This window comes from Borostomias antarcticus, assembly GCF_949987555.1.
Source record: "Borostomias antarcticus genome assembly, chromosome: 11".
Lineage (NCBI taxonomy): Eukaryota > Metazoa > Chordata > Actinopteri > Stomiiformes > Stomiidae > Borostomias > Borostomias antarcticus.
In genome coordinates this window covers 4,997,695-5,069,783 of record NC_140244.1, presented here as the reverse complement: position 1 = coordinate 5,069,783, position 72,089 = coordinate 4,997,695, and the positions used below count along the sequence as shown (strand labels likewise).

Genomic DNA, 72,089 nt, shown 5'->3' with positions numbered 1-72,089 from the left:
CAGCTATAGCAGGTACACAACTCACCCATGACCCCCCCCCCCCCCCCCCAGGTTATTCATTCATTCATTCATTCATTCATTCATTCATTCATTCATTCATTCATTCATATCTATACATAGCATGTGCAGTACAGTACATAATCCATCCAGACGTTTATCTGTCCCATCCCAGCTCAATTGTATACTTATAGAAAGGGTACATATTGTTTAATTTGTGTTAATTTGTAAAAGTGTAATTTTTGTAAATTGTAAATTTGTAACTTGCAAATCTATAATTTGGAATTTAGTATTAGAGTTTATCTGTGGCATAATCCTGGAGCCGGCAGCAACATTTCACTTTGACTGTACACCGTACATTACATGTGACGAATAAAAGGAATCTTGAATCTTAAAAGCGCTATACAAGTGCAGTCCATTTACCATCATTCAAGAGAATACAAGGTTTATAGCAGTACCTTTCTTTCATTGTGTTGCTTATGAAACAATGTATTATCTGTAGTTACGTTGTTACCACTTCTATGGTACTGTGAGTCCACAGCCTGCTGTATCCCACACCGGGCCTCTGGCTGTGGCCCCAAGGTCAGCTCAGGCTACTTAAGAGCCTGCTGCGCTCAAATGATGGAACCTCCCTGCGTCTTTGGCTCTAAAACACAGGCTGTATTCATCTAACTCACTATTAAGCTGCACTCAAATAACATTGTTGTGGGAGACCGTCATAGAACAAGAATAGAATATTGTGAAATATAACATACAGCATGACACACGTATGACTGGTCCCAAGAGGTAAGAAATACCTGAGAAAGCATTGAATCAGGTGTAAGTGATACACACAGGACACAGGAATTATTACTGACATGAAACACACGTTTGGTATCAGAGGAACAGGATCAAACAAGATAGAGATAGATAGATACTTTAATGCATAGGCGATTTTACCCTCTGAGAGTAGGGGGGGCAACATTTTGACGTGAGGAAAAAAAAACAAACAGTTCTGCCGTCTCGTCCCATCTATTTACGAAGAATACCAGTTGTGAACAGTATGCTAATAAGAAATCTGTATGACAATTCAATATGTACAACGCATCAAACTTCATCTAGACACCACGAGCATGTCAATATGACTTTATGACCGAGCACTAGGCCATACCCAACATCACAACATCAAACTGCAACTGCCTGCTGGTGCTAGCTTCCTCGCCGATGGTGATGTTGCTAGTGCTAGTGCTAGCTTCGATAACCTCTGGAGCACTTCTGCATTCGATTGCACCTGCTGCGCTGTCATTTCGAGTGGTAGCTTCTTCATTAGCATTGCCAGATTTTATTTTATGAAGAAGTGGTATATTGTTTTATAGCTCTTTTTGCCATTATGAGCAGGTTGGCTAGTTGTAGCTTGTTGAGCACTGAGCAGTACAGTCAGATCTCATTTTTTTCGACGGACGAGTTGTGCCATTAGTGGATTATGAATATATATATATTTTTAAAGGTAGCCTAGTTTAAGTAATAAATACACTTTTAAAATGAATGCTGATCTAACACAAACTGGTACAAACCACAATTATGTATTTAATAATTGTGTTAATTAGTAAAAAAAAAAAAAAAAAAAGAAGTTTTTATTTTTTTATTTTTTTTATTTTTAAGAATCTGAGCAGAGTTGGGCTGTCCAATCAGGGAGGGCACTTGCCCCCCCTGCCCCCCCTATAAAATCGCCCATGAATTGAACCCAACCCATCTTAACATTAGCCCAACCTAATTTAGCTACAACATTTGATTAAGACCGTTTACAGACCAGGGCTATGGATGTAGGAGCACCCTACTGTATACTAATGAAAACTGGCCATTTCTCATTCACGTGATCATCGTTAAAATGTCTGAATTCATTGTTTAGTCATGGCAGCCAACAGCTGCAGCAGCCTAGTCTTACCACATGATTCATCATAACACGGATGGACTTACAGCAGAATTAGTAGGCCTACATTTATTCAACATCACAAAATTGCATTTGAATCAAACTTTGTTCTTCTCTCTCTCTCTCTTGCTCTCCCATCTTCTCTCTCCCCACTAATCTCTCCCTCCATCTCCCCGTTACTCTGTCTCGCACTCCCGCACCCCCTCAACCCTGCTCACTGTCCAGAACCTGGCCCACGCCAAACACCACCTCACCACCAAGGAGATACTCTGTAGGGAACACATCCAGCAGAAGACCTAAAACCTAAAACACTGCTAAGAGGCACAGAGGTCATTTGACATTTCAGTTTTGCGCTTTGAAACAGATGCATGAGGAAAGGCGTTTGATAACTGGAAATGTTTGATCCAGTGACGTTACATCTGCAATCAGGGTAATATGTAAGACCAATGCTGCAGGTGAAAAGAGTCTTTTATTGTCGTCTGTTCCCCCCTGGGCACAGTGGGCCAACGCTCGCTCAGACATCGGAGACGGGGAACATGCAGACAGTGGTCCAGGATGACAACATCACTCTGTGTCTGTGGGCAGACATCAACAAGAACCCAAGGCATGTCTGTCGCTTTTCTCCTTCACCTCCTACCTGTTTCAACTCACCTCTCCTTTTTGAAACTACTGAAGATTACTGAGCAACAGCTAGAGCTGTGACAGTCTCTCTCTCTCTCTGACTCTCTCTCTCTCTCTCTCTCTCTCTCTCTATCTCTCTCTCTCTCTCTCTCTCTCTCTCTCCTTCTCTCTCCCTGCATGTCCTCCAGGTTTAATGAGTTCCAGTTCGAGGAGGTGGGCCTGGGCTTGGAGCTGCCCAAGCAGCTGGCCATGAGTGACATCGCTGTAAGAATCCTGCACAGCCACAACAACTACCTGTCTCGCCTGGCCAAACTCCTGCATTGGTTCTCAACCTTTTTGGAGCTCTGGACCCCTAGCATATTTCGAAAAATCCTGAATCCTGACCCCCCCCCCCACCCCTAGCCTGGGTCCAGACATTTGAATGTGCCCACTCCACCAAAGTTAACTGGTTCTTGAAGATCTCAAAGGAGTGTAGCGAGGTGACATTCTGTCTGATATCAGGCTACCCCACATCGCCTCCCGACAACAATATATATTATTTCTAAAGCCATGACAGTCATTTCTATTGTATTCGTATTTAACTTTAATTATCTTAACAGTTTCAAGCTTTTATCCCCACACTTTTTTTTTTACATCACTAAAAGTACAACTTTTACACATGTTATGGTATCCATGACACTTAGTTTGCCTATCTGTTTAAATGATTATTTGTTTATAGCATTTCAAGAATGAGTGAGTTAGCTCAGTTAATGGGAGAGTTCTGAATGCATGCAAATAAGGTTCATTGATTCATTTTAAAACAGTAAGTCTACATTTGTTGTAACATTTTTGTCATACAATATTATTTTAACATATTTTGGATACATTTAACAAAAATGAATTATTTAGAAATAAAAATAAAAAGTAAACAATTTTCCCATGGACCCCTGTAATTATGCCAGGGACCACAGGGGTTCCATGGACCCCTGGGGCCTCATTTATCAAAGAGCGTGTAAATTCCGGTGTAAAAGAGGGCGTACGACGAAAACGCGGAAAATGCGAAATCGAGCGTACGACGAGAATATATACACGCTTTTCGGATCTATCAAAAAGGTTGTACGCTCTGAAATCCGAGACGGGCGGAGAAGAGAGCGTACGCGCACGCGCCCCGTGTTCCGCCCTCTCCACGCCCAAATCCAACCATATATGGTCAAAACTATGACAGCTCACAACGGGGATACCCCGGAAGGAACCGACATAATATAGCGTGGAGCAAAGGCAAGACAATTACGTTTATGAGATTTATTTATGCATTGAGGATGCAGGAAGGAAAGTTTGAAGGGAGATGGGAAAAATGGATGGATTATAGAAGGAAGTGTGATGATACCACTAATATTATAATTGTCATATTTGAGTAAGAAAAAAAAGCTGCATGGATGGAAGTACCCATAAGCTGTTATTGTAAGTTTTTATGTTTTATTGTATTGTCGTTGTATGGATGGAAAATGCTAATAAAGATTAAAGTAAATAAGACAAAGAATATGTATCTTGGCTATGGACACACCAACAAGCCAGCCGTCACGCGCAGCGCCTGCCTCCAGTCTAGCCCTACCCTGCTGTGCGCCAGGATGAATGAGTCGTGTGTGGAGCCAGGCCACCGTGCCACTACACTTGTGATGAGCATGTCGGCGTCACATATGATTTGGGTATTTCTAGTGTGCACATTTTAGCGATTCACATAGACGTATTCATTCACTGATGGTGCCCTTATGTGGGTGCAGTCGCCATCGCCGTCACCTCTTTGGAGTTCTATCTCGGCCAGTAGGCCGAGTAGCGCCGGATTCATTTAGACTCGCATTACGCACAGGAGGACTGTCATTTATATGCTTACCAAAGAGCAAACAGGTCCACATGATCACATATTAATGACAATCTAATTGGTCAATTATTGCCGTTTGATGGAGTGCCTGCATTAGGTGTGTGACATATAGCGCGGAAAGGTTTGGGACAGCGCATAGGTTCCGTTTGGGGAACAAATCCATATCGGAGCATGAATGAGCCGGTTAGAGGACACGTCTAATCTTGCATTGCGATATATGTTTGTGCTGAATTGGGCTATTAGCCTACATGTTTGTGCGTTCATGAACTGTCGCTCTTATTCTCTCCGTCAAACATAGTAATTCACCGACGCACCACCTGCGTCGCCAGTTCCCCCTGTGTTCAAAGAGGGCGTAGAACACCGTGTAAATCGGTAGGACAAGTTGAGAGGTGTCGTACAAAAGCGCGGAGAAAGGCGACTAAATTTCCGCCCTTTCGGCTTGATAAATCGCAATGTGGGGGGGGCAAATGGCGTACGCCTGAAATCGCGAAAAAGACCGTGTAAAAGAAGGCGTACCTCAATGATAAATGAGGCCCCTGGGGCCTCATTTATCAAAGAGCGTGTAAATTCAGGTGTAAAAGAGGGCGTACGACGAAAACGCGGAAAATGCACAATGTAGCGTACGACGAGAATATTTACACGCTTTTCGGATCTATCAAAAAAGTCGTATGCCCTTTTCTGCACGAGAAATCCGAGACGGGCGGGGAAGAGAGCGTACGCGCACGCGCCCCGTGTTCCGCCCTCTCCACGCCCAAATCCAACCATATATGGTCAAAACTATGACGGCACAACGGGGATACCCCGGAAGGAACCGACATAATATAGCGTGGAGCATAGGGACAGATAAATACGTTTATGGAAAAACGCGGAAAGAAGAGAAACCTTTCGGAGACGGAGGTGCATGTGCTTGTTGGTGAGGTCCACGCGAGGAAAGAAAATCATCTTCGGAAGGTAAGCTATTTGTACGAGCCTACATTTGTCTGATTGCTCCTAGTTTAGGTAGCCTACTGTATGTTGGGTGCATCCTGTATTTGGCGTAGGCTACACGGACATGCTGTATTATGTGTGAGGAAAGCAAACATTCCACACATTCTGTGGTAGGCTATGAATGATTTAGGACCAAAAACAGGGAACGATAACACAGATGACCACTTCATAATGTTAGACCACATGAAACATTTTCCCCTCTGGGAAATTTAGACTCTCATCTAAATCACCCGGGAAATCACACTTAAGCATTTATTTGGCTGCCAACAAAAAAACATATCAATTGAATATGGCTACACAATAAAATGTTTAATGCATAATCAAGTTAACAGACAAACTCAAAGAAAATGACTGAAATTGTTTCTCCAGACTCTGACGTGGGGTGGGACTCAGAGGAGGGGGAGTCTGCAGTGGTCCTTGACCTGACGGTCGTGCCCCCGCCGGTTGCAGCCTCTACATCCAGCGCACCGGCCTCCTCCTCCAGTGCCATCTCCAGCGCCTCCGTCTCCGTCTCCACCGCCCACGCCTCCACCTCCGGCTGCCAGCGTCCCTGCCTCAAGGTTCCCTGAGGGCTGGGCTTCCTATCAGACGCTGTGCTGGAGGCTCATGACCCTAGAGGCCCAGAGGGAAATGGCAGAAGGGATTGGGGCAGTTGTGGGGCAGTTGTGCAGCAGTTGGTGGAGGTCACCACACTACACCACCAGAGCCAACAGGACATCCTCACTGCACTTCATTCCCTCACACATGCTGTCACGGACCTCACACTGTCACTCACTACCACTCACGGACCTCACACAGTCACTCACTACCACACTCAAGGACTTCACACAGTCACTCACTACCACACTCAAGGACCTCACACAGTCACTCACTACCACACTCACGGACCTCACACATTCACTCACAAACGCACTCACACACCTCACACAGTCACCCACCAACAGACAATAAAATGGTAGAAATGTGAACCTTACTTGTTTGTGTCTTCATAGCTGGCGCATGACCTCAGTGTGGGCCCTTTGGCCCCGCTGGTAAACCTCATGACGGGGAGGGGGCTGAGGGCTTGGGTCCTCATTTTGTGGTGGGGTCTTGACTGGTTCTCATTCTTATCAGCTTTGAATATACATCTTGGCAAACATAACAGAATGATGTACAAGGAGGGGACAGATACCTAGTGAAATTACTATTGGTTGCTAGTAAAAAGACAATAATGAGGGCTTGGTATAAGGTGGAACCCCCAACCAAGGAGCAGTGGTGGGTGTTGTGGAGGAGATTTATGAGATTTATTTATGCATTGAGGATGCAGGAAGGAAAGTTTGAAGGGAGATGGGAAAAATGGATGGATTATAGAAGGAAGTGTGATGATACTAGTATTAAAATTGTCATATTTGAGTAAGAAAAAAAAGCTGCATGGATGGAAGTATCCATAAGCTGTTATTGTAAGTTTTTATGTTTTATGGTATTGTCGTTGTATGGATGGAAAATGCTAATAAAGATTAAAGTAAAAAAGACAAAGAATATGTATCTTGGCTATGCACAGACCAAGCCAGCCGTCACGCGCAGCGCCTGCCTCCAGTCTAGCCCTACCCTGCTGTGCGCCAGGATGAATGAGTCATGCGTGGAGCCAGGCCACCGTGCCACTACACTTGTGATGAGCATGTCGGCGTCACATATGATTTGGGTATTTATAGTGTGCACATTTTTGCGATTCACATAGACGTATTCATTCACTGATGGTGCCCTTATGTGGGTGCAGTCGCCATCGCCGTCACCTCTTTGGAGTTCTATTTCGGCCAGTAGGCCGAGTAGCGCCGGATTCATTTAGGCTCGCATTACGCACAGGAGGACTGTCATTTATATGCTTACCAAACAGCAAACAGGTCCACATGATCACATATTAATGACAATCTAATTGGTCAATGATTTGCGTTTGATGGAGTGCCTGCATTAAGTGTGTGACATATAGCGCGGAAGGGTTTGGGACAGCGCATAGGTACAGTTTGGGGAACAAATCCATATCGAACCATGAATGAGCCGGTTAGAGGACACGTCTAATCTTGCATTGCGATATATGTTTGTGCTGAATTGGCCTAGTAGCCTACATGATTGTGCGTTCATGAACTGTCGCTCTTATTCTCTCCGTCAAACATAGTAATTCACCGACGCACCACCTGCGTCGCCAGTTCCCCCTGTGTTCAAGAAGGGCGTAGAACACCGTGTAAATCGGTACGCCAACTGGAGAGGTGTCCTACAAAAGCGCGGAGAAAGGCGACTAAATTTTCGCCCTTACGGCTTGATAAATCGCAATGTGGGGGGGCAAATGGCGTACGCCTGAACTCGCGAAAAAGACCGTGTAAAAGAAGGCGTACCTCAATGATAAATGAGGCCCCTGGTTGAGAAACACTGACCTATGAAAACTACATTTCGTTCATAGACCAGTGCTAGACACCTACTGTATTGTGAAAATTGGCCATTTCTCATTCATGTGATCATTGTTCAAATGTATGAGTGTTCAGTCATGGCAGCCTAGTCTTACCACGTGACTCATCATAACACGGATGGATGCACTTCGACCACTACTGTTTTTTTTGTATACCTCCATGGTGTTGCCTCGCGTCAACAGGCTCTCTTTGGTTTCCGGTCTAGAGAAGCCTAGTCTCGCCAGTTGCTACGAATTAGAATATAATAACATGGACATATCGAACAAAGCAGCCTATTCCAGAAGAAGTTCTTGCCGCATCGCATCGTAGGTTTATGGGTAGAGTTTTTTTTGGCAAGAGGATCACTGTTCGCTTAGACCGGAAACCACAACTGCAAAGCAAATAGGTCCCAGGCTAGCTCTGTACATGAAGCCAGGCTAGAGTGCATGAGTTTTGGTCGGGTTTTGTTGCTTTTAGCCAAAGTAAGGTACGAATGTGATGTGATCACAAAGATGTCACGAATGAATATACTTTTGAATATCCATTATTTATTTTGTATCCACAATTAAAGAGATACAACATTCATCAGAAAAAAAACAAATTCTCAGAATGACATATGAAATACAGTAGTAATTGATGAAGGTAACAGCACACCACAACTCACACAGGAGGGTACAACACTTGAGATATGGTCACCATAACACATTAATAGGGTCAGGCAGTGAAAAAACAATTGGTATTTTCAGTTGTAGACAATAAGACAAAATAGCCGACTAAAATGTGAAATATTCATACACAGAAATATTCATACACAGACCATTAGTGTATATTTATGAAAAGTAAGAAAAAAAACTTTTTTTTGCATTTCAAGTGCTAGAAAATATTAGTGTTCATGGGCATTCAAGTCTAGAAAACACTGGGTCTGCTTTGGAATAGAATATTTAATTCTTGAGGATTCTCAAAACGTTGTAGTGGTTTTCATAATACAAGTCCTTCTTGGAAGGAAAAAGTGATAGGAGGAAAGCCATGTCCTACAAAACAGCAGGTCTCACAGTAGATCAACATTAAACTGTAAAATAACAAAAACCATAACAGAACAAGTATGCAGTATTTTGGGAGCTCTCAAAACAATAGTTCCAACTAAGATTACTACAAGACTGGACAAGTTCATACTGTATGCTTTGGATCATCAACACCAAAGAAACAGAAATGTAATGCTTCCCATGTTGGGCTACTCCACCCAAAAAAATAGTTTATACGTGTGTGTAGGAGTCAGGAGAGGGCTGAACCAGGAACAGCCCTGAGCGGTAGGGGGAGGTTATATGTGTGTGTAGGAGTCAGGAGAGGGCTGAACCAGGAACAGCCCAGAGCTGTAGGGGGAGGTTATATGTGTGTGTAAGAGTCAGGAGAGGGCTGAACCAGGAACAGCCCAGAGCTGTAGGGGGAGGTTATATGTGTGTGTAAGAGTCAGGAGAGGGCTGAACCAGGAACAGCCCATAGTTGTAGGGGGAGGTTATACGTGTGTGTAGGAGTCAGGAGAGGGCTGAACCAGGAACAGCCCAGAGTTGTAGGGGGAGGTGGTGGAGGGGCTAAGGCTGTGCCTGTCTGGGGGGGACTGGGACTGGGAGCTGCGGGGCGACCGGACAGCAGAGGACCTCTGGGCCTGGCAAAGCTTCTGGATCAGGAACCGCTTGTCTTGACTCTCCTGGGGAACACAAAAGAGAGATGGATGAGTCAGGTTTCACTGGGGGGCGCCAGGTTTCTTCATTCAACCTATTGTACCTTGGAAGAAGGAAGGAGGGAAGTATCATTGTAACATTGCTGAAGACACTAAACTCAAATAATTGAGTTTGTCCATCACTCAATATTCCCAGGAATACACATGTACATGAAAAGAGAGTGCAGTAAAGCATCCTGCACACTAGCAGTGTTTGTAGTGTTGTTGTTTTTAATCTCAGTTCACTTTGTTTATTTGCATAATTTCAAAATAAAAATACACAAGAACAATAAAGATAACAAATAATATACAGTTCAGGGAGAGGCTGAAAACCTGAGCTTATTTGGAGCCTCCACCTACAGTAAGTTAAAATTTCAAATTTTTTGAGAGGACACAAAATTAACAAACACATAATATGACAGCATACGTGTGAAGGCAAAGTAATATAATATTACATATATGGGTCAGTGACAAATAAGGGTGTGAAATATGGAAAAAGAATTTGGGGAAATACTGTTTTAAAAGCATGCATCAGGTGTGTTAATATGTGGATTTTGTATTTATGTTGGTTTTATGTCATTTGAAATCACATTTGCATATTTAAAAAAAAAAAAAAGTAAAACCAAATGCGCCTGAAAATGTCAAGTGGTGTAACCAGAGAAAAGGGGTAAATATTCAATATTTTATCAATCTAGAGTGTATGTAGGTGTACTCATAATAATAATCAATTGCAACATGTTACCTAAGAATAGATTTTATCAGGGTGATCTCAAATTTTTATGTTTCACCAGTTTCGCAACATCGAGCGCGTCATATGGTACAGTATGCTGAAAACAGCTTGGTTTTTGTTATAATCTATGGAAATGTATGTCAAAATGGCTAAAAACATGTTGTAAAATATAATGCTTAGCTAGGAATGGGAATATAATTAATATTCGTGTATAATTTCATATTTTCATGAACAAACACTGGTTACACCATTTGACACAACCCAGTGTCAATTGGTGTAACCATCCACATTTACCACATTTATTATATTGTATTGATGATGAAATGGCAGACAAGTAAAAAATGTAAACTTAACCAAAGGGACACAAAAAAACAAGCGTCACATCTTTGACCCATATATACAGTATATATAAACACCAATAATTTCAAACCTACAAAACATCTAACCTGACCTAAATCTACATAATCTAACCTAAAACAACTAAAAACTAAACCAGATTTTCAAATTTAAACATTTTTATAGCAACTGCTGCTTTAAGGTCTTAAGTTACTCACCATGGCCAGCTGCTCCCTCAGTTGGTTGATCACTCTCTTGTGCGCCCCGGCTAGCGCTATGACGTAAAACATGGCCAGACTACAGAGAGACGGACACAAAAGATCTTATACGAATAGAAAAACCTCAACATTAACGATAAACACATCAGAAGGACTGTAACTAGTACTAAAAGCAGCTACAGGATGAAACAGTAGGACCCTTAGTCAAATACATTTTAAATACATGAAAGTATTTATTTCAAATCCATTTAAGGTGTAGTGGGTAGTGGGTTATCGTAATAACCCCCACCCAATCAGCATTTAACAGTAGTCAATGTCAGTTGACTGTTAGTCAGTAGCTAATGCTAATGGGCTAGGGTTAGCGTTAGCTAATGCTCACATTAGCTAATCCTAACGTTAGTTAGTGAATGCTAACGTTACGTTTGGAGGTTTCAGATGTATTTCAATTTTAACTTGTTGAGCATGATCAATGTGACATTGTTCATACATTGATTAGTCTGTAATCTTGTGTCTGGCGTTATTTAGCTAGTGGGCTGATGCTTGCATCCATGTAGCGTCACAACCCCGAGACGTTCCTGGGGGCTTGGTGAGAGCCAGCTACAAACCTTGGCTGGTCATTAGCTGGTATTGCTAGATTTACCAGGTGGCCTAGCCCACCTGTCTTGTCAGTCTCCCCGTGACTGTCAGTCTTAAGGGGGCGTAACCGTAGGACCTTGTCTCACTGCTGCTTGCGGCTTTAATTTGATTTTATTACACATTTTATTGCACAAAGTCTCTTAGTTCACGCAGCTGATTAACGTGTATCAGGATACAATAGAGATTCGCAGGCCAAGAATGTTCAGAGACTTTATTCTCACATGAAATGAAAAACATAAAACAAGCACACACTGAATAAATACTAACACCCACATAGCCACCCACCTGGTAAAGACACACATGGTGGTGGATGATAACATATGTGGACGTGCTGAAGAAAAGGACTGGCTACATTAATAATGAACAGCTCTGGTATACTGGATCGGCATGTGTGGAGAGGTGTCATCTCAATAGACTGAGCTGTCCCAGCGGCCTTGACATGATGTTGGTAGGTAGGTAGGTAGGTAGGTAGTTAGGTAGGTAGGTAGGTAGGTAGGGTGGGTGGGTAGATGGACACGTAGGTAGGTAGGTAGCTGGGTAGGTGGATGGGTAGGTGGGTAGGTAGGTACTGTAGTTGCAAAGGAAGGTGTTGGTCGGTCATTGTGGGGTTATTTGTTATGTCCTGAAGGGGTCCTAAATGGGGTCAACTATTGGCCCCAACTGTCTGCCAGTCTGTAGAGACACCACTAGATGCCACCGGGTTGGATAGGCGAGTAGACGTCACAGGGACGGGGCCGTTTCCCCGTGGTGGTTGAGTAGGACGGGCTGTGTCAGATGCCCTCTTCACCATACAGTACGAGTTGGCCTTTCCTTGAATCTTTTTTTTCAGAATTGTCTCAGGAAAATCTGCTGTCTGCTCACTAATCAGACGGACTAAGGACGATGTTGACGTGGTGGATACCTTAGACCTTTCGCCCTTGCAGGGAGAGACACCGCTAGATGCCACAGGGTTGGATAGGTGGTAAGACACCAAGGGGGCGTGGCCGTTTACTCTACTCACCGTTGAGAACGGCGGTTTGGTAGACGAGGCTGTGTTAGACGCCATCTTAGCCAGACAGTCCGAGCTGGAAGTGGGCATTCCTGGAAAGACTTTTTCCCACCGATTGTGAATGTTCCTCCAACAGAGATCCTGCTTCCTGTCGTGGTGTGGGACAAGAGGCCTTTCCTGGTGAAGCGCTTCAAAGAAGGCACACTTTCTTTTGAAGGCTTCAATAGAGGCACGACTTGCTTTGATCATCTCGTCACTGCTGGTCACCTGTTTGAGTGTTTAATTTATAAAGGAAATACCAGATGGATATTGAGGTCATTAGGCTTCACAAAGACAGAGCAACTTCTGTAATCATTTGATTTCTGAATTATTACAAGTACAATGAAACTTTGATTACCCACCTTAGTGTTTCCTTGGCTATTTCTCCATTGACCTAGCCAGGACACTATCAGGACCAAGGAGAGAGCAATCAAAACTCCCCAGCAGATCAGGACCAAGGAGACACAAATCAAAACTCCCCAGCAGGGGAGTGTCACATCAAAATCTAACAGAGGTGGCTCATTCTGGAGCGTCGCCTCAGCAGGACCTTGGCTGCTTGAAATTAGAACCCTTATTAGGGTTCTAAAAAGAGAAGTCTCGAGCATATTGGTAAAGCTAAATCTTTAGCAACATGCCAATCTCATCGCAAACAAAGCACTGACGCTTGTCCACTTGTTACAGCTTTATATAGCCTACCTTGCGGTTACGTGTAAATGTCACGTCATACGAACACCCGTGATGTCACAGACCGGATAGGAATCGCAAACACCGCACTGACGCTTACAGCTGGATATACCTTGCCGTTACGTGTAAATGTCACGTCATACGAACACCCGTGATGTCACAGACCGGATAGGACAGTGACTTGACGGAGATCCAGGCGGCCAACTAAATTAAGTATATGTTGGGCTAGATTGTAATAGATTTACACTATTTTCTTTTAGCCTACTACAATTAATAGATAACATCGCGAAGATCGTTTCACGAAAATTAAGGACACGTAAAGAGAACGGTAGCCTATGACACATCAGTCACTCTCAGCTGGAAGGGTATCCCCCAATATTAAACTGTCACTCAACAGTAATGAGCTACCTATTTAATACACGCCCACATCCAGAATCAAATAGGAGCGCTTAAAAGGTTGGTCGGATTACAGCCGATGTCTCCATAGTGATGTCATTCAGCGCTACTGTCGCTTAATTGTCCACGTTTTCGATAGAGATGGGTAAGCATTATTGGCGATATTAAATGAGGATAATCGATCTCTGAATCATTTATGTAGCCCAGGGGTGGCCAACCAGTCAGAGACTAAGAGCCACAAAAATTACTGTGGTACCACCCAGAGCCACACCATATATACCAGCGTTTCTCAACCTTTTTTTCAGTCACCGCACCCTTCATAAGTACTTAAAATCCCAAGGCACCCCAGTCTAAAATAATAAGAAAAACATTATTGTCCATTAAATATACATTTAAAGTTAATTTATTTAAAATTAATACATACAAGATATTTTCTGACATAATATATTTTGGACTGGGCTGGGTTAGGCTGGACTGGGCTGGGTTAGGCTGGGCTGGACTGGGTTAGGCTGGACTGGGCTGGGTTAGGCTGAACTGGGCTGGGTTAGGCTGGGCTGGACTGGGCTGGGTTAGGCTGGGCTGGACTGGGTTAGGCTGGACTGGGCTGGGTTAGGCTGAACTGGGCTGGGTTAGGCTGGGCTGGACTGGGCTGGGTTAGGCTGGGCTGGACTGGGTTAGGCTGGACTGGACTGGGCTCGAGATGAGGCTTTGAAATGTCCCAATGATGTCTGGCATATCAGACAGAATGGCTTACCATTACGTTCTATGAAGAAAAAATTACTCTCCCCACTCGGGTAAAAAATGTCCTGTGTTCGTCTTCATATTTTCTTTTAGATGCGCATTTCTTTCCAGCCATTCTTTGGTTGTGTACAGTAGCCTAGGCTACGTTAGCTTTTGTCGTAAAAGAGAATGACCCACGCAAAGCAAATTATTTTGTTTACAATAGGTGCATGTACATGACAAATATTTTTCAATCTGGTTGATTTCAAGCTGATTTCATCTTGATTGTATACATGGGATACAAAGTAAACTGGTTGGATGTTTACATGTGACAACGAAACAAATGTTTCGAACGCGCACGCAGCCGTGAGTGATTGCGTTACGATGGTTACAAACAGCTGACTACGGAACTGTCGAGCATGCCTTGATTAGTCAAGTCTTGAGCATGCGCAGAATGAACGCAGAACGCAGCATCAATCCGTTTCAAGATAGTATACATGACGGACCAAACGGTTTCGAAAAGGTTTAAACTACCTCCTTGAAAAGCGATTGGGATTTCAATCGGGTTGGGGCATTTCAGTCGGATTGAGGTGTTTATATGACATATTTTCAATCGGTTTGGCCTTCCAAACCTATTTGAAACCGATTCAAACTGTCCATGTAAACGCACCTAATCATTTTGTTACCAAGGTGATTTGCTACCTATATGATTGGTTTGAAGTGGTTCTCACGCGACTTCCTCACTAGCGAAACGAATCATGATTTTATGACAAATCTGCAATAAACTAAAATGGGCGGGAAGAAATGCACAGCGAAACTAGAGAGAGAGAAACGTTTTTATGGAATGAATGAATTTAATTTTTAATGAAAGGATGGAAGAGCCGCAAGCCAACTTTTTTTGGGAATGGATGGAGGAGCCGCACATTGACGGGCAAAGAGCCGCATGCGGCTCGCGAGCCGCGGGTTGGCCACCCCTGATGTAGCCAGTGCCACCTTGTGGCTGCGGGTAGCAGCCCCTAAAGACATAAATGAGCGATAGGCAGCCACAGAAAAATAGCGAATAGTTCCGGCCGAGAGGAAAGGGCAGGTGCACACCCTTGTTACGCTCATGGCGGAAATGTTTGCCGAAGCTGTTCTACGGCGTCGTTGTGGAGTCTGTTTGACGCCTGATTAGGATTGGTATTGCACCGTTGAGTCCAGCATAGCAGGAAGCGACAGATTCCTTCTGCTGCTCTTACTGTTGAGTCCCTTATGATAGCATTAAAGTTTATTTTTCTGGTATAATGAATTCTAGTCCGCCTGGCATCTGTGGCTGGTATTGAGGCAAAATATCTGGGGTTGCGGGCGGACTAGTTTATTTTCTTTATTTGTGTTGTTTGTTTTTGTGTTGTTAGTCGCCACTTCCCCCAGAGCCGTAGGCCTACAGGGTGAGCTGTGCGTGAGGAGAGCTGGATGGCTGGATAGACGCAAGAGAATCTTGACACTGTGTGTGTGCATACTAGCCTTTGTGGCATCTGATTATCAGCGTGTTTTGTTCCAGTGTGGATTGCTCACGTGTGACAAGTGTGAAACAGTTTGGAGTGGTGTGCGGTGAACTAAATGGTAAATTTATCTTGTTATACCCAGTCAGAAGGTCCCCTCGGCCTGTATCCTCAATGAACCTTGGCACTTTATTAAATATTGTTCATCTTGCTCTTTTTTTACTGTGCGGCGCAAGTTGAGGCTTGCTACATTTATATTCAAGGACGTTTGGTTACTTTGAAGACTACTCGTAGCAGCATTGAAAGGAGCCCAAGACAGAGGCGCTCCACTACGCTCCTGAACCCCGAGTGCACAGCCCATGAATCCGGTGAGAGATAAGGTGTCACCGTGAGGCCGATTAAAGCCCTCACGGGTCCTGTAATTCTATTTATAAAGCACTTTGAAGGACAATCTCAAAGTGCTGACAAAACGGTTTAGTTAGCCTACTTGTCTTGTTTCGTTATCATTAGGCCTAGTCTACCTCAATTCCCGAATAGCCACTAACCCAAATGTCCCCCCCCCCCAGGGGGAAATTCTGCCACACATCTCATGTCCGTGATAAGTGTAATCGGGTTTGTAGTAAAAGTGTGGGCTCTTTAATGGCCTATCACTGCAAGGAATGAGGCAATACGACCAAGGGAGGAGGACAGCGGACGGGTGTTTATCAAAGAGAGAGAGAGAGAGGGAAGATCGACAGAGAGATAACAAGAGCGAGGGTTCAGACTCACACCACTTATATGGGTGCTTTCTTCATCTCCAATTCCTCTTGCTTCAACCGTTTGGCGGACAGAAGAGGACGCTTGGTAAGTCAGAGAGAATGTTTAGATGAGTGTCGTGCAGAAAACGGCTCGTCACCTCAGTCTGTTCTGCACGAGTTCAGGGAATGTTCATATTAATGAGTAACCAGTTAGACGGCTGATATTGGTGTTCAGTGTTTTTTTAGAGACTCGTAAAGTAAACACCACTGCTACAGGTAAGTGTCTCATACTGGTCATTTATACCAGCCTCACAATGACAAAGTGAGACTGACTTACTTAATATTGTCCTATTATAGATCATGATGAAGCATTATACAGTATTAAAATGTAGATAGTGTATTGTAACAGATACCTAATAAAGAATTAGAATTCATAGAATGCACTTGAAGGAAAATTCTTCCTTCTACACTCTGTACAAGCTGTACCTGCTGTGTGGACTGAGGCTGGAAAAAGGAGCCTTTTTTATTCTGGTCCTTGGTCTTGGAATGACCTTCAGTCAAGCCTCAAACTGATGGCACTTATTCCTTTAGCCAGCTTTAAACTGAAATTATCAGAAGTCTTTACCACCAGCTGCTCATGTAGTAATATACCTTAATTTCTTATTCTTCCCACGTGGTCTACGCCTTTTGTATATTTAGTTGTGTTGTTCTCTGTATTTTATATGTCCTTGTGTCTTTCTATGTGAAACTTTGCTGCCTTCTTGGCCAGGTCAGTATTGTAAAAGAGATTTTATCTCAATGTTTTTTATCTGGTTAAATAAAGGTTAAATAAAAATAAATAAACAAGAGACATGTCGCTGCCTTAATCCCATCATTCTGTTTCATGTTCTGTGTGTGTGCGTGCGTGTGTGCATGCATGTGTGTGTGTGTGTGTGTGTGTCAGGGATAGTGTGCCTACAGGGGTGGCTCCAATGAAGAAGGCGTTGGGGAAACAGGATGTTGTTGCTGCATTGGTAGTAGCATTGGGATGTGCTGCCATTATTGCTCTGATTCTCACATTATCCCAGCACCACTCTGTGAACCTGCCTTATTGTATGCAGGTGAACACACATTGGAAACATCAGTCATTTGTGCTTCACATGTACTTTATGATAAGCCTTATGTCACCATTTTACTAAATCTCTGACTGCCAAAGCAAACACTTTAACAATGAATGTCTCTCTCGTGGTTTCTTTGCCTGTGGGTGTTTCAGTATGGGATGGTGTTTGATGCTGGATCGACTCACACGTCTCTCTACATATACCGCTGGCCCGGGAGCAGAGAGAACAGCACGGCGGTGGTGTCACAGATACTGGTCTGTGATGCGGACGGTAACGTCTTACTTTGCAACATCTCTCACTAATCTTTATTCAAACTTGATCTATACTCAAGAGTTACACATTGAGGTGTGAACCTCATTTTCAAGTGTGTTGAGTTCACAATAAACAAATACAGTCAATAAATACAGCCCTATACAGTACATAGAGATATAAAGACATCATCATCATCATCATCATCTTCATCCGCTTATCCAGGGTCGGGTCGCGGAGGCAGCAGCTCCAGCAGGGGGCCCCAGACATCCCTTTCCCTAGCAGCATCAACCAGCTCTGCCTGGGGAATCTTTAGCCGCTCACAGGCCAGTGCGGAGATGTAGTCCCGCCACCTAGTCCTGGGTCTACCCCGCGGCCTCCTCCCAGCCGGACACGCCTGGAACACCTCCCTAGGGAGGCGCCCAGGAGGCATCCTCACTAGATGCCCGAACCACCTCAACTGGCTCCTTTCGACGCAAAGGAGCAGCGGCTCTACTCCGAGTCTCTCCCGGATGACTGAACTTCTCACCCGATCTCTCAGGGAGACCCCAGCCACCCTCCGGAGAAAACTCATTTCGGCCGCTTGTATCCGTGATCTCGTTCTTTCGGTCATGACCCATCCTTCATGACCATAGGTGAGGGTGGGGACGAAGATAGACCGGTAGATCGAGAGCTTTGCCTTTTGGCTCAGCTCTCTTTTCGTCACAACAGTGCGGTATAGCGACTGCAGAACCGCACCAGCTGCTCCGAGATAAAGACATCACAGGAAACAATATAAAATGAAGTAATAACAAATTCATTAACTAAAAACAATCACAAACAGAAACACAGTAGTCCATAATCAGAGTCCTAAATTGTTGATATGAAGGAAGTGATTCCAATGTCAGAGTGTCTTGGAGGCAATTCCAAGAGCTAGGAGCCAAAGATGAAAGGGCAGACCTTCCCAGCTCTGTGGTCACATGGGGGACTTTAAGTGTGAGCCAGTCACTATACCTAGTTGAATACGGACTAAATGTACATCTCAGCATCAAAGTAATATAAGGAGGCAGCTTCCCAGTAAGAGCCTAATGAACAAGTACCAATGCCTATTTTGTCTTACTTCTGAAGATGGCCAATCACCCCTGTCATATAAAAGACTGCTGTGCAGGTTAACTATCACACGTGATAAATCTAATCCAGAGTTGAGAGGTTTCAAGGCAGTAGCAGTAGCATTACCATAAATTATATCACCATAATCAAGGACTGTTAAAAATATATCTTCCACAATTATTTTCCTGACAAATGGGGAAGTTGGATTTGTTCCTACATAAAAAAAAAAGAAAAAAAGTCTGAGGTAGTTTACCTGCTAAGATGTCAAAATGGTATGTAAAAGTAACTTTATCGTCTAACCAGATGCCAAGATATTTTTATTCTGAGACTCTCTCAATGCAAGACCCAATTACTGTATTTATACACTGCCTACTAAAATCTACATTTTTGGCTCTAGTTAATAGCATTACCTTTGTTTTATTAGCATTGAGAACCAATTTAATGTTGGCAAGAGTTACCTGCAGGGTGTTAAAAGAATTCTGTAATATCTCAATGGCTAGATTTACAGAGTCAGCAATACAATGAATAACAGTGTCATCAGAATTAAGAAGGATTTATGCAATCTTTTAGAGAGGAGACAATATCATTAACGTAAATGGTAAAAAGTACAGGGCCCAAAATTGAACCCTGTGGAACACCATTTGAGACAGGTAAAAAAGTAGACCGAGCATTTCCCATCTTCACACATTGATGCAATAGTCTTGAAAGAAAGCATATACCTTATCACGCATACCAATTCTAGATAGAATTTGCAATAACGGGTGATCAACTGTTTTAGATAGGTCAACAAACAGAGCAGCACAATGTTTCTTTTTGAAAGTGCCGATATAATATCATTAGCAAAATGAATAGGTGAACATAGTATAGAATAGTAAAGTGAATAGGTGAACACTATGACCAATTATGTGAACCAAAATGGGACAGAATGCTTTTTTCATTTCAATGCGACTTTAAGTACTGTACTTTAAGAATAACTTGAATAACCTCTGAGTCATGAGATTATGATTTACTGTTCCTTCTGATCCATCAGATATAGCATGACTGTGCTGTTCCTACTGCAGGACCCGGCATCTCCAGCTACGCCCAGGACCCCCCTGCTGCCGGTCAGAGTCTGAGGAAGTGTCTGGACAGAGCCAAGGTGGCTGTTCCTGCCGGTCAGTGGCAGACGACGCCCACGTACCTGGGGGCTACCGCCGGCATGCGACTCCTGCGGTGAGTCATCTTGAGCTGGAGGTTGTTGGCGAATCATCATACCAGGGTCTGCGGTCAGTTATCCCAACGCACCGTGTTACTGGACGCTTGTGTGCTCCACTCCCAGGATTCAGAATCGCCTACAGTCTGAGCAGGTGTTAGAGCAGGTGGGGAAGACCATCCAGAGCTATCCGTTTGACTTCCGGGGTGCCCGCATCCTCTCGGGTATGGAGGAAGGGGCTTACGGGTGGATCACCATCAACTATCTACAGGAGGGCTTTATCAAGGTGCGTACAGTTTGCAACTGGCAAAGTCTACAGTAACTGGGCCAAAATGCTTTTCTGGACCCTACTATTGTGTTTAGACTCTCTGCCTAATACAACCACATCCAAATTATCTGGGGGACTGAAAAGAAGAAACTACAGCTTTGTGTTTGTTTGTTTTTACTCGTCAGCATTCCTTCGAAGGAAAGTGGGTTCGTCCCAAAGGGAAGAAGGTCATGGGTTCCCTGGACATGGGCGGGGCCTCCACCCAGATCACCTTCACACCCGCGGAGGCCGTGAGAGACCCCGCCTCCGCGCTGGAGCCTAAGCTGTACGGACACGTGTACTCGCTGTACACCCACAGCTACCTGTGCTACGGTAAAGAACAGGCCATGACGCGGCTGCAAGCGCATCTGCTGGAGGTGAGAGGGGCTGATAAGTGGTGGTCGGTTAACCAAACACTTGGTAAGCTGGACACAGTGATATGTGGAGATTGGCTAAATATTGATAGATTAATAAGGAGAAGTAAAGGTTAGTCTGGAGTCAAGCGTCACAGAACGTGGGCAGAGGGGCGGAGCCAGCGCATCAGCCTACAGTATGCTACCTGCACCATGCTATATCTGAGTGCAGGACTCGTTAGCAAAACTTGAAAAGTGGAAATCTGGGGTCAGTGACCAATCAGAGGCCAAACCAGCCTCTCCGTACAGCCCACTATCTGCGTGGGCCAATCAGCTTGTCCCCAGAAGGTCTTTCCGTAGCGAGAGCTTCAGGGTACTCAGAATAAGTTAAGGATACACTCCTCTCACATGTTAGCATCAATTACTTAATTACTGTAATTAGTACTGTAGTACTGTAATGTGTCTCCATGAAATGTGATTCATACAGCATGCGATTCACAGCATGTTATTCCTTATGTTTTCCTGTAATGTGATTAATACAGCATGTGTTCCATGTAGGCCCTACTGTGATTCAGTGTGATTTTAATACAGCAGTGTTCAATGTGATTTGATTTATACAGCATGTGTTCCATGTAGTGCTTCATACAGCATGTGATTCCCTGTGTTTCCATGTAATATGATTAATAAAGCAGTGTTCCATGTAATGTGATGCATACAGCATGTGATTCCATGTCCCCCTGCCAGAGGAGTGGCCTTGCACAGTTGGTCGACCACCCGTGTTATCACCAGGGTTACAACATGACCCTGACCCTGGCCGACCTCTACGACTCCCCCTGTGTGACCAAACCCGCCGGGTTTGACCCTGCTGCAGAGGTCACCTTCAAAGGGACCAGCGACCCAGGCCACTGTCTCAGCGCCATGAGGACCATCGTCAACCTCACCTCCTGCTCTCTCCCCCCGGACTGCGGCTTCAACGGGGTCTACCAGCCCCCAGTTAGTGGGGACTTCTTTGTGAGTATTGATCCCCACTGGAATTGATCAAATAAGCTGTAAAAAACACACACAGAGCCGTGTGCTGCTAATCATTCACCTCTATCCATGTAGAGCTCTCTTTGAGCTGTTCTTGTCTATTAATGTTCAGTAATTGTCATATTATGTTTTGTGTGGACATCAGGAGGAACAGCTGCTGCTAGCTAGCTAGGTACAACACCTAGCTAGCTAGGAATAGCTGCTGCTAGCTAGCTAGGTAGGTACAATTTATAGGTATAATAGGTATTTGACAGGTAGATAGATCTTTATTGATCCTCTATGGGAAATTACATACAACAGCTGATAGGCGTCCTAATGAATACTAAATATCTCTGTTATGCACCCTAGGCTTTCTTATCAGAATCAGATAACTACTACACTTCTCTAATGATTGCTAAATACCTCTCTGTCTCCCGATAGGCGTTCTCAGCTTATTACTACACGTTTGACTTCTTGGGCCTGGCGCCGACGGCTCCGCTGTCTAAGGTCCTCACCACTATAGATCACTTCTGTAGGAGGACGTGGGATTCGGTGAGACTAATGTGCACACAAACACACACGCTCAGCGGGACGAATAGTAGGCCTACTGTACTCTAATAAACATGTAATTTACATTTCCTTGACACATTCATATATTGACCCAGACTAAACAAAACATCAATACATGTTTTCACAACTGGGCGCAGGTAAAAATTGGTTTATTTTTTGTGGACAGCTGAAAATGGAGTATCCAGTGATGAAAGAGAAGTATCTTCGTGACTACTGTGCTGCAGCCAACTACATTAGAGTAGTTCTGGTAGAAGGCTACAAGTTCAACCAGTCCTGGGAGAACATACACTTCCAGAGACAGGTGTGTCTGTTTGTCAGCGCAACAACCTTCATTTACATTAGTGTGTAAACAATGACCACGTTAAAAGCAACGTCTTTGTCTGTGTGTACCTCTCAGATTGCTGACACAGACATCGGTTGGACTCTGGGCTACGTGCTGAATCTGACCAATATCATACCTGCAGATCGCCCCCTTGAGGTGACTGGGGTGCAGCACAGTCAGTGGGCAGCTGAGGTCTTCTTTGTCGTCTTCGCAGTCTTCCTCAGCTTGCTGCTTCTGGCTGTCCTCTACGCCTGGACACCGCATGAGGGCTAGGAGGACGGGCCATCATGACCCTTGAACTTTCCACACTTTACCCTCTCTAGACACATGTAACCCCTGATCAATGTAGTATAATGTATATAAATAAAGTTTATCATTTAATCAGCGGGTGTGTTAGTAATAATCTTGATTTAAATGTAGGCAAAACCAAAAAAATAATTATTGATTTCAGAAGGAAAAATATAGTGTCTTAGAGTAGACATAGAGAAATCATGCTGCTACCTTGGCCTACAGATATCAGATCTGTCATGATCTGTTAATATTTTAAAGCTATTTTTGAATAATGACCATGTATATATTCTCATTCTCATGTTGATCTATTTATTTTGTTTTATTGTACTAGCTTTCTCTTTTCACTGTTGAGCTCTATGACAACAAATCCCAATGTTTATACATGGAAAATAAATTTACTTAAACTTCAATAAATTAATTTAAACCTGATAAGTACTCAAAAACATGTACACCAAATGAGACAGGCAAATCAGACAAAAGGGGTTTTTCAGGAATAGTTTTACAGCTTTAGTAGAAACGGAATATAAGACTTTATATGATCTCCACTTTTACTTAATGTTTACAGTGCACAATGCTGTAGATAAGAGTCTCTTGTACACCTGAATCAAGTCTCAGTGACAGCAGCAGGCGGCTAGTAGGAAGCCTTGTTCATAAGCTTAGTCTACGTATAAAAAAAACACCCAGTCTTCACTTGCTCAGTTGAATCCATTTAATGGTATTTACAACGTTTCGTTTAGTGACCTTCTTCAAGTATATGGATATATGGATATATCTGAAGAGGGTCACTGACCGAAATGTTGTGTACATTAAACAGATTCCATTGAGCAAGTGAAGATGATGTGCGGGTGCTTCTGTTTCTTTTTATTATACAGTACAAATGCTAAAAAAAAAACACCCTGAGAAATAGCTGATTTAATTGTCTGAATTAGCACTGACACTCTAAGTAGGCCTGTTGTTGCAGAAGCTTTGATTAAATGTTGACTATTTCAAATGAAGACAAACAGATCAGACCATGCAGTTTTTCAACATACTAGGAATCTGCTTTCGGTCGTGGTGCATAACATTGAGACAACATTGGACAGAGTGCAGGGACGAGACAGGACAGTGCAAAGAGTGGTTACAAAAAGCTAGTTCCCAAAAAAAAGGATATGCTAAGAAAAATAACAATATATAAAAAATAGTATATTTTTATTAATAAAAATTAAAAGTTATTTTTCTTAGCTTATTCTTTTTTTGTTTGCACTGGCTTTTTGTACCCGCACTTTGCACTGTTCATAACTTTGGACAAGTTCATAAAGTACAACTGTGGGCGTATAGTATGTTCCGATCCAGTGCACTCCTTGATTAGCAACATGAAGATTTCTTCACAGGGGGCTCTTTGTGCAACACCACACTTCCCGTCCCAGAGTTCTCTGCTTTCTGCCTCATCATCCTGGCACGACAAACAAAGGTCTTTACACATCCACTCCACATATAGAGGAACAGTAATAGAGCAACAGTAATGTGTAAGCGAGAGGTATGAGGATATTATAGAATAACAACAATAGTGTGAATGTAAAGGCATAAAGGTCTGTCAGTCTTACCTTACCGCGATTTCCAGGGATTGTAGCACGTTGTCTCCCGTGGCAGCACTACACTCCATGAAAAGGAAGTTGTATTCCTGTGAAATGACAAATATAGTAAACAGGATATGATGCCTTCAGCGTATCACCCTAAGCTTCCATGGACCAGTTTATCACCCTAACGCTAACCCTAAGCTTACGTGGACCAGCGTATGAACCTAACGCTAACCCTAAGCTTCCATGGACCAGTTTATCACCTGAACGCTAACCCTAAGCTTACGTGGACCAGCGTATCACCCTAACGCTAACCCTAAGCTTACGTGGACCAGCGTATCACCCTAACCCTAAGCTTACGTGGACCAGCGTATCACCCTAACGCTAACCCTAAGCTTACGTGGACCAGCGTATCATCCTAACGCTAACCCTAAGCTTACGTGGACCAGCGTATCACCCTAACCCTAAGCTTACGTGGACCAGCGTATCATCCTAACGCTAACCCTAAGCTTACGTGGACCAGCGTATCACCCTAACCCTAAGCTTACGTGGACCAGCGTATCACCCTAACGCTAACCCTAAGCTTACGTGGACCAGCGTATCATCCTAACGCTAACCCTAAGCTTACGTGGACCAGCGTATCATCCTAACGCTAACCCTAAGCTTACGTGGACCAGCGTATCATCCTAACGCTAGCCCTAAATTTACGTGGGCCTGCTTATCACCCCAACGCTAACCCTAAGCTTATGTGAAGCCAGGTGGTCAGTGGCCTACCTTTGCCAAGGATTCCCCTTCCTGGAACTCTACCTCCCTTTTGACACAATCACTCTTGTTTCCAAGGAGCATGATGATCACATCCTCCGGGGCCCCCTCCTACAAGAAAGGACATTATGGAACATCCTTAACATCAATTGAAATAAATCAAATAAATCAGATTAAGTTGGTCAGGGGTAGGCTACTGGACAAGAAGGGACAGGAAGTTATCTAAATTAATTTGTAAAAATCATTAGTGAAAAATACCCCTGAGAAGGGGGTTTAATGTGGCATAATGCCCTAATGTCAAAATGGAAACATTTGTCAGATATAAACTGTTGCTGTTTATATGTAGTACACAGTAGCTAGTACCCATCACCACCTTCATCTGGATTTTAAAAAAAGATTCCACTGACTAAACATGTTTTTGCCACATTCAGCTATTTCCAAACTAATCATTTTAGCATGTCCTGCAAAACCAAAGATGTTATTCTGTCACAGGTGTCCCTGCGTCGCTGGTCACTAGCACTTCCCACCTTCACCTACACTCAATCCACCTCTGATAAACACCGCTTTAGCCAGCTACACCCTCTCATAAACACCGCTTCAGCCAGCTACGCCACCAAAAACATGGAACGATTTGATGGTGTGGGTGGGTGGCATTTATACTGAGGAGTGAGTTTAACCAATTCAAGTCAAAATTTGATTCATGTAAAGTGTCTAAGTATCTTGAAAAGTGCTCTGTACATAAAATGCATTATTATTATTAACTTGGTTACAATTGCATTTGTCAGACATTGTTATCTGATCCTGTACCTGGACACAGGAGAGCCAGTAGCGGACATCACGGAAGCTTAGAGAGGAAGTGATGTCGTACATCAACAGGATCACCTGAGCTCTGTGAAACACTTGCCTAGTGATGCTACGATACCTGCGATCAGAGGACAACAAAAAGAGAATCATTCAGTCGAAATAAATGTCCAATCCTAAAATTGACTGCAGTTGATTCCAGTCCCAGATAGCAAGCGGATCTGGGCCATATACAGGCCAGATCTGGCCCTTGTGGCTTAGTTCCGGCCCATATATGGCCCAGAATTATTACACATCCGCTTGCTATCTGGGGTTGCACGTGGTTCACTTTGACAACACTTAAATTCAATTTCTATTCGTCTTTTTTTAGGGGAATATTCTCACCTTTCTTGACCTGCAGTATCCCATAAATGTAGAGTCACTGGTTTCCCATCCACTGACAGAGACTGTGTGCAAGTATCAATTCCTGACCACACACACGCACACACACACATACAATCAGAAACGACAATACAATAAACATTTAGTATTTTCACAAGACAGAAGATGCATCTCTGGCGGTCAGCTTGAGGACGGGGCATGAAACTCACCAACAGACGCACAGAGTTCCCAACAGAACTCCCCACTTTGGAAGCGCTTGAAGAAGGAGGTCTTGCCCACATTAGCGTCTCCCACCATCATCACATTGTAGTGGATTTCCCCAGAGTCAGGGTTTCTAGGGGTACCTGCAGGGTGGAGCGAAGACATGGCAGTTTTTATGCAATTTTATGTCTTCCAAAAGAGCGTCCACCCATTACATTTTCTGACACATTCTAGATCCTGTACATCTTCCTTTCTCTATCTCCATCACCAATCACATCCTCCTACACTCATGTCATATAGGTTTACCCTGCAGCGGTCTCATATCTTTTGTGACCATGCTCTTCTCCATCTGCTCTGCAGGCCTTCTCGTGTTACCAGCACTTGTTTCTGGTGTCGCCTCCGACAGTCTGTGACCGGATGAGATAACAGGCATCGTCTTTATGGACCATACAGTTATCAACCAGTGATGTAACATGTGTATGATGGATAGATCTATGAGACACTTATTTTGTATGTGTATACAATATATATTGTGAGTTCTGTGTGATAATGTACAGGGGGGGGCAGGCACTGTACATGTGTTGCTGTGAATGTTTTGTTCTTTTTATGTATTTTATGTGTATATGTTGCTGTTAAGCCACGATCCTTGTATGCCCTAGACAAATTTCTCCCTTGAGAGACAAACAAATAAATTCTTCTAATCTAATCTAATTATGTACAGTAACCTCCTTACCCAGCAGAGCCTGTGTGCCCCAGGCCTTCTTGGAGTCTCTTGTCACCTTTACAATCTGAAGTAACAACCTTAGACACATATTAAATAACTATTAATCGCATAATAAATAATATCTTTCACAGATATATCAACATTCAGAAATGTGATTAAGAACCAGATTATGACGATGCCAATGAAATTAGGGAGAGCAGTCATATTCTCTTCCTCATACTACTAATAGTAAGTTCCTCTTTCTGTTAGCTGATACAGTATATACATGTGTAGTACAGTAGTTCCTTTATTGGTAAATGTGGTAATTGTGGGGTTTTCTGTGACAATAGACAAGAGATGCATGAAAGGAGCAAGATACAGTAATACAAATGGCAAACGTAATCTTACTCATAACATTTTTACTTAAGTTAATAAAACAAAAAAGCTCCTGCACATCGTCTTCTTCACTTACAGACAACTACTTCAATAGGACGTTTCGGTGCAGACTTTATTCAGAACGTTCAAAGTCAAGAAGTTTGTTTTAGTACTGATGGCACTTGGCCTTCTCCAATGCACCTGTCGATTTATCGGTGTGCAAAAGGCTTGCTTCTTGTATTTAAGTGAATAACAAACACACAGACATTTCTAAATAGGAATCCCTACTTGTGCATTAAATATGTAAGAGCCTTGATAAAATATATGATGAATTCCACATTACCTCTATGTGTGTGCTCTCCTCATCTGGGTCTGCTGCCTCTGTTTGCTCTTCACCGATTCTGGAGAGATCAGGCTCATGGCCATCTATTCCCAGGTTGTCTTTTCCTACACGACCTTTGCCGTGGCGTCGAGAAGAACCCATCTTCTTCCTTCTAACTTGAACCGGTCCAACCTTATTACCCGTCTGCTCCATGGATGTGTTCATCTCGGCCTGTTCCTCTTTCTCTGCCTCTTCAATGGTGCCCTTGTTTTCACATACTTGTGTTTCCTGCCACTTCCCCTCTCCGGTGAGGCCGTGTGTCCTACGGGTGGACCCCATCTTTCTGCTGCTCCCTGTAGCTTCGGGTTCTTTATTCTCTTGACGTTCAAGACGTTGAGGGGGAGATGATTTTGAAGGGAGATTTGGTTTAACATTTGTTTCAGACTGACTCTCTGTGTCTGCTGTGTGGTGCAGTTCAAAGATATTGTCGACATCCCTTTCACCTGGTTTCTCAGTGTGGATTGTAGACTGGGTGTCATAAGATGTTGGACTTGACACAGTATCATCATAAGATATTGGACTGTTGGACATCTGCTCTCTGTCTTTCCCCTCTTCACTATCATTTTCTGTAAGTTCTACAAACAATTTAAACTCAGTTTTCATCATTTTAAACTCAGTCTTGTCTATGGCTGATTTACTTTCTGCCACTATTTCCTCTCCCTCTCTGGGTTTCATCTCATCTGCTCCTCCAGCATCCTCCTCCTGTCTCTCCTCTCCGGTCTGTTCTCCTCGTCTTTCTCTGAGTCTCCTAGTGGAGCCCATTTTTCGGCTTCTCCCTTTGGTGTCGGTGTGCATGTTTGCTTTCTGGCACACATTCTCTGTGTTATGCAATGGCCTGGCGTTATCCCCCGTCTCATACATGTCAACACTTTCACTGTTGGTTTGCTCTTGCTTCAAATATTGATTTAAAATACTGTGACAGGTCATGTCTATTGTAGCATTGTAGCCCTCTTTCTTCTCGTCCTTCTGGGCTGCACTAGGACCAGCATCAGAGTCGGTCACTTCCTCTTTCTGAGCTGGACTTGGACCATTGTTAGGTTCAGTGACTTCCTGCTTCTGGGCTGCACTCGGACTATTATCAGGTTCAGTCACTTCCTGTTTCTGGGCTGCACTCGGACTATTGTCAGGTTCAGTCACTTCCTGCTTCTGGGCTGCACTCGGACTATTGTCAGGTTCAGTCACTTCATCCTCCTGATTCTCATTGTTGCTTTTGTCTCCACATCTCCCTCGTTGGTTCCTACGGGTGGAGCCCATCTTTCTTCTCCTCCTTGTGGTGTTGGATTCAGGGTGAGCACTTTCTCCAGGTGGAAAGGATTCCACTGGTATTCTTTCTGCGTCGTCTGACTGACTAGCATCAGCCACATTTAAATCAAAACTCTGCCCTGATATATGAACCTCAGGGAGGTCGATGAACGATGATATTTTGCCTCTAAAAGGTTCATTAGAGCTATCTTCCGGAACAGTATATGTATCAGAGAACGACATGGGAAGTGGTTCATTAGATGTTCCCTCATGTGAAATGCTGATGTTTTGGGCTATGTCTATGTTATAAACTATTTTTCTTGAGTCACTCAAGTCTTCAACAGCCACAGGCTCTATGTGTGGTTCTTTCTCCCAGTCCTGGAACATGTCTTTTGCTCCTTCCTGTTCCACAAGTTCCTTTTTCTCTAATCTAGAAGGTTCCTCTTTGTCATCAAGGTATGACACATGTCTCTGGGGCAAAGTGTGATCGCTCTCCTCTTCAGTGGATAACTTGTTCTCTGGTTGCTGAAGTTCTTCGACCTCAAACCCTGTGTCCCTTTCAAAATCAGCAATCCCATCAGCCCCTGCTTTGAACTCCCTCTCTCTCTCCTCCTCGCTATCTTTGTCTGTAGAATCTCTGAACTCGATCTTTTCAATGCTAGAGGTCGCCTCTGTTATGATGCCGTCTTCCACCTCTCCAACAGTCTTTGGGGTAGTAGCATCCTCTTCCCTCCTCTCCTCTGTGTGTTCCTCTCCACATCTACTTCGAAGGGCCCTGCGAGTGGAGCCCATCTTTCTCCTCCGCGAGGTGTGGTCTGGTTCTATGTTTCCATGTCCCTCCAGTAATGGTGGAGACAGAGGAGCGTCAAGACTCTCCCCTAACTGATGGAGTGTCTCACCGTAGGGGGTTGGGTCACGTTGCCTGTCAGCGATGTCAGAATATGAGCTTGGGATATCATCTAACTGGTATGGCATAGGAACACTGGCATCCTGACCACCTGACGTCTTGCTGGTCTTGGTGAGTCCAGATAAACTTAGAAGCACAGAATCATTAGCAGTCAGTAATACATCCTCTGACTGTTCAACCTCTCCAAAGGCGGGCGCCTTTGATTCCCTCTGAAAGGTTAACTGAGTTTCACTCTCACTTTCTGGTTCGTCAGGTGTGGAAGGACTAGCACATGCCTCATGAACAGTCCTGGTCTTCTGTGTGGGACGGACCAGTGAAGTGAAGTCAACCCCTTCACTTTGCCCACACAGTGATCCTGTGTCCTGTAGTGCCATGTCCACCTCCACGAATCCCTCGCTAGCTCTCCCCTCTGCCCTATTACCATACACCTGATACAAGTCTGTTGCCACTTCTCTTGCCTGGTGTGTTTCTGCCCTCCTCACCTCACTTAGATATGCAAAATTACCATCTTTGTCATCTGGGTTTAAGTTGGTTGTTTCATTTACAGTGCTATCAAAGTCATCTTCCATGAAGTCGACATTGGGATCCTGAAGCTGCACTATTGATGGTTTTCTATCTTGAGTGTGATCATCAACTGGGTTTACTTCTCCATCTGTTGAAGCATCACGTGTTTCAGTCGCTCTGTAACTAAATTCATCCTCTGACTGAAACAACTGTGGAAAGGGGGTTTGAGAAAAGAAAGAGTCTAACTCCTCTGTGTCTTCTGTGAGCGTAACATCACCAAGCAATGTGCCATCTGACTGGTCCAGAGTCTCAGTTGTAGTGTTGTCATACTCATAGCTGCTTCCGGGTCCTCTAACACATGCTGGGCTCCCTGATACTCCTGCAATGATCTCCATTTTGATTTCTGACTCAACCTCTGGCATATCGAGTGACTCACGCAATGTAGAGTCCTCCTCAAGATTTCCAAAACACTGCTCTTGATCCATCTCTCCCTCTCCAATTCCTCCACTGTCATTGCCCGTCTCTGCATGCCTGCTTCTATGAGCACCGTCTCCTGGGACTTCCACAGGTATAGAGATATGTTTTTCTTCACCATTTTGCCCATCAGTGCCTTGCATCCCTTGTCCAATTAGGTGTACCTGGTTCTTACTTAACAGCTCACTCACTTTAGGTTCTTGTGGAAGAGATGGATTTAGACCCAACTGGTTGATCTCACTAAATTCACCATAAATTACTTCCCCAACACCCTCACTTTCAATAGTATGGAATTCAGCCAGTACTTCAAGGTCAAGCTTTGACTCGATTTGTTGATTTTGACTTGTTGATGTCTTTGGCTCGGGACCTGCCTGGATGGATTCGTCTGTTGACATACTTTCTCTGTACTCCACCTCAACCTCCGTGTCACCCACCTCTCCTTCATCTGCCATAGTAGACCTACTGGGGCTTGGATGAGCGTCGTCTCTCTGGAGCTCAGGATGGTGCTTCAAGTCTAGAGGAGGGAATTCACCATGTACAAGAAACGCATCCATACCAGGAGTGAATCTGTCTGCCTCTAGACTGTCACTAAGTTGATGCAACTCACTGCTTTGAGCCTCACTAGGTGCAGTGTCATCACTTATTTCATCACAGGTGTTTTTTGCTGCTTCCACCCTCAACTCGTTCAAATCTTGCCTATCTCTGTGTCTGCGGGACCCGAGTTTCCTTCTCTTTCCCATGGTGTCCAAACCTGTGTTTTCAGAGTGAGAAGGTTTTAACTCTGCCGGGTTGTTTGAGTAGAGAAGCTCTGGTTTATGTGAATCTGAGAGAGCCGCAACTTCTTGTTCCTCCATCAACACGTGAGGCTCATCTGTCTCTTTTTTTCCACCTTGATCTCTCCTCTGCCGCCTTGATGAGCCAAATCTCATTTTCCTTGACATCTTGCTATAGCCCTTTGATCTGTCCTAATTCAGCGATTCAATTTCTGACAATTGCGTCAAGAAAAAGGATACAATATATTATTTGCATTATGTGAATTCATCCAGTTACATTTGTGATGCATTGCTCAAACTATACATTGATGGCTGAATAAGTCAAGCTCACCTTGGGTAGTGAAAAAGAAATGCTCGACTTCCCATGTTATGGCTTCACACTACATGGCAGCCTTGCCTCAAGAACTTTCTTTCAGCTTTTACATCTAGGAAATAGTATGACTTTCTGCTCACCTTCAGGATCCACTTGTCTTTACAGTAGAACCAACAATCAGGTAATCCAAAAGTCCAATAAACTCAATAGCATTACAACTGTATTGGTATGGCTTGTCTGGGAGCATCACAGAACAAGTTGTCGCTCTGTCCTGCAACATAACTGACATAGCTACTTCCTGTTGTTCCACACCTACAGCATTTACCAGAGCAGCACACTTCCTGAAGTCAGTTAAAACTTCTCCAAATGTGGGTCGTGACAGAACTGAGAGAATACACCCAGTATATTGACACAACAAACTATAGAAGGTTATACCAGTGGCTACCTAACACAATATGGGCCTCATGTCCTTCAATTTAACATCCTTTTGGTTTCATCCTAATAAGATGACAAAATACCTAAAATAATAATTGACATAAAAACCCAGAACAATCAAAGATGTATTACATTCAATTGAAATAAACATATCAAGACTTTTGGCATGATGTCAGCCTTCCAAGTTTAATAATCAGACTGTACTTGGCATGAACAGCGCTGTTCCTCCCACACCGACAGCGCAATTCCAATTTGAGCATTTTATCTGGGTCAGCATGGAGTCAAATCTAATTCTTTAAAAGGAATAAGTCAAACAAATGCGTACCTTGAAAGCAATTTATTGAACATTAAAGCTTTTTGAGTTAGCGCTTCAATAAATGTCTTAACAGTATGAACATTTAGGTTTCATATTTTGCAATGGATATCACTGACAGCCTACGAAATTAAACTAAAACAAGATAGAAATTCTAAAACTAAACAGTAACTCCAAAGTTGTAAAAAAAAAAAAAAAAAAAACATCCAAAATTATCATGTTACCAAAGTTTTAATTCACACAGTCCACCAAAAAAAAAAAAAAAAAAAAAAGGTACATAGAAAGTAATCGTATGCCTGCATTCAATCCGGCTCGTTTGACATGCAATGTGAGACAGTATTTAAATTCCTGTACAACTGCACATTTGAAAACAAAATCAGTGTAATGGTGTTGAAGACACAATATTCCAAACCCAACTATTCCCTATTGGACAGTTTGGAAGTAAGGTGTAGGATTACAAAAGCAGAGATGGAGATTGTTGGAGTAATGTGTTACAATATGGAAAAGAGTTGAACTATGAAGTTGCCTCATTTCAGAAGACAAAATAAACTCTAAAATATGAATCATAATGTCGTTTAAAAATGAAACTTTTGCCCATCCATAACCTGATTCAATGGCAAGAAAATCGTCCGGTTTGGTATGAGTTCAACTTCCACAATGTCACTTTCTGTCATTAGATCGGGAGCGACTGCAGAGAGAAAGAAAGAATACTTGTAAGACACTAAGAATTGTAAGTGTTTGTAAAATCACCAGGAGCGTGCTTGTACGTCCACACCGACACTCACCTCCTGGACCTGGAGAAAGATCTTGAGGGTTTGTGGTTCCTGTCTCTGGAAAGAGACCTATCTCGCCTTCTGTCTCTGGAGAGAGACCTACAGCAAGAGAAGCAGGCCCGTTGATATATTGTTATGACCAAGACAATACAAAGGCCTTAAAAGTCGTTTACAAGACAAGTATGAAATGCAGTTAGCCCACGTACTGTTTATGGATTTAATCTCCAATAAAGAACTAAGAAAGTTTTACAATATCCTGGTGTTTAAGAGACCTGAAAGTAGGATTCTTATTAGGTGAGCCTATATTAATGGAACTATATCAAAGTCATAGGCACCACCACACTCAGGAGCTGTGTTCGGAATCGCTCCCTATTCACTATATAGTGCACTATATAGGGCGTCAGCCATTTTGTTTGTAGTGTCCGAATTCTCCACGGAATTTTCGTTCCCTATATAGTCCACTATTTATTACCCACAATTCACCTTGATTTGCAGGGAACAGTGTATGTACCCTACATTTTCTCCGTTCCCTAGGTAGTTCACTACATGGTGAACCCTATATAGGGAATAGGGAGTGAGGGAACGAGGGAGCGATTCCGAACACAGCTAGGGTCTGAGGGACAGAGATGGAGGGCAGGGCACTGGAGGGCGGGGCACTGAAGGTCTCACCTGCTGCGGCTACGGCTGAAGCTCCTCCTCCTGGGAGATCTGGGTTGGCGGTGGGCGAGGAAAAAGAAGGAAGAAGTATGATGAGACTCGGAGCACATTCCTCAGCCAATACCCATGAAATCAAAATCTCTGAACCGTTATATCACAAAACCAACCACAGCACTGCCCTGTCTGAGCAGGTAACCCTCGGCAACCTTACTTGATAACAAAGAACTGTTTGGAGAAGCAGTTGAGGTCAGAGACTTGTGCCCCCTAAAACTCACTGTGAATGGGGATCTTTCAAAACAAACGCCATGTGGGCCGAAAGACACGGGTTACATCAATGACCAAATTAGACCAATTAAATGAGACAAGTAAACAGATGTATAGTGCTATGCGGACCTGATAAATCAATACGCTGGTCGGGGCTATGCTTCATCCCCCATATAACATAACCAGCAGTTCCTGGATTAGTTCAGGGATTGCAGCTTTGAATTAGGGATCTATGTGAAGTTCTCAAACACTTCATAACTCTACACTGCACTACAAATACTTAACTGTGAAGCTCAAGCAGCTTTCAAGTCTAGATTAAGCATGTCACTACAAAAAGCAGGAGAAAAAGAACTTACTATTTGGGGGGATTTGAACAAGATAGAAATGACGCAAGGAAGCCAGAGTGGTGGCGAGGGATGTGGTATTTGCAGAGAGGATTTGCCACAAGTTGCAAATGTTGCAGATATGAAGTTGGTTGGCTGGTTGGTGGGGGTGGCTGTAGATTTTCCCTGTCTTTTACGCGTAAGCCGAGGGCTGCTGGTCGTAGATAGTTTTCATAATGGAAAAGGTATTGGTGCCGACTGGCCGGGGAATGTGAGGTGGGCCGCTGTCGTTTGGGTTTAGGTTGGAGGAGGAGGAGGAGGATGCTGTGAACTGCATGTTCAGGAACCAGCAACCTGACGAGCAGCCAAGCCTGGGTCATGTAACACGACATCAGCCAAGCTGATTGGGGCACGTTGGTCACATGATGCTGAAAGAAGACTAGTTGACTGACTCAGAGGGTGGTGAGAAGAGGCATGGTGATGACTCTGCAACGGGGTTCATTTATATTAATATAGATGGCAAAAAGTTCTAAATAAATAAAACAAAGCCAACATCCATAGAATGACCAAACTTCAATTTCTTTTCAGAAATTGACAAATTGCTCAGTAGATATCACTATATCTGTCACAAACAAATTTAGGGCTAAACATTTAAATCAAACCAAGACCCCTTTTCAAAACCAGCCAATCTTTGGTGTAATGGGCCCTTTAGAATTTGGAGTAATTTAAGGTTGTAGGTATTATTACCTTTTTATCAAGGACAAAATCATTCCAATGGTTAAGAGCACTATTAAAAACCACAGTTGACACTCCCACCTGTTACCTGAATCCAGAAGTATTAACTTAGGATAAATTGGCTTGAAACAGTAGGGAGGTGAGTACAAGGGATGAGAGGAGACATACATATGTGATAGCAGACATGTTAAAAGGGGAAGAAGGTAGTTGAGAAACTTTACCGGCGTCTGACAGGAGGGCTGCGACGCCTGTGGTCATCTCGTGGGCGTCGGCTCCAAGAAGGAGGAGGGCCGCGGCTCCTGGAGCGCTTCTCCCCATTGGATAACTCAACCCGCACTCTGCAGCCGGAGAGCGTCCTGGACACATTGACCATCGAGTTAAAAAACAAAACAAAAAGAGGGCAGTGCACAGACAAAGATTTCCTTCCTTCCAACACTACAAAATGGCCAATGTACAGCCTCTCTCTGCTGAAGTTCTACCTTCCATCCAGCTCCCTCACGGCATCCGTTGCATCTCTTGGGTCCTCGAACTCAACGAAGGCAAAGCCTGGGGGGTTCCTGGCCACCCACACACTTCTTAGAGGGCCATAATACCCAAACGCCCTCTCCAGCTCTGTCTTGTTCCCACTATTGCCCAGATTTCCAACATACACCTTGCAGTCAAGTGGGCAATCTCTGTGAAGAGCAGGATCTGAGGGCGATGGACAGAAAACACAAAAGAATTAGCAAATATGTTCAATTATTTGAGTTTGAAAAGATATTCCATAACAGAGGTCATTAAGATACTGTACAAGGTTAGTAGTGTAATATTACCTCCCATTTCCAAAAGATGGATTTATTCTTTGAGTCTTGGCAAAATCTGTTAAAAGAAGAAAAGCATGGTTAGCAGTAGCACACCCCTGCAAATAGGCAGCTACACCCCCCACCACCAGCTACAAAGAGCTAGCTATTTGAACTAGCATCAAAACCCACCAAATGCCATCTGTTCGACCCCTCTCGCAGGGAGCCATTTTGATAGCTAGCTCATACTAAACCTTTAGCTAGTAGGCATAAACAAGTAGGCCCAATATATGAATGGGGCCCACTAGAAGAGGTCGGAGTGGGGGAGGGGCACGATTGATAAGTGTCCAGCCCTTGCTATGGTACATTAACGAGACAAAAACAAGAAAGACCTATCGTGGTTTGGAATGGACAAATACAAGAATCTGGAATCTGAAGCAGTTTTGTCCGACAAGCAATCAACCTTCGCTAGATAGCGCTGCTAGGACCAAATATAGTCCATAGCTGGATATGGTCTATAACCCATCTAAAAATAGTTTGATTCCAATAAATTATATAAATGTAGACGACTGCTATAGTCTAATGAACTACGACTACTTCTAAATAGTCTAAGATGTTAGCTGCTTAGCTTCATTAGCAAACTAGCTGCTAACGAGGTAACGTTAGCTAGCTAAGTAACAACAGCCGGCCATGTTGTAATCGCTGGACGAGCTAGCCAACTCATGTTAGCTATTCACATTTTTGCCTCCATCCAAACAGACAAATATAACCAAGATAATGTGAGCCACATTAAATCTATCGTTCGACGATTTTGAAAGGCTACACTATAACGAACCTTAGCCAGTAGCAACCAAAACTAAACATTTCCATTTCATTTTCTTTGGTTAGCAGGCTAGCTGGGAGGAGAACGCGTTAGCAGGTAGTCTAGCATGGCCAGACAGAACATAAAGGAAACCACACGGCACAATGGAATATCGACAACAGGGGTAATTCTGTGATTTTCGAATGCAGATGCACTCGTTGAAATTTGTAATTTAACCACAAATTAAAATATTACCAGTTACTTCCCCCGCTTTCGTCTCCTGTCGGCTATCGTCTCACAACGTGTCTCAACAACGGCGCGCACTAGCGAGCTATTCGAGCAAGCTACGGAAATAACCCGGCTAGGCCGCGGGGTCGAGGGTCATCAGCGTGTCTGACGTCCTGACGTCATTGCGTCAGTCAGTTGTAACACCCCCAACTTGCCAGCTGGGGGGCTATACTTTCTACATAGTGTCTAGCCTACCTACCTACAGTAGATACAGATCCCTAGGGGGGAATTTGGTGTTTCAGCAGTGGAAAATAATTACAGCAAGGTTGGAAAAAGATACAAAGTAGTAAGCATAAAAAAGAGGATGAATAGGGACTATATACATATATATGTACAGCATGTGTACAGTATAGCATAGACTACAAATAAAAATAGGCCTACATACATCCAGTCTGTATAAATATCTATGAGTAGCCTACACATAGCCTATTACATACATACATACATACATACATACATACATACATACATACATACATACATACATACATACATACATACATACATACATACACTATCATACCTAGTTACCCAATCTAATCAAATCAAATCAAACTTTATTTGTATAGCGCATTTCATACAGAGGCAATAATGCGCTTCAGAGAACAATGAGGATATGGACATAGGTTCTACACTGGTTCTACCCCTACATATTCCAGACGGAAGCAAAAAAAAAAAATCAGTTCACTCAGGGTCGAAAAAGTGAGCTGTAAAAATTCTTCCCTGACCTCTCTCAACTAGACGATCGAGCAAGCTCCTGGAAAATGTTTGTCTATTGGCTAAGAACATTTACAGAGCAATAAACATGGGCCAAAATACTTAATAGGAGAGACATGACTGTCAGTAGCCTATAATAGTTTTACAGAGATGTTGCTCCATCCATCCATCCATATGCTTGCAAACTCGATCAGAGAACTGAGAATTGAGAATTCTGAAATTGTGAAATATCATCAGATTCAATGTAGGTTTTAGAGATGGATACCTAAATGCATAGGCCTATCTAGCTCTCTCATAATCCCCTTTCTGTCAACTCGTTCAAACTTCTCCATTGCAAGTTTTAAAACCCATTTAGCCTAGGCCTACTTACTGTGTCTATGCTACTGTGTAACCTATCTTTGTTCATTCAAAAACTATAAGGTTCTGTCTCACTCAGAAACAGTAGGCTATTTATCGTAGGCTAGAGCACGCAGACAACATCAGTGCTCGTCTATTGTATCACATCCTGTGAGGACAAAAGTTCAGCGCGGAAGGATCAGCAGGCTGAGGATTACACGGGGTTGCGCAACACAGATGCCGTGAACACAAAGAGAACTATTTTGCTTGTCCCGGTGGGCATATTGTGTGAGAGTAATACGGACATAGAAGATATGTCCGTATCATATCACATATCACATCAATCATGTTTTTCAAAAGATATATAGCCTAAGTATATTTTAATAATAGCCTATAGTAGGCCTATATATTTATTATCAATATTGCTGTAGGCCATATCCATAATATCACAATATTGTAAAAAAAAAAGAAAAAAAAGGCTCTTTCTAATATATAGCCTAACTGAATATTGGAAAATAAACATGTATGCATTTTATATTTAATACCATATAATTACAATGCCATATAATCATTATATGATATTGTATATGCTAGAAAGCATGCATCATCATGAATGGATGAATGGTTAGTGTAACACATGTGATTATACATCTATGATCTTACACATAAGTGTCTAAGATTATGGTAATGTAGCCTATTGTATTGAGTATAAAACAGCAATAATTTATTTCCAGAAATTGTATAGATTTTGGGGTGCATGTGCAAGTGAGGATGTGTGTATGTGTGTGTGCGTGTGTGTGCTTGTGTTATCAATCAGTACTGTAGGCTAGTTGTCTTTCCTTTAGTATCACTTAACTGTATAACACAATGATTCCAGCCCAAGTCATTTAGCTTTGTTGGTCTTCCCAAACGTCTCAGCTTTCTTGTTTAGCTACATCTTCTTGTTTTCTAACAACCACTCAGGCCACAGTGTTGTTCAATCCCATTAGTACAGCACATTCTGTTCAGATTCACTTCCTGACGACTCTGTCCCCGGATGACCCCGCCCCGTCAGACGCTCACTCAGACAGACACCAGCACATTCACCGAATTCAGCAGAGGGGGGTTTAGCGCTGATCACGAACGGGGTATTTCCACCACGGGGAATGGAGCTGGAGAGGACGCAGCAGGATGATGTTATTTTGGTGGGTTTTGAATCGTGGAAAGTTGAACCAGTTTCTAGTTTGTCTGTTGTAGCCTAATACATATACCTATATCACAGAAACCCTATTGGGCATGGAATGAATGCTAACAGCTTTTGTGATACTAACTGGATTAGCTCTAGTGAACACTGGACAGATCAGGACCAGGGGGACACTGTTTCTGATATAAGTATACCTCGCTATGTTTTAGTTTATTTTACTAGTGAATTTATGACACAGTCTAACACCTTGGCCTCTCTCTGCTATCCACATTTAACCCTGACCCTATCCACATTTCCTGATGAGTCAGCCATGACATGAGTCAGCCACTGGTATTATTGGACTCATTTCCAACATGGACACTCAACATCAATAACAAATGAAGGAAAAGTATTGATGGGTGTGATTATTGAATGCTTACACGAGTTAATATGTTGTGATCACAATGACATCATGCAACATTAGGTTATTGCTGGATTGAAGGAAAATTTCACATTGTTTATTTGAACATAGTCTAGCAATGTTTTACACGTTGCTTATTGATGTAGGCCTATTGGATTGATCAGGTATTGATGAGTCTTTGTGCTTTTCCTCCATAATTATCAGGTAGGCATAACTGTATATCATAATTATCAGGTAGGCCTAACTGTAGGCTATATCATAATTAGCAGGTAGACCTAGCTGCATATCATAATTAGCAAGTAGACCTAGCTGTACATCATAATTAGCAGGTACAGCATGTTCCATCCAACTGGCTCCCATCCAAGTCTTTTGTGCAACAGTTTCATCACCAGTACCTCACTGCTGGAAATCTACACCAGAGAAGAGTGATGAATTTGCCTTGGGGTTCTGAATGAGCTGCTAGATGCTATTTCAGCAAACTTTATAAACCATCCTTACTGACAGACAAACATAATCTATCATCAGTGGTGATATTAGAGCACCAGTCATGACCGCAAATAAAAGACAGAATAACCTATACAAAGGTTCATGTGCGGTTGAATATAATATGAGGAATGTGGAACACAAGTTAACTAAAGTGGGCCCACCTAAACCTGTTCACATTTAATTCTAACAACTTTTTGTTTTCAACATCAGGCATGTTGCAAAGTAAATCTGAATTAATGTTATAGTGGTTTGTATAAATGGGCTTCGCTGGGTATTTCTATCTCCTCTCAGTTGATTCTTTAAATAAAAACGTGCAAATGCAAGATAGATTATTTATGTCATAAACGACAACATCACCTTTTTTATGCTGCTTGGACAATCTGTATATTTTGCCTGAGTAATTACTCCAGATGGTGTGCTTATCGTCTCGCTAATAATAACGCATAGAACATAGAACAGCGTTCATGTGAAATGTTCACTTGAGTCCTCGAGGACAGAACAGTGCCGTACAGGCTGTTCCCGGCGGCGCCGGCGCAGAACAGGGAGGTCAGGGTGTCTACTGGAACACTGTGTTCTCATCTCATCAGAGCAGCTACAGTACAGCCGGGACATTGTGTTACTTTGTGGCTCATTTCCAAGACCTGCCCTTCATTTTTACACTAAACCGCCCTCCCCTTCGTTCTCTCCGCCTCTTCCCCTGTGTCATTTCAATTCAGTACTCCGTGTGTCTCATACTAGCATGTTGATCGTCACTAGCGTCGATGGTATTGGGTGTAAAAAAAAACCACGAACAGAACATCTAGTACCCTGGTTGTGAGAGGGCGGGCTTGAGTTAAACGGAGTAGCGTGCGCCGAATCACTGGCAATATAGGCTGCCGGCTGAATACAGGCAACAGAAACGCATCGCGGGAGAGGATACAATTAAAGAGAAATAGTAAGTCAATTTCATCTATATCAAAATGTTTCTATTCCTCATCTTGTAGAACGGAAAGCATACGCTGGGATTTAAATGGAAGCCTCGCTACTTTATATAGATGTCTAGTTATTAAAACCTCCTACAATAAGAAAGACGCTTTAATATATATAGCCTATATATATATATATATATATATATATAAATATATATATACACAATTATAATATAGGCTACATTATTATATATAATATAGGCTATGTATTACCTATATGGGTAATATTCAGAATTGCCTGTTTTTATGCTATCACACTCCTTTATATATATATACATATCCAGGTAACATTGTGTAGGTGCTGTTACATACAGTATATGATGCAGTTTGCCAGATGGACTCTATTGAAGTTTGACTCACGTGTCTGTTTTCTCTCCAAATTGCGAACATTTAGACCTACAGTATGATATGAAGTGGAGTAGCTGTAACCTCTCGGATACATCTTTATGAGCCTACATATAACCACTGGCATGATGCTGAAAATTTATCTCAGATCCTGTTCTCATGTCTGTCCTCCTCTCTCTCTGTCTCTCTCTCTCTCATTCTCTGTCTCTCTCTCATTCTCTCTCTCTCTCCCTGTCTCTCTCTCTCCCTGTCTCTCTCTCATTCTGTCTCTCTCTCTCTCTCATTCTGTCTCCCTCTCTCATTCTCTGACTCTCTCTCTTTCATGCCGGTCTTCCTCTCTCTCATTCTGTTTCCCTCTCTGTCTCTCTCTCTCTCTCTCTCTCTCTCTCTCTCTCTAAGACGCACACACACACACACACACACACACACACACACACACACGCACACACAAATATAGGTAGAAGTATACTCTATTGAATCCCGCCAATGTTCTCTCCATGGTCACACGACCACATGCTGGGCTGTATTATAATTCCTTCCCTGCTGGTCCAGACCGTAGCCTACATCATTTTTCCAAGTAGGTTTTAAACAAGAAATTTGCTTTGGTCTGTTGACAATACACTTAGTGTAAGAACAAGCACAGTGCAAAATACGATAGCGAAGTGTGCAAATACAATATTACACAAAGATATTAACGAGGTGTCAGAGCAAGTGTTAGTCAGGGACTGAGGTCACGAAGGCTAGCTGGCAGAAGCGACCCCCCAGGGAGCCAGCGTACTTCCCATAAATGATGTGTAGAAAGGAGAGGGCATTGAGAGTTCTAGTAACTTCCCTCGGTTTATAATTTCCACATCTGCCCGTCCATTAGGCCTACAACCAGTGTGTATAGACAAACGTCCACTTTACTGTGTGAGACACAATGTCCTTTTATTGTCGACGATGTTTTGCTGTGTGGACAATGTCAGTCTGTCAGCCAGTGTGTCGACTCAGAGATAAGCTTACAAGTGAAACAGAAGTGAAAACAGAACTGCGGCTGAGAGCATGGAAAGCCAGGGTATTGGTGCGGTGACCGTGAGCCTCCAGGACTGAATGTTCTCTGGGTTGCTGTGTTCTGTTCCAGCATTTCTCCGCAGGGTCGTTGTGTTCCTGACCGCGCTGAAAAGACACACAGCACTCTCTAGCTCAAACGCATCACTGATTTTATACACGCTACAGAGAAAATATAGCTCGCCTTCCCATCCCAATAGACAACAATGAAGGTAGCTATAATACTATAAAACAATAACAACAACAACAACAACAAAATAATAAACATTTATCAAACACTATCAGTTGTACTGCAGTTGTATTTGTGTTTCAAGGACGCCCTTGAAAACGAGATGATTCATCTCAAGGGGTTTATCCTTCAATAAAGTTCAATAATCAAACAATACTGGAGTGTATTTAGATTTGTGACAGTTCAATCTCCTCATGTTTTCACATGTGCGGTATGCTCTGGCCTATTAGATGTATAAATAAACTGGCTTTACCCTCATTCTGACAAGACAATCTGATTAGTTTGTGTTTGGCCGTTGGAAGCAGATCAGATGCTGTTCCGCTTGAAACGGTTTCAGATTGGCAAACACCATCAGACTGTGCCAGGGAACTCTTTACAGAAGGAACATAGTGTCCCCCCCCCCCCCCCCACACACACACACACAGGCACGCACGCACACACACACATACACACGCACACACACATATACACACGCACGCACACACACCGTCTCAGATACACAAACCTACAGTGCTTGCATATACATATATTTACATCGACAGTGAGTGTGCACATACATATACTTACTGTACATCGACACAGACTCAAAGACAGACACACACACACACACACATTTAAGCATACACACTGACTTTGGTGCATATATATATACGACACAGAGACTCCATATACAGTACGCATACAGTATACACAAATAGATACACATACACACACACACACACACACACACACACACACACACACACACACACAGCACAATTTATGCATATGCACTGACTGGGACGCTGACCATGTAAACATACTGTACCAATAGGCTTGTTTGTATTTTGAAACATTTCTTATAGATACTGAAGTCAATTCTGTTTTATCATATATTATATATAAATAAATTAAATGGCTTCATATAAGACATCTTTGATGTTAGCTTGTAAAAGACATCTTTGATGTTAGCTTGTATCTTTCGTCCACAAAAAGCGTGTCTAGTACTTACCTGACCTGGTTTTCTAACATGCTCTTTAAGTGTTGAATAGAAAAGGAGATTGAAAAAGCTGACAGACAGACAGACAGACAGACAGACAGACAGACAGAGAAAGACAGAGAAAGACAGACAGACAGAGAAAGACAGACAGACAGACAGACAGACAGACAGACAGACAGAGAAAGACAGACAGACAGACAGACAGACAGAAAGACAGACAGACAGACAGACAGACAGACAGACAGACAGACAGACAGACAGACAGACAGAGAAAGACAGACAGACAGACAGACAGACAGACAGAGAAAGACAGACAGACAGACAGACAGACAGACAGACAGACAGACAGACAGACAGACAGACAGACAGAGAAAGAAAGACAGACAGACAGACAGACAGACAGGCAGAGGAATTGTTTTGTTTCATGTCATTGGAGGAGTCATATTTATTTTGATCTTAAAACTGTATTTGATACAAAACATTATAACCATAAAAAATGATGTACCTTATTCCTCATAAACCTTCAGCTCTTATTGTGTGTTGATTTTTCTGTTCATCTCAGGTGACCTGTAGAGATAAAGAAAGATAATGTGTCCCCCTGTGGAGATGTAGAGAATAGCGATGTGTCAGGGTTTGGGTTGTGATGTATTTGCACACTTGATCTGTGTACCATTAAATTAGTGGGTTTAGAAATCCCCCATTTGCACGTAAGCCTAAACATGGTGCCATTAGCGCGGCATTGGTCAGAACGTCATGCCAGTGGTTTGTATGACCAGTTGTGACCAGCTACGTGTGTGTATGACTACTAGTCCTGACTAGTTGTGTGTGTTTGTTTCTGCAGGACTAGAAGGGAAGGCCCAGGTGCAGAGATGACCACTGATAAGGATCTGTCCATGGATAGCCAGACAGCCGCAGTGGTTTTTGCGACAAAGGGCATTGACGTCACTCCTAATAAAGACCAGGGTGTCCTCAAGGTAGGGGTTAGCACACTGCCAGGCTCTTTCTTACGGCTCCATTTAGATTGTTGGATAACACTTTCTACGATGTTCATGTCTATAGCGCATTATAAACATACTTATAATGCACTATAATCTGCTTATAGAACTGTATAACTATAGTTATAATCATTCATAAATATTCATAATTCTTTATAAAAAATAAAAAATAACACATTATAAAGCATTTTATAATTACTTATATAAGGTCAAGTGTCATAATATTTCATAATTGCTGGTCACTCACAGATATTTTTTTCCGAAAGCATCATAGTGTATTATAATTCTCATACTTATATTACATTGTAATCATTGCTATTATAATGCATTATAATGTGATTGTAAGTTACTCTAAGTGGACATTATGTGCTTTAAGTAAACTAATGCAAATTCCTGTGGTATTGGCAGATACACATTACAAGCTGGTTATAAGTCACTATAAGTGGTCATTGTATGCTTTAAGTAAAGTGAAGAAAAAGGATCAGTATATGATGGTGGTTGGCCTGTTGTTTCATAATGAATAGCCTACTAGCCTTCCTCTGATATGTTTTATGTTATGATTATTTTTATAAATCATTATGAATATTTATGAGTGCTTCTAACTAGTGTGTTAAACAGATTATGATGCAATATAAGTACATTTATAATGCATAGTTATAGACATCATAGAAAATGTTACCAATCATTCTCCTAAAGAGGTCAGTATAATCAACATGCACAATTATCAAAACATTGTATCAAACACCCATAAATATCAATACATTGCAATAGAGAAATTATATCATCAAAAAGAGACCAGCACATAATACACTATTGTTCCTCTGACTGGGTCCAAAGAGCACCTTCATCAAACAATACTGTTTGAACTTTTATAAAACCTACAGACGTATGTTTATAATAAGTATGTTTACAATACGTTATGGACATGTCTGTCATAGAAAGTGTTACTGAGTGTTATGGGGTGTGTCACTCTACTTACGAGATATACTCCAGAAGTGCTTAATGTTTATTAGTTAGACAATTTAGACATGTTAACTATATGAGTGAATGAATTAATAATGAATGAACACACACACACATCGAGACAGCGTGAGGAGTACTGTAAGCAGGAGGAGTAAGGAGGAGGAGTAGTATTGTAAGGAGGAATATTTTAAGGAGAGGAGTACTGTAAGGAGTAGTATTGTAGGAGGAGTATTGCAAGTAGGGTTGCACAATTCTGGGAATATTCAAAGCTGGAAACTTTCCATGGGAATTAATGGGAATGAATGAAAATTAATGTGAATTTATGGGAATTAATGGAAATGAACTGGGAATTTGGGGGTTATTTATACCAACTGTATTTACTTTGTCATAAACAGACATACTGTAAATATAAACATTTTGCTTTGTCATAAGCAGACATGCAGGCAAACATTTTTAATACAAATTTGAACAATGCCATTTTTTTGCTTAATCTATTTGTAAGTAGAACTTTAATGGATTCTACAGCCCTCTTAGTGTGCAGGATGATAGGAATTAGCTGTGCATGTGATGGATGAATGCCCAGTACCGGGTTGAAATTCAACTGAATTTGCATTAAATCAGATTGTTTTGACCAAGATCATGCTGCAAGATCTAGAGTTGCATTTTATGTTTTTTCCCCAACTAGGCCGCCGCTCCCTGAGGGTGGCTAGTTTAATCTTGGCTTGAGAGTTCGTCACACAACAGCAACCCTGTCTGGTGTTGGAATTATGGTTGCGAGCTGAGAGGGTCAAGGAGTTGTCTCTCCTTTCACAATGTCAACCGGCCGGGTGGTGTGACGAATCCTCAACAGTTAGTAGGGGGTAACTGGACACTAGGTCAGGGTCAATTGGCTACCAAATTGGATGAAAATGGGATACGATTCTAAAATAAGTATATAAAATAAAATATCTATTTTTTTGTGTGAAAAAAAGCTGTTATAGGCTACAAAAAAAGGTAAAAATGTCCAAAATTCCCAAGCTTAACTTCCCAGGAAATGTTCCACCCCTTTGCAACCCTAACTGCAAGGAGTAGTATTGTAAGGAGTATTGTAAGGAAATGAGTACTGTAAGGAGTAGTATTGTAAGGAGGAGTATTGTAAGGAGTACTGTAAGGAGGAGTATTGTAAGGAAAGGAGTAATATTGTAAGGAGGAGTATTTTAAGGAAAGGAGTACTATAAGGAGGAGTATTGTAAGGAAATGAGTATTGTAAGGAGTACTATAAGGAGGACTATTTTAAGGACAAGTATTGTAAGAAGGAGTACTGTAAGGAGGAGTACTGTAAGGAGGAGTACTGTAAGGAGGAGTGTTGTAAGGACGAGTATTGTAAGTAAAGGAGTACTGTAAGAAGGAGTACTGTAAGGATGAGTATTGTAAGGAAAGGAGTACTGTAAGAAGGATTACTGTAAGGAGGAGTATTGTAAGAAGGAGTACTGTAAGAAGGAGTACTATAAGGAGGAGTATTGTAAGGAAACGAGTACCGTAAGTTATATTGTAAGGAGGAGTATTGTAAGGAGGGGTATTGTAGGGAGAGGAGTACTGTAAGGAGGAGTAGTGCAGGGAGATAAGTACTCTATGGATAGAAGACTTCCTTGCAAAAAGATTCCCTTTTGTGATACAGTCTGGACCTCTAGCCTCCCAGAATGAGACGGGAGTGGGCTAACATTACTTGCATTGACGCGTAACAAGACCTTTGCCAAATCCATTCAAAAGAATGGCTGAAAACATCTTTTACTCAGAGAAACTCCTCTAGTGCATACTTGTGTTCTTATTTAACTGTTACCTCCTCCCCAGCGACAGCGCAGGGCGAGAGGTAATGTTTTCGGTGGTGTGTGTGTGTTTGTGTGTGTGTGCGTTCATTAGCGCAAAAACTACTGGTACGATTTTCATGAAACTCGGTGGAAGGGTGTAGCATGGTCCGACATAAAAACCATAACTTTTTGGAGCAGATCTGAAGCACGGTTCAGATCCACAGGCCGGCCGCCATGGCCGGACTACCCATTCACTTCCATTCATTTTTTTGACTAAGATTACACAAAAACTACCAAACAGATTTTTATGAAACTTAGCGAAGGGGTGCATCATGGGCCACCTTAGAACCCATTCAATTTGGGAGCAGATCTGAAACACAGGCCAGATCCACAAATGAAAATAAATCTTAGAACGAAACCAGCTCCCTGTGTGGGGGTGCTAGAGACATGGGGTTTGGACTAGGGTGTGCGGGGGGAGAGCCTGGAGTGCACCGCACAGCCCCCTGGCGGGTCATTCAATTTTGGTGTGCACAGAGCCACGAAATGCATTAAGGGCGGAGGTCTGTGCTCTCTGAGCACCATTTCAAGTTGTTATTGAGTCTATTTTTTGCAATAACTGCACTTATGGCTGTGTTTATTTTACTAATGTTACCGTTTCCGCTCGTTGCTTTGTGAGACTGTTTTGCTGGCGGCCTTTATTTCATTTTCACACATCAACTACGGGAACCAATCATATCAGTGGTTTCGTCCCCACTGGGGAGCGGAACAGCAGTCAGAACACAGTCCCTGATTGTCCCCACAATGGGGACAATTATTTTGTAATGTAATTTTCTGGAAATCAATGTGGATGGGGAGAAGTCCAGACTGATCTGTGGAGAGCAGAATGGAGGAGGACGAGTAAGGAGTAAGAGTAAGGAGGAGGAGTAAGGAGTAGGAGTAAGGAGGAGGAGTAAGGAGTAGGAGTATGGAGAAGGGGTAAGGAGGAGGAGTAAGGAGTAGGAGTAAGGAGAAGGAGTAAGGAGGAAGAGTAAGGAGAAGGAGTAAGGAGGAGTAAGGAGAAGGAGTAAGGAGGAAGAGTAAGGAGAAGGAGTAAGGAGGAGGAGTAAGGTGGAGGAGTAAGGAGGAGGAGTAAGGAGGAGGAGTAAGGTGGAGGAGTAAGGAGGAGGAGTAAGGAGGAGGAGTAAGGAGAAGGAGTAAGGAGGAAGAGTAAGGAGAAGGAGTAAGGAGGAAGAGTAAGGAGAAGGAGTAAGGAGAAGGAGTAAGGAGTAGGAGTAAGGAGGAGGAGTAAGGAGTAGGAGTATGGAGAAGGAGTAAGGAGGAAGAGTAAGGAGAAGGAGTAAGGAGGAGGAGTAAGGAGGAGTAAGGAGTAGGAGTATCGAGGAGGAGTATGGAGGAGGAGTAAGGAGGAGGAGTAAGGAGGAGTACTTTGAGGAGGAGGAGTAGCTACTGTAAGCAGGAATCAGTCCTTAGTCTGAGGTTGGGGCGGCTGTAGCTCCTGAGGTAGTGTGAGTTGCCCAATGATCCCAGGGTCGGCGGTTCAAATCCCGGCTCCTCCTGTCCACATGACGAAGTGTCCTTGGGCAAAGACACTGAACTCCAATTCCACTGAACTCCAATTGCTCCCAATGAGCAGGCTAGCACCTTGCATGGCAGCTGCCGCCAATGGTGTGTGTATGTGTGTGCAAATGGGTGAATGAGAGGCTATTGCAAAGCACTTTGGATAAAAGCTCTATATAAGTGCAGTCCATTTACCATTTAGCAACCGGTTGGACGTATACATTCTGCCTCTGCAGGTGGTCAAACACCAGGGACAGGATGGGGACAGGCCCATGATTGGAGACAAGGTGACTGTTCATTACACTGGCAAACTACTCAACGGGAAGAAGTTTGACTCCAGTCTCGATCGCAAGGAGCCTTTTTGCTTCAATCTAGGAAGGGGTGAGGCAGCACTCAGTGTGTCACTCTACTTCTCAATTCATCTCTGCATGCTATATATATATATATATATATGTTATCATTATTAACAGTCATGAACATCTGGTGTTCCCTTCTCAGGGCGTGTCATCAAAGCCTGGGATATCGCCATGAGCTCCATGCAGAGAGGGGAAGTGTGCCGACTGCTCTGTAAACCGGAGTATGCCTACGGGTCCGCTGGAAACCCCCCCAAAATACCCCCAAATGCATCCCTACTGTTTGAGGTGGGTGAAGGAAGGCACAGGTACTGCTTTTTTTAACTTTTGTTCTGAATGTGCTAAGACAAGATGGCGTCTACCGTGTGAGGCTGTGAGGAGGCTTCTAACACGATGTAGACCAGCCATTCTCAACCAGTGAGCCCACTGGTGCAGAGCCCCATCAAGTGGGCCGCAGAGGCAGCGGTAGCCAACTGCCAAATGGTTAGACAAAAAAGAAAAAAAGTTTGGTAATTTACAAAGCTAGTTATTTTTCTATCTAAATGTACTCAAGAATTCACATATACATTTAAAAATTCTAGTTAAAATGCATAATTTTGATGACAAGTTAAGTTTGAATATCACGCCAAATACATCCGCCAATCACATCCCACGTCCCCGGATGAGAAAAGTGAAGGACCATCATTCTCATGTATTTGGGAAGGTGGTCCTCAGAATTGTTTTGACAATCAAAAGTGGGACTTATGTTACAAATGGTTGAGAACCCGTGATGTAGACTACATGCATGTAGAAACTGGGGTTTAACACATGTACACACGTCTAGAGAACTGTGTTATAACACATACGACGGACTAGAGAACTGTGTTATAACACATAGGAGCATCTATAGAACTGTGTTGTGTTATAACACATACAAGCATCTAGAGAACTGTGTTATAACACATACAAACATATAGAGAACTGTGTTATAACACATATGAACCTCTAGAGAACTGTGTTATAACACATACGAGCATCTAGAGAACTGTGTTATAACACATACGAGCATCTAGAGAACTGTATTATAACACATACGAGCAGCAAGAGAACTGTATTATAACACATAAGAGCATCTAGAGAACTGTTTTAACACATACTGTATGAGCCTCTAGAGAACTGTGTTATAAGACATACAAGCATATAGAGAACTGTGTTATAACACATACAAGCATATAGAGAACTGTGTTATAACACATACAAGCATGTAGAGAACTGTGTTATAACACATACAAGCATGTAGAGAACTGTGTTATAACACATACAAGCATGTAGAGAACTGTTTTAACACATGGGTACACACATCTAGAGACCGTGTACACCTAACACATGTAGGCCTACATGCCCTTAGAGAATAGGGTTCGATCCTGCCTTCCCTCAAGTCTGAATGAGGTGAAAGCGGACGGAGGGACTGAACACGCCGCCTAAGTGCGTAGACCTTCGATGACGCAGTCATGTTGGCCTTCCTAACGTTGCCATGGAAACAGACGGACGTGCGTGTCCCTGCAGGTGGAGCTGATCGACTTCGAGGGCGAGGTGCTGACCGACGACGGCGGGATCACCAGGCGGATCAAGGTCAAAGGGGAGACGTTCAACAGTCCCAACGAGGGAGCGATAGTGGAAGGTGAAGGCTTCTCTCAGATTTGGTCTGTTTGTTTTGTCGTCCCAAACGCGGTCAGAATGACACTGTTCCAGCTGCCCAGGAAGTAGGGATTTGTTGTTGGGATTGACGTCACAACCGAGGACACCTTGTTCCAAAAACAAAAGGCAAAAAACCCCCACTTTAGCCTCATCCTTGTAGTTCTAGCCAAGTAAGGAATTGTTAGCAATACCAGTTGAAAACAATGCACCATGTGTATACACACATCATAGCAGCACTGTCCACTGATAGAAGTTGGGCAGACAGTGTGTAAGACTGATTTCCATTACATTTTACATTACAATCATTTAGCTGACATTTTTTTGATCCACATTGACTTACAAGAATTGCATTTAATGTAGGAAAAGCCAATGTACTACTACTTGCCAGAACTCACAAGTGCATCTCCTTTCTAAAACAAGTGACTAAGAGTATAATCTAGTGCTGAAGGAAAAGTGCAAGAATAGAAATCTAAAAATACAATAGGTGCTTAAGAGGGAGGATCATGGTACTTCTTGAAGAGATGAGGACATGGTCAATGTCACCGCAAATGGACAGTGACTCTGCTGTCCTGACGTCAGTGGGCATTCATTCATTCCACCACTGTGGGGCCAGGACAGAGAAAAGCGTCGATCGACAGCAAGGGCCTTGGATTGACGGGGCAACCAGTCGCCCCGAGGTAGCAGAGCGTAGTGGTCGCGGGGGGGGGGGGTGTAAGGTTTGACGAGGGAGCTGTTCCTTTCATTGCCCTGTAGGCTAATACCAGAGTTTTAAAGTGGATGCGAGCTGCTACAGGGAGCCAGTGTAGGGAAAGAAGGGAAGTTGTGTGGGAGAATTTATTAATGAGTGGTAATAAACAGTCTTACTAAGGCCATATTGATTTGAGTTTGGAGGTGAGGTTGGGGTAGATCCCCCCCCCAAAGTTAACACGGCGGAAATCCCAACAAACTAGGAAAACTCCAGCCTCTGAGGCAACAGGAATGCACCATGGCTATCCCTTACAACCCAAGTTGACTTGTTGTCAGCTGGTCAGTTGGCCTTTGCACTGATGTTGCTGTATGGCTCTTATCCCATAGTGCACCTGGAGGGCAGCTGCCAGGGGCGTGTGTTTGACTCCAGGGATGTTTCCTTCGTCGTGGGAGAGGCCGATGACAGGGGGGTTCCTCTGGGAGTGGACCGGGCCATGGAGAAGATGCAGAAAGGAGAGTGCTGCTTGCTCTACTTAAAATCTAAGTAAGGATTTCAATTCTCAGTGCAGCAACATTATAAGAATGATGCTTGTTTAACTCACAGCAGTGGTGTAGGTGTCTAGAAATGGTGGCTCATAGTACAGGAGTCAGAGACTTCTCAGCCACAAACTCACAGACTCTCTCTGAATCTGTAGGTATGGATTTGGGACAGAGGGTAAACCCGAGTACAAGATCGGACCAAATGCAGAAGTGGTATATGAAGTTACTCTTAAAGACTTTAAGAAGGTGAGTCAGAAATAGCCTAAGCTTTAGTGATGGCAACATTGTGCATGTACAGTAGCTGTAGCTGCTGTACATTTGAATAGTTATTCTCAGTGAAATAATGACAATGCCTGTATCATTTTTCTAGTCCAAAGAATCCTGGGAAATGGAATTGAGTGAGAAACTGGATATGGCTGTTGGAATCAAACGTAAAGGCAACCATTATTTCAAGGTAAATAACCCTTACACTAAACTTAAACCCATATGACAAATTATCAGCTATTTTTTTGTTACCAAGCTTTACCTATGTATTCTTAATAGGGATTTTACATGTTAATCGAGCCAGATGCTACACTATTGATCTCCCCAAGAGGAGGAGATGACACTGGGGTGATTTGATCTGAACCTTACTATTATTATTATTATTATTATTTAAGCATTAACACACGAGAGGGAGTTCTCTATCGTGGTTATTGGCATAGCCGTCGTCCTGCATAGCCGTGACAATATCCACGATAAGGCACGACCTTGAGTGTGTTATTGCTTTTATACAACAGCACTTTACAGTGGTTAAATATCTTCTTTGTTTTTATTAATATGCGTCAGTAGTGTTCAATTTCGCTACATTGCGTTGCTTTCAGCCCTCCGCAAACCAAAACAAATCTCCATTGTTTACCGTTGCTACAGGCAACACAATGCCTGCTGACACGGTTGACGGAGTGATACTTTTACCAGTGATTCGCCCCCTGGCATATTGTGGTTACTGGCACGGCTTCGAATGCCTCTTGGCCAATCACAATGCGCGGTTGGAACTAGCTGTTGTATAATATTATTTTAAATCATCCCCAACGGGGATTATAAAAGTATATCTTATCTTTCTTATCTTATCTTAAATATTAATTTATCCAGGGAATTCGTTGATGGTTGTTGGTGACAAAGCTTTGCATACCAAAAACATAATTAAATACAGATACAAAAATACAATTAGACCTATAAATACAAAATACCAATGAATGTACAATGTTGCTACACACTTATTGAAAGCAACTGTGACTTAATGAAAGCAATGAAAGGAATTTATACAGATGTTCCAAGGGGAAAGTCACAACGGAAAGACCCTGACCTCAACCCAGACAGCACTCTGATCAGTCACCGAGTTCCATGTGTTCCTATGCTAGGCAGGACGATACCACCAGGCTATCATCCAGTACCAGCGCATCGTGTCGTGGCTGGAGATGGAGTGTGGCACGGGGATGGAGCAACAGCAGAAGATCCGCAGCCTGCTCATGCTGTCTCAGCTCAACCTGGCACTCTGCTTCCTCCGGCTGAAGGAGTTTTCACAAGCAGTAGATAACTGCAACAAGGTGACTACTGCACACACACGCGCGCACACACACACATACACACACACACACACACACACACACACACACACACACACACACCTGCTGCTGCAATACCGGCACATAAAAGAAACCCCGGAACAGGAAGCCTACATCCTTGTTTGGTGTGCTTTGGGTGTTTGATAAAAACAGTATTCACTGTAGCATCATCAAAGTATATAATGTTCCAATAATATTTTCAGAGATTTGTCGTGTTTTTGATACATAAGAGAATATGCCCCATGCCCCTAATAATTATGGTTCCTCTGAACGTTCCACTGGAAACATTGTTATTACATTATTATGGTTCCTCTTAATATTCTACTGGAAACATTGTTATTACATTATTACGGTTCCTCTGAACATTCCACTGGATACATTACGTTATTATGGTTTCTCTGAACGTTCCACTGGATACATTACGTTATTATGGTTCTTCTGAACGTTCCACTGGATACATTACGTTATTATGGTACATGTTTCTTGACGTTGGGTCAGTAAAAGCGTAATCATCTGAATCCACGTGTCCCGTTTTCACGTGCGTGTTGCCCAGGTGATAGAGATGGACGAGAAGAACGAAAAGGCCTTGTACCGCCGAGGAGAAGCGCGTCTCCTACGCAACGAGTTCAGCTTGGCCTTGGCCGACTTCCGCCAAGTGCTGCATGTCAATTCCTGGAATCGAGCAGCCCGCGCTCAGATCTCCATCTGCCAGCGAAAGATCCGGGAACACAACGAACGGGACAAGCACATCTACGCCAACATGTTCCAGAGATTTGCTGAACATGATGCCAAGGTATGTGAATCCCACAAGCTCCAGGCTTTTGTTCTAAATGTTGATTGACGTCTTGGCCAGGCCTGAAGCTAGGAGTAGTATAGACTATCCATCCCTGTAGCCTGCAACGTAGAGGTAATTGCTCTTTGCACTGTCCCGTCTGCACCCTGTACAATGTTGTCTCCATGTTATGCGCCATTCCCAAAAACAAATTCCTAGTACTGTATATTGAGAAACCACAATGGCAACAAAACAAAATTCAAATTCTGATAGAGGTGTGTGACTGTTCAGCAGGCCTTACAAGCCAGCGACAGGTTGTATAGGTTAGGCTGGCATTAATTTATTGGTTAGTTTTGGTTGTGTTGGTTGTGATTGGTTGCCCCACTTCTGAATGTGAACCATGCGGTTACACTTGTAGTGGTGTGTATACAGGTAGCTGATGAGCAGGCCTTACAAGCCAACAGATGGCAGTATGACAGGTAACAGGTGGTAGGAGGGGCGGCTGTAGCTCAGTTGGTAGAGCGGGTCGTTCAGTGATCGAAGGGTCAGTGGTTCGAATCCCAGCTCCGACTGTCCACATGTCGAAGTGTCCTTGAGCAAGACACCTAACCCCAAATTGCTCCCAATGAGCAGGTTAGCGCCTTGCATGGCAGCTACCGCCATTGGTGTGTGAATGGGTGAATGAGAGGCCATTGTAAAGCGCTTTGAGTGCCGCTAAGGTGGAAAAGCGCTATATAAGTGCAGACCATTTACCATTTAGGACAAAGGACAGGTAACAGGTGGTGTTGGACAGGTAACAGCAGGTGGTAAGCTGTTCCCGTTGTCTGTAGTATAGTTTGTCTAGTGTAGAGCCAGAGAGAGTGTTAGGTTCGATCTTTCTGACGACAGGAGATCCATTGGAACTAGTGTTTGATACCAGCTGAGGTACAACATATTGTCAGCAGAAAGAGCACACCAGCTCTCTCTAGGGTCTGCTGTGATTCACAACATTTTCCCTGTAAAATATTCAGCATTTGATTAATCAATTCATAATTCTTTGATCCAGACAGACCTAGCTCTGCTAATGTGACCTATGTCACAGTGGGTATTAATCATGATTCACTGTGTTGATCGTATACTGACACCTAGTGGTAAGTGTTTAGTAGTAGCTTAGCTTAGCCCCAATTAATACATTCAAAGTTTTCTGGCTTCAATTCATAGTCAATGATACATTTTGCGTACACATTATGTGTCTTAAAAAGCAATTCAGAAAAATGTGTTTGTGTTTATAAAGGCGTACATTGAGACACGAGTAGAATAATGAATAGTCTTGTGTTGCTCTGCAGGTGGGCCGGACTAAGCGGAGGAGTGAAGACAGGATCAGTGAAAACGGTCACCCGGGCCCCAGAAAAAGACGCAGGAGCCAGGACTGCTCCTGAGGCCCCTGACCCCCCCCCCCGGAGGACGGGAACAGCGTGGCAGGCCCCCCGTTGGTCCCCCCCCCCCCCCACACACACACAGAGACCAGGGCTTGGAGGCAGGGACGGGAGGGGACAATCCCACACCTCCTCATCCCCAAACACAATCAATGCTGTTCCTGCACGAGAAGCAGGATATGACGTGACAGAGGCCGTCAGACGCGCACCGTCAAGTCAAACAGCTTTTACTTCAGCCACATGGAATCGACAAAACTTTAATGCCATGGGCGACATTTTGAAAGTCTGCAAGTGCAGACGCCCAAAGTTGACTTACTATTCTAAATAGGAGCAACGCCACAAATCCAAAACAATATTGGAATACCATCTCACAAGTGTGTTGCATGCAGAACATTTTTGTGCTATTAAAATGGGATTGTACATACATCATTACCAGTTCCTCATGGAGAACACACAGGAACAGTACTTGGGCTAATACAGTAAAATGTTCCTTATAGAGGTGGAACACAGGAACAGTACTTGGTCTAATATGGTGAGATGTTCCTTATAGAGGTGGAACACAGGGACAGTACTTGGTCTAATATGGTGAGATGTTCCTTATAGAGGTGGAACACAGGAACAGTACTTGGCTAATATAGTAAGATGTTCCTTATAGAGGTGGAACACAGGGACAGTACTTGGTCTAATATGGTAAGATGTTCCGTATACAGGTGGAGCACATGAACAGTACTTGGTCTAATACGGTGAGATGTTCCTTATAGAGGTGGAACACAGTGAGAGTACTTGGTCTAATACGGTAAGATGTTTCATATAGCCTTCACATGCATACCCTCACAGTCTGCATTCTGTTGAGAATTAAGTCAAATCAGACCTAATATAATACAGTTAATATATTTTGACATAACAATGTGACATGGTGTTTTTTTGGCACATGCATTATGCAAAGGTGTACAAGGTATCTATTTCAGTGGAATTGCCATTGACTTTGAGTATACAGACAAAGTCGCCAGCACAGTTGGACCACGTGGAACACAGAAGTCCAGGTCATCTGAGACCTTTCGGGCATGTCCACAGATACTAACGCTTATGTTGGGTGAGGTTCACATACAAAAAGCTCGACTATTTTAAGCAGTTTTAGAATAGAGCTTTATGAATCTTGACCATGAAGACTACAGACTCACTCATCATTGACCCCTGCATGGTATTGATGCTACTGCCCAGTGGCTGTCATCTCCTGGACCAGGGAAATCTACCAACTACAATGAAGCTGTAGGTATCGGTTCCCAGATAGCAAGCGGATGTGTAATAATTCTGGGCCATATATGGGCCGGAACTAAGCCACAAGGGCCAGATCTGGCCTGTATATGGCCCAGATCCGCTTGCTATCTGGGTTGTTTAAGCAGCAGGCCGACGTCAGTCCTGTTTTCTGAACTGGACAATGTATTTCTCTATTTGCTGTTAAAAGTTTGGATCTACGTGACCAGGACTATGTTCCAGTTGTATCGTTCATTTTCTTCCTCGCTGGGATTGGGTGACTGTTTAGTTCACTCGTCTTATTTTCCTTGATGGAAGGGTTGGGTCATCGGCAAGAATGCACTTTGGCTAAGATTGTAAAACCAATTTTATTTTCCTTTAATGAAAAGAACATGATTCAAGCCAGGATAAAATCTGGGCTTACTGTATATTTCTTGCTGGTTGTTTTACATTGGTTGGTTATCAGAGCCTGGGATGTCTTAAATATCATTGTGTTAAAAAAGGCAGGCTTGTATTGTCAATATAAAAACAAAACATTGACAATGTGCATGTGTGTCTTTTTAAGATTCTATTATTAATATTTATCTAATAATTTAAATTTCAGCCATTGTATCCCACCACTTTGTTTTCATAGGACACTATATATATATATATATATAAAATACATATATATATATATATATAATACATATATGGTTTAAGTGTTATATTGTATATAACACTTCATATGCAAATAACATCCGTAACATTGAGTGTACATACTCATTCAAAATATAAATATAAATGCAACACAGCCATTCTTCAGATGGACAGTGACTATGGTATAACCATGATATGTGTGCTACTGTGTACCTGCATCACATCATATTCACCTTACACACAACTAGTGCAGTGCCTGTTGAAAATGCCCCATTTTGCCCGTAGGCCTTGTTCTGCGTGTTCTATCGATAACAATATGGCTATCGTAGGTTCGGTTCAGTACATAACTATTGATCTCTTTAACTCTAAATGACCATTTTATACATAGTTATACAATTTGTACAAACCTGCATGACGAAAGACCGTCCAGATAAATCGACTGAATCAGATTTGTTTCCCTCTTCTGTAGCCTACCTTAAAGCAACAGGGCAACTTTTGGGGAAATTAGCTTATACTGTATGCCATCTTCCCCAGTCAGATAGGAAGAGACATGGGCCTACCCTTCTCTTCTCTGTGCGTGCAGTAGGAAGCATAGAGAGCCGTTAGCCTAGCTTAGTTCAATCACTGGAAGTGGATTTGAAACATTAGCCTAGGCTAATGGCTCTAACAAGTTTCAATACCTAGTACAGCAAGCACAGAGAATAGAAGAGTTCAAAACGATGTGACCTGACGAAGACCCACACCGGGTTGAAACGTCACATTTGAAGGAATAAAATATTTTTTTTGGAGTGCAGGTTCTATAATAATTTCTTTACAGTTTCACCGAGTAAGATGTGCATATGATTAGGCTACCAAATAAAGTAAGCAAGCAAAGTAGCAAACATTTTTCACAATGACTGAAAAAAACAAGTTACAAAACCACCACTATATCTGTGACATTTTATCGCTTCAAATTATCAGTACCCTAATGTCATTGACCCAAAACAATTTAGAAAGTTAAAGCTGCGATCAGTGGCTTTATTTTACCAATAAATTCTGCTAGATGGCAGTAAGAGACTTGTTTACAAATGAATGGCTAAAACGAATGGCCAGAGCCATATAAGGCACGGGGGTGGCGCAAAGGCACACGCCGCGCATATTTCAAGAATTCAGTCATGAACCCAGCTAATAATTAATCAGATGAGTCGTGACCAGACGTCCTTATGATAGAAGTCAATAGTCAAAGTTAATATATCAACCTTTCCACAACCTCAAGTGGTGTTACCATGGAAATGTGTACACTGTCAACGGTAGGACGCACGATTCGGGCGCGAAGGCTACTGAGTGACATTGTTGATCTAAATTACTCTAGCAAGGGTTTATGTTAGCTGGCTAGATAGCTAAAGTTAGCTGCTATGCAGCTCTGGAAACTCACGTAACAGCTTAACATTAGGGATGTGAGTGTACCTACATCACAAATTCATATTATTAAAATGACTATAGCTTAACATTAGGTATGTGAATGTACCTGCATCACAAATTCATATTATTAAAATGAATAATGCCTTATCAATGTGATCCACCGCTTCCTCGCTGACGCCTTCTCGGGGAATGGGTAGAACCGGTGGCAACGACTGTCATCCGAGCGGTGAACGCCATCAGGAACGAAGCATGGCACCATGTTTCTGACGGCTAACGCATTAGCTAGCAAACGTTAGATGCAATATAAACACAATATACACACACACACAAACTAAAACACTGATATTAACAATATTTGTTACTTTGACAAAGATAACATTTTTGAAGAAGTAAGTTTGAAACTGAGTGAGAGATGAGTATCATTCGCAATGGTTTTGGGGATGCATAGTTTTATTCACTCTTACAATAGGCTAATAGGGAGGGAAAGTGAAAACATGCGCCCCTAGCGGATTTGTTCCTAACGGAGAGGAGTTTCAATGTAAACTCCCATAGACCGGATTTTGTAATATTTACTACGAAACCATTTCGCCGAAGTTATCAAAACAAAAACCTGTGTTTTTACATTAATAATCTACTAACTGTGAGAATTGCAAACAGTATTTCGCCTTCTTTCAAATTTTCGAAATTGCTCCATTCCACCAAAGTCAATGGAATTTAAGAAAAAAAAAACATAATTCGGATTGATTGAAAATCAACTATGATCACCAGAATCAATAAAGTTTGTCTCCAAGTATTTGCCGTTTAAGGCATTCTACTAACTTTTCGGTGTCGACCAAGATATAATTTTTCAAAATCCCATTCATTCTCTTGGCATTAGGAACGCTACCACTAGGGGACGATGAGATTACTTTCCCTCCCTATTAAAATATGTAGTCTTGTACCATAACCTCCCCCCCCCCCCCCAAAACAAAAGTGTTTAAAGGTCACGATTCATCTGATGAATAATTAGCTGGGTTCATGATTCAATTCTTGAAAAATAATGATTTAAAAAAAAGTCTATGGGAACAATGCAATGCTAATGTGGTTGAACTCCCCCCCAAACAAACAGGGGGCGTCACTGCAACGGTCTTGACAACTGATTCAGTTGATTTATCTGCCCGTGGTGTTGTAACACTTTCTATGGCCTTCAGCAGCCAAGCAGTGGCTGTATGGGTGACAGATTTAGTAACTGATATTTAACAGACGGACGGACAGACAGACATATAGGACCACGGGCACTGTGCACTAGTGAAGCATAAATAGGCCTTCAGAGAATAGTCAGCGTTTCACAGATGTCTGCACACGCATAATCTCTATAATTCTGACAATTGATGTGAAACGAAAATATTAAATGTGTTAGACCAATAAAACTTGTAATTGACGCTGGATACAAATTCATAGTGATAGCTCTTCTCTGTCCTGGCCGCACACTGGATAAGGAAACGCCCACTGACGTCAGGACAGCAGACCCCATCTTTCGAAGCAGGCCCTCTTAAGCACCTACTGTATTTTTTTTTCTAGTTTGCTACTCTTGCACTTCGACTTTAGCACTCGATTATGCTTAGTCACTTGTTTAGAAAGGAGATGCACTTGTGAGTTCTGGTAAGTAGTAGCACACTGACTTTCTATGTTAAATGCAATTATTTTAAGTCGCTTTGGATAAAAGCGTCTGCTAAATGACTGCAATGTAATGTAACGTGTGCATAGTTTCTACAACAACTGCTGATGGAAGTTCATACAGTGCTTTCTACCACCAATGCAGTGCCCGTTCAAAACATGCCTGCTTGGAACGGGACGATTGCTTGGTGTCCGGTCTGCTTGCAGTTTTCTCGACAACTGCTCATCCAAACAACTTCACACTCGACACTCGGTTCTCGAGAATGTCAAAACACAGACAGACCGAAATATAGACAGACATAGAGACTCCTTCTACTATAGTATGAAGATAGATAATATAGGCTTTGCTGACTCAAACATACAGTTACAGATTAATCCCATTAATTCTTTATACAGTACCTCAGACATTTTGTAACAAAATTACTTCAGAAATAAAATCTGTTCAAAAATCTGTTCATGAACACTGAAATATCACCTCGGTTCAAGACCGCAGTTCAAAAAAGAGGTTTGATCCCATGGATTGACACACCCAGGTAACTGAGTGAAACTATATTGAAAATGTCGAGGCTGTGTTCCCATCACAGTGACCGGTGCCTCAGTGTTCTCTCTCACCAGATCCAGCGTCTGCTGCCGTTTACTAAATGTTAAATAGTTACAGAAGTCCAACCAACAGTCTCTACTCTAGTGTTTCATCTCCACAGTAGTTAGTCAATGTTTGTTTTGGAAGAAACAGTTCTTTGCGACTGCTGTATTAAAACCATAACACACCATGGTGAAGGGCAATAGGAAATGTCCTTCAATCTCAAATCAAGCGTGGTGCACACCCACATTTCAGGCTGTCCGCCAAGGCACTCCATACCGTAAAGGCCACAGTATACTTGCTTTTAACTACGCATACGCATACAAAAGATCACTACCACACAGCTCCTGCATTCCTCTACGAGTATTGGCTGCGGTTGGCTGTGCAGATCCTCAGAAATTAATGCGCCGTAGCCTGCAGTATGTAGAAGGGAGTATGCTTAAAGTCCTGTGTCTGAAGAGTTGCTCCAGGCACTCATCTCCCTCTGGGATACCATACCCTGAAAGGGACTCAAGTAAGTCAGTTCAGCTTTGTCCAGAAGGGCTTTCTTCTGTGCCTTCATGGGGAGATCGTCTGCAGGAGTGCAGAGGATGGAGATTCTCTGAAGGAGAGAAGAGATATTAAGTGAGAAACTCAGCAGTATGCTTCAGGACAATCATGTTCAGAACAACAGGGTATTTAAATAGCATCATGTGCTTGCCATTCACAACCACTCACTAATATATCTAATATCCTTATTCTCTGTGGCCAGTTTGCTACCTTCATAAAGGTCTGTATAGTTTGTTAGTGATAGATCTGCCAAACAGTACCTCTCTCAGGCTACCCGGCGTGATGCTGATGATGTAAACCATCCAAAGAGGAACTAGGAGAGTTGAGGAGAGGGTGAACCACCAGCCAAGAGCATAGCCCCACCATGGATATTCAATGGTGTTGTTGAACTTGAGAGGAATATACTTGACCAAGGAGAAGACAAACGTTCCCTGAAATTAGAGATAGCAATGAATACACATAACAGTAGTAGTAGTAGTAGTAGTAGTAGTAGTAGTAGTAGTAGAACTACTACTTTATTAATCCCTGGAGGAAAATTGCAGTCACAGTAGCAGAGGACAACAAAGTAACACATATTAAAATAAAATGTAGACACAAAATATACAGAAACATCTAGATTCTGTATAAACAAAACCAGTTGATTTCATGATGCCCTTAGACTCAAACAAAGGTTACTTGTGCTTCGCAAAAAATACATGATATGCTAAAAGTTATTTTACAATTAGTTGGATGTTGGGCTTAAATTGTACTAGATACTGTCAAGCAGTACTCACCACGCAGATGACTGGAGTTACATACTTCAAGCAGTACTTAATGAGGGGAAAAGGTCGATAACCAATCATGTCTTCAATGTTATCATAGAACTGCTCTGAACCTGTGGAGTACACACAACTGTGAGGAAAAGGAATTCTAAATCACAATAGTCATTGAAATGGGTAGAAAACAAACTTACATGTGACAAATCTACAGAGCCACTAACACCACTAGGCTCTTTGTATGGCTTTTAACTCACCATAAACCCATCCCACACACAGGGACTGCCCTATAGCAAACAGGAGAAGGGTCATTCCACTGCAAGCGTAGTAATCAAACACCTGGAAAATATACAGGCCACCCTACACATGGTAGTATGGGGGGTACATACATAATGAAAAAAAGTTATCAAACTAATTAAAACAGGAATATTCAAGAATAAATGTTTTCTAGCACATTCTCAGTTCTCTGGTGCGTCCCATTACTGGTGTTGGAGACAACAATTTGTGTTGGTAGTTACAGTAGATTTTATCCAGTGTTATAACATGGTGCTCTGAAATATTAGATTCTGATTGGACATTTCTGACCGACATTAGGGGCAACAGAGCAATATTGACAGCTGCTAGGGGCAACACCGTTCGACCGTTATTATCTATTATCTACTTATGATCATATACAATGGTTCAGATCAAAACATTGACAAAACTAGCACTTTTGAGAAAGTCTGATAATTGCTCTACCACTGTTTTGGTCATACAATGGATGTGGGTGGGCACCTTGAAAAATCATTCAAAAAACATGTTAAACTCTCAATTTCAAAGACAAGAAACTCACGAGGTGTTAGTTTGCGTTCTGACATATAATTCGCCATAAAGTAAGATTCTAGTTCATCTGGAAAGGCTTTTTAAAATATTTAGCATTGAACTATTTAGTCGCAGCACATACGTGTGTAAACTTCCGCAAACGAGGTAGCCTAGCAACATAAACTATAATCATAAGCTACCGTAAGTAGTTCCGCTTCCTGAATCCCCTCTGCGGATTGCTCTACCACTGTTTTGGCCTAGCAACATAAACTATAATCATAAGCTACCGTAAGTAGTTCCGCTTCCTGAATCCCCTCTGCGGATTGCTCTACCACTGTTTTGGTCATACAATGGATGTGGGTGGGCACCTTGAAAAATCATTCAAAAAACATGTTAAACTCTCAATTTCAAAGACAAGAAACTCACCGAGGTGTTAGTTGGCGTTCTGACATATAATTCGCCATAAAGTAAGATTCTAGTTCATCTGGAAAGGCTTTTTAAAATATTTAGCATAGAACTATTTAGTCGCAGCACATACGTGTGTAAACTTCCGCAAACGAGGTAGCCTAGCAACATAAACTATAATCATAAGCTACCGTAAGTAGTTCCGCTTCCTGAATCCCCTCTGCGGATTGATCTACACATCTACAACGATCGCTTCAATACAAGGCAATGAATTTCATAAAATGATCAATAAAACCCTACAGGATTCATACTTCGCGGCGAATTTGATGTCAGAACACCAATGGACACCAATTACCCCCTCGCTGAGCTTCTTGTCTTTGAAATCGAGAGTTTAACATGTTTTTGAATGTGCCCACCCACATCCATTGTATGACCTAAACGGTGGTAGAGCAATTATCAGACTTTCTCAAAAGTGCTAGTTTTGTCAACGTTTTGATCTGAACCATTGTATATGATCATAAGTAACCTTAAAACAGGGCTAAACATGTATTTTCCCTTTACTACTCCTTTAAGCTAAGTAAAAAGGAAAGTAAAGTAAAAGTGTAACATATGAGCAAAGATGACCTCTGACCTCTGTGACCATCACCAGGCCAATGAGGAAGCTCCCCACACAAATGGAGAGGAGGAGGAGTTTACGACGATGTCCGACGCTGAAGAAGGTAGGATACATGTCTGAGATAGACGTCATCAGAGCCTCCAGACCTACAAACTGAAACGAGAGAGGATTTTCAACAATTCCGCTCTCAACTATTCAATTCCTCTTTATTGAAGGGTAGAGTTGACCTACCTCACTGTCTAACCCCAGCAAGATGATCATAATGAAGAAAAAGATGGCCCATAGCTGAGGTACAGGCATCATGGCCACCGCACGGGGATAGGCGATGAACGCCAGGCCGGGACCTGAAACACAAGTTCAACTCATGATCATTAATTCGGACTAAATTAGCATTTCTTTTTGATAGCCACCCGTTTCATGATTTCATTTGTATGCTGTAGTTATTTATCCAGACCTGATTCAGCCACCGATGATATGTCAGTCCCCTGCTCATAAGCCATGAAGCCTAGAACAGAGAATATGGCAAAGCCAGCAACAAAGCTGGTCCCACTATTCAGAAGGCACAGGTAGACGCAGTCCCTAAGAAAGACAGTCACTGATTTTACCAAAAGCACTATAACATCACAATCCCTGAGAAAGAGTCACCATCTATAGTTTACAAGTACTATAACATCTATAACATCATAGTCCCTAGGAAAGACAGTCACTATCTATAGTTCAAAAGTACTATAACATCTATAACACCACAATAAAACTTTTGTTCTCTGGGGATTGTACTTCCCCCTTCTCGTGATATCATGTTCCCTTTATAACATAACCTTCTACTCACTTGTAACAGTTATTGTTATACTTATTGTAGCTTCCAAGAGCAGTAAGGCACCCAATGCAAATAGCATAGGAATAGAATATTTGCGTTCCAGCATCCATCCACACCTGCAAGACAAAGATAAGACACAGTCTGAATAGTCGGCCATCGTCCTGGAGCCTTCATCAACCCAGTCCCAAAGAGCCAAATACGATGAAGAAGACAATGAAGGCCAAACACACAAAACAAGCAGGCCAAGTAACTCAGTACAGTTTAATCTCTTCTGACCTGAGGGTCCGTTAGGCGGGTCGGGTCTGGATAGAGGTAGAACTTGATGCCGTCTATGGCCCCGGGCAGCGTGAGTCCTCGGACTAGCAACACCACCAGCATCACGTAGGGGAAGGTAGCAGTGAAGTAGACCACCTGAGAAAGAACCAACGTTAGATCCGATCCCATCCTAGCAGATTAATATTATTTACGTTTGAGGAAGCAAAGAACCAGCATTCACGGAATAGACAGTAAAGTCTTCCAAGTTTATTTAAGAATGTTAGATGTTTCGGCCTTAAGCCATCATCATTCCAAAAAAACAGGAGTTGTGCGCACTCTTACGCCTTACCATGAGATACCGTCTTACCTTTCCTGTGGACTTCACTCCCTTCCAGACACAGAAGTAGCAGATAACCCAGGACAGCAGCAGGCACAGAGCCAGCTCCCAGCGTACGCTGCCAAGCTCGTTGATACTGCCTGTGATATTCAAAACTCTCCTCCTGAAAACCACAGGTTCAGTTACACTTCAACTACTCCTAGTTAGACCATCTACAGTACACTGGGCGAGTTGATAAGCTAAATTGTACACTCACTCCCAGAATTCCCTCACTGGGGATGTTGCGTTCTCTGCTACTGTCCAGTTGAAATGTTGACTTCGGTCAAACTCCATGCAGGTCTCTGTTCAGAGAAAATAAAATAAAGTCATATTTCGGAAACCTTTCAAATCCTGTTCACACAATATGACGCTAAGCAAGAGAATCACATGGAGGCCTACCTGTGTTCCAGCTATTCTTACAGCTAGCCCAGGGCAGCTCAGAACTGAAGCTGGAGAACAGGTAGAAGAACGCCCAGGCCAGGATGATGATGTAGTAGATGCTGGAATACAGAACCACCACCTGGCTGCCATAGCCCAGGCCTGAGAAGACAGAGGGACATTCTGCTGTTTGCTTCCGACCTTATTTCTTATCTGTCACAAGATAAGAAATGACATGCTTCTGAAAAGACAGCCAAAAGCCTCCAGGTCTAAACAGACACACGACCTGTGTCTACACAAGGTCAAGGTCAAGGTCAACTTTATTTATAAAGCACGTTTAAAATCAACCGAAGTTGCACCAAAGTGCTGTACAATATATAAAATAAACTAAAACAAAAAACTGAATAAAGTGCACATAATCACAGAACAATAAAAGGACAGGACACAAAACAGGACAGGGGATGTAGGCTATCAGGCCTCAAAAGCCAGTGCAAACAAGTGAGTCTTAAGCTGAGACTTAAAGAGCCCTAGGTTCTGTGCGTGTCTAATGTGTGGAGGGAGGCTGTTCCAGAGCTTTGGGCCAGCCACCGCAAAAGCTCGGTCACCCTTGGTCTTAAGTCTCGATCTAGGGACTATTAAAAGAGTCTCGGAGGAGGACCTCAGGGTTCTAGATGTCGCCCGAACTTGAATCAGTTCAGCCAGATAGTGGGGGGCCAAACCATGTAGAGCTTTAAAAATAAACATTACGATTTTAAAATCAATCCTGAAGCGAACAGGAAGCCAGTGGAGGGAGGCCAGCACCGGTGTTAGTAACACAATGTTAAGTATTGAATATTCAACCAAGTCACAGCATAATTACATTGTGGGTTACAGTGACGAAGAGCGTAGTTCCATATTAAAATCACGAGTCTGGATTAATAAGTTATCACTACTTTTATACAGCATGTGAGCACAAGGTCTTGAATACATGAGCCGTGAAGGGGAACTCTGAATTGAATAACCTATGTAATAGCACATGGTTTAAGATCAACTTTTTTCGTGTTCCACGAATGGAAAATTTGGCTTGGGCTTTCACCCATGCTGCAAACATTTCTTGTTAACCGAGACTTATCCAATAACTTCAATCAATCATCTTCTTTCACAGTTTTTCCTTTTACAAGATAACTCGGATCATTGGTAATCATTCCTCACCAGCCTTTAAATTTTTTTTGTCATGTTTATTTTACCTACAGTAGTTAAGTTGACTAGAAGATACAGTAGAAGATCAGACCTATTTCCCCTTGGGGATGGATACAGTATAATAAAAACAAAAAAACACACATAGCTGGTAATTTGACAACATACTCCACCATTGTTCCTGTTTGACCTGGGATTTGTATTACTACCCCACTTCCCTGAGTCCAGGCTACAATTGCTGGCATTATATGACATTCTCAATCATTTTCAACAGACACAATGCTACCAACGAACTCTCTAAAATGTGAGGTTCTCTCAAAATCTGTGCTGATGTTAGGGGGTTAGTATATTTCCACAGCACAGTATTTTGAGTGTTATGGTAGACTTTACACAGCTTTAACCTCAGACTGCTTAAGTTGCTGAGGTGGGTGAGGAATTACACCCGTACTAGCTGTACTACAACCAACAACCTCAGCTTCAAATTCACACCGGACGCTTTTGCAATAAGACAACAGGACAACAGCCAGGACCAGTGGTGATTCTGGAGTTTGGGGCGTCCTCTGCAGTGTGTGGTACAATTATGGGGTTATGATGGAACCGTTTACCTTCAAAGAGGGTTTGGAGAGAGGAAAGATCCGCACTCTGATATCTCCCGGTTCACTTTATTGGAAAAAAGCAACATTTTGACCCTTAGGTCTTCATCAGGCAAACGTTGCTTTTTTCCAATAAAGTGAACCAGGAAATATCAGTGTGCGGATCTCTCCTCTCTCCACATGTATGTACTCCAAGATCCAGCACCTGGCCTACTAAGGTTGGATGTGCGCACAGCTCCTTTGCCTTTTACCTTCAAAGAGGGGGCATATTTTCCTCCAGCAGGTGACGCTGCCCTGGGCGGTGTACTGGCCCAGAGCCGTCTCCAGGAGGAAGAGAGGGATGCCACAGGTGAACAGAAAGAGCACATAAGGGATGAAGAACACCCCTTAGGAACAAGACAAATTACTCCACAGATTTCTACATATTCACATCATATGAGTGATACACTTATTGTCAACAATTCTAAAAGAACACGAAATAATTTCTGGTTTCTAAAAATAAAACTTAAAAAATAAAATACAAGATAATGTTCTCAATATTTCTCTCCATCAATGATTTGGATGAGCTTGAAATACTTACCCCCTCCATTTTTGTAACACAGGTATGGGAATCTCCACACGTTGCCCAAGCCAATGATCTGCCCTGCTACAGCCAGGAGGAACTCCAGCTTGCTGGACCACTGGCCTCGCACCGGAGTACTGGGTACTGGGCAGACTAGGCCCAAGTCGTGCGGGCCTGGTTTGATCATCATCTCAGGCTTATAGAGCTTTTCCATCACACTGAGGACAAAAACAAGATGTCGCACAAGAGTTGAACATCAAAATACTGGCGCAGGCCCAGGGTAGAGACAAAATGACATTGTTTAAAGATGGGCCACGCTGTTCACAGTATTTCACCTTATCAACTGCAACATATTTAGACACAAGTGGAAACATGAACGGTTATTTTTCCTCTCCACTTGTTGGTTAATTTTATTAATGAGGTGAGTATAATTAAGGTTATATAATTGTTTAACAAAATGAATGAATATTCAAATTCCACAGTGCTGTATGCCAACAGCATAGTTCTTGTATGGAGTAGGAAGATCGGCACTGCTTTGGCAAAGGGCTAATGGCATCAATGTTGCCTTTGTGTTTTTGCTTGGGATTGCTGTGGGAGTGGTAGACAGAGTGGAAAATGTTGGACTAGATTTTGATGACCAATTCATTGTAGTTTTAAAGTTGAACCATTGGACATTCTGTGTGCTAAGTGGACACCTTTGCCTCGACTTTCCCGGAACGCATGGAGTATTTTGTGCTATTGATTGTGATCAATACATTTAAGGACATAATATTAAAAATGTGCTACTAGCCTACTTCGTGGTCTGTATCTAGAGAGAACAACTGAACTGGTCATGCGTATTTGCTTTCTGCTGCACACAAATGCATCCTATTTTATAATATTTTCTAAATCAATAAACCGCGTTTTAAGTGATCCAGCCACACATTGCCCTTCACATTCATGCATTTTGTGCCCAACTCAAAAACGTGACTGTTCGATTTCTTCATGCTTTTCTGCGTGTGATATTAGTCACAAAACAGGAAGACATCCTTGCCTTGCTCTGAAAGCCGTGTTGAGCTCAGGCTGTAACCTTTCGCCTACATTCAGCGGTACTATGGCTACACCGCCTCTTTTAGTCCGGCACACGTCTTTGTAGGCTACTAACCGTTAGAATGCCGGCACATGCAGGTTAGCGATCAGCCCCTGAATATCCAAACACAAACAATGGAAATAGTCTAACACAGAGCAGCTTACAAGAGAGAAGAACAGAATACCTGGGAGAGGAGGCTGCAGTTCTGAAGCCGGTTGTGTTCTTTTTCTATCCTTCCATTCAACCCTGTTTATAGACTTTTGGTAGTCCGTCTCTGTGGAAACAAGTCTAGAAGCCAAGATTCTGCCTGTCAAATGCTCTCCCCGGCTCTAACCACGAGTGAACACGTGTAGAGTAAGCTTTGAATATTATAAGAGTGTGAAGGGGGTGCATAGCGGGCTTGAGGTGGAGCTAATGAGGCAAGGCAGCACCTACAATGATCGGAGGGGTTCCTGAAATGAGGGGAGGGGTTCCTACAATGAGAGGAGGGGTTTATGGCTTGATGGGGTAAAATAGTCTTTAACATAACAGAAGCATGTAAAATATTTTCCAGCTGAAGGTGTTCGTGGTTACTAATTTGGTTGAAACGGATTCAAAAAATGCAACACTGTTTACAAATCAATTAGGTTGAAAATTATTTTAAAACCATGCCAGGTCCAGTCTGGCTTATGTGTGTGGCTGGCTTGTTTCTGTTCAGGACTGGTAGGACGGAAGCTAGTCATGCCACTGAAATAGCTGTGAATTGAAATGACATGAAATAATGTCTGTGTAGTATATTTTTATACTACACAGATTTTTATACTACACTACATTACATTAATCACATGTCTGTATTAATCTCATGTAGTAATCGTTTTTATAGAATAATGAATAAACCTCAAATTAGTTTGAACTGTGTTAATTCAAGGCTCAACAGATGGCCAAATGGTCTTCTTTGAAGTGAGTACATTTTGTAACATGATCCTAGGAGGACCCAGGAAGTTCCTAGGATCCAGTGGGGCAAAGATCAACTGATACTGTACATTGACCATTCAGAAGCGTAGTTGACCTTTTGTGACTGTATCTGGTGTTAATGAACATTGTTTCTATGAAAATTCAACTCTGCTCCTGTTGGTGACAGCCAAGCCACTAACGCTCCCCCTGCTGAGATTCCCCCCGGACCTATCAAAGTCTTCCCCCCTGAATTCCTCCTGGTAGGGGACTCTATAGTTAAATATGTTCCCATATTTAAATGTAGAACATACTCTTTCCCAGGTGCTAAAGTCCATGATCTCATGTCTCATCTCCCACCCATTTTTGAAAAACACCCATCACATCATACAATTATTGTTCATATAGGATGCAATAATATGAGACTTAGGAACTCAGTCAAACTCCATAATGATTATCAAAGGTTAACATCGATGATAGAGGGTGAACTTGGTAAAAAGTGTATTTTCTCAGGTCTTTTACCTTCGTTCTGTAAATGT

At 42.7% G+C, this 72,089-nt stretch overlaps 4 protein-coding genes across 4 annotated transcripts; 2 read left to right on the top strand and 2 right to left on the bottom strand.

The window, feature by feature from the left end:
- Window positions 1-16,774: 16,774 nt before the first annotated feature.
- Window positions 16,775-22,992, top strand: entpd8 (ectonucleoside triphosphate diphosphohydrolase 8). The gene is made up of 9 exons (XM_084445550.1): window positions 16,775-17,574; window positions 17,727-17,844; window positions 19,974-20,124; window positions 20,231-20,390; window positions 20,558-20,788; window positions 21,509-21,775; window positions 22,214-22,324; window positions 22,509-22,643; window positions 22,740-22,992. Exons 1-9 carry the CDS (start codon window positions 17,446-17,448, stop codon window positions 22,935-22,937), a joined length of 1,500 nt encoding a protein of 499 aa, XP_084301676.1. The 5' UTR covers window positions 16,775-17,445; the 3' UTR covers window positions 22,938-22,992.
- A 10,136-nt stretch (window positions 22,993-33,128) lies between these two features.
- Window positions 33,129-37,779, bottom strand: srsf3a (serine and arginine rich splicing factor 3a). The gene is made up of 7 exons (XM_084445555.1): window positions 37,666-37,779; window positions 36,642-36,687; window positions 36,309-36,519; window positions 36,051-36,185; window positions 34,520-34,558; window positions 33,863-33,949; window positions 33,129-33,765 (listed from the first exon to the last, which is right to left on the bottom strand). Exons 2-7 carry the CDS (start codon window positions 36,646-36,648, stop codon window positions 33,738-33,740), a joined length of 507 nt encoding a protein of 168 aa, XP_084301681.1. The 5' UTR covers window positions 36,649-36,687; window positions 37,666-37,779; the 3' UTR covers window positions 33,129-33,737.
- A 3,865-nt stretch (window positions 37,780-41,644) lies between these two features.
- On the top strand, window positions 41,645-58,074 carry fkbp5 (FKBP prolyl isomerase 5). The gene is made up of 12 exons (XM_084445551.1): window positions 41,645-41,754; window positions 45,230-45,362; window positions 49,927-50,071; window positions 50,189-50,331; window positions 51,589-51,703; window positions 52,795-52,951; window positions 53,103-53,193; window positions 53,318-53,401; window positions 54,348-54,533; window positions 55,105-55,344; window positions 56,649-57,343; window positions 57,396-58,074. The coding sequence occupies exons 2-11, from the start codon at window positions 45,258-45,260 to the stop codon at window positions 56,739-56,741; spliced, it is 1,359 nt and encodes a 452-aa protein (XP_084301677.1). The 5' UTR covers window positions 41,645-41,754; window positions 45,230-45,257; the 3' UTR covers window positions 56,742-57,343; window positions 57,396-58,074.
- A 4,633-nt stretch (window positions 58,075-62,707) lies between these two features.
- On the bottom strand, window positions 62,708-69,903 carry slc6a22.1 (solute carrier family 6 member 22, tandem duplicate 1; the record flags this gene model as incomplete). Its single annotated transcript, XM_084445748.1, has 15 exons — window positions 62,708-62,869; window positions 63,078-63,248; window positions 63,591-63,691; window positions 63,830-63,932; window positions 65,410-65,547; window positions 65,626-65,738; window positions 65,849-65,973; window positions 66,224-66,327; window positions 66,488-66,622; window positions 66,834-66,966; window positions 67,060-67,144; window positions 67,242-67,382; window positions 69,241-69,375; window positions 69,570-69,769; window positions 69,887-69,903. 15 exons carry the CDS (start codon window positions 69,901-69,903, stop codon window positions 62,708-62,710), a joined length of 1,863 nt encoding a protein of 620 aa, XP_084301874.1.
- Window positions 69,904-72,089: the final 2,186 nt, after the last annotated feature.

Coding starts and splice junctions, on each gene's coding strand:
- fkbp5 (XM_084445551.1), top strand. CDS start 45,258: ATGACCACTGATAAGGATCTGTCCATGGATAGCCAGACAGCCGCAGTG. Junction 45,363..49,926: donor AAGACCAGGGTGTCCTCAAG/GTAGGGGTTAGC, acceptor CTGCCTCTGCAG/GTGGTCAAACACCAGGGACA. Junction 55,345..56,648: donor TTGCTGAACATGATGCCAAG/GTATGTGAATCC, acceptor GTTGCTCTGCAG/GTGGGCCGGACTAAGCGGAG.
- srsf3a (XM_084445555.1), bottom strand. Junction 36,186..36,308: donor GTGAGGGAGCTGGATGGAAG/GTAGAACTTCAG, acceptor CAATGTGTCCAG/GACGCTCTCCGGCTGCAGAG. Junction 33,950..34,519: donor TTCAGCCGTAGCCGCAGCAG/GTGAGACCTTCA, acceptor CTCTTGCTGTAG/GTCTCTCTCCAGAGACAGAA.
- entpd8 (XM_084445550.1), top strand. CDS start 17,446: ATGAAGAAGGCGTTGGGGAAACAGGATGTTGTTGCTGCATTGGTAGTA. Junction 20,789..21,508: donor TGCAAGCGCATCTGCTGGAG/GTGAGAGGGGCT, acceptor TCCCCCTGCCAG/AGGAGTGGCCTTGCACAGTT. Junction 22,644..22,739: donor ACATACACTTCCAGAGACAG/GTGTGTCTGTTT, acceptor TGTACCTCTCAG/ATTGCTGACACAGACATCGG.